Source organism: Thermobia domestica, chromosome 3 (assembly GCF_964235325.1).
Source record: "Thermobia domestica chromosome 3, izTheDome1.hap1.1, whole genome shotgun sequence".
Classification (NCBI taxonomy): domain Eukaryota; kingdom Metazoa; phylum Arthropoda; class Insecta; order Zygentoma; family Lepismatidae; genus Thermobia; species Thermobia domestica.
Window position 1 is genome coordinate 52,514,639 of NC_137456.1, and position 72,089 is coordinate 52,586,727.

The 72,089-nt window shown below is 34.0% G+C and overlaps 1 protein-coding gene across 1 annotated transcript; it reads right to left on the reverse strand.

Annotated features, from left to right (window-relative positions):
* Nucleotides 1-10,572: 10,572 nt before the first annotated feature.
* On the reverse strand, nucleotides 10,573-52,591 carry LOC145681787 (gamma-aminobutyric acid receptor subunit pi-like). Its single transcript, XM_081753397.1, has 7 exons — nucleotides 52,453-52,591; nucleotides 47,729-47,796; nucleotides 42,022-42,251; nucleotides 30,087-30,169; nucleotides 27,572-27,709; nucleotides 23,011-23,212; nucleotides 10,573-10,741 (listed from the first exon to the last, which is right to left on the reverse strand). The coding sequence occupies exons 1-7, from the start codon at nucleotides 52,589-52,591 to the stop codon at nucleotides 10,573-10,575; spliced, it is 1,029 nt and encodes a 342-aa protein (XP_081609523.1).
* Between the last annotated feature and the right edge of the window lie 19,498 nt (nucleotides 52,592-72,089).

The window sequence follows — 72,089 nt, forward strand, 5'->3', positions numbered from 1 at the left end:
GGTAGACCCCATGATGTTCTTAAACTCCATGGAAATACCTAATTACTTTAAGATGAAATTGCTACTGATGCTTATTAACTTTCCATGACCGGTTTCGGAAACTTTACCACCTAACACGAAAATCCCATAACTGTATGTATCCTCCCTTTATTTGACAATATCTTGATAGTCATATTTTAATTAATTTTCTAAATTGTACTGTCTAATATGCAAGCTCCACGTACCTATGGTGTCGCTTTTTATTTCACCATATTTCGGTAACTGTTAGGCGTACCGACTTGCAGTTTCGGCAAACACACACCTCTAACGTTCTTTAAAACGTTATTAAGACATATTTTAGAATATTTAGAAATGAGAGTTCTGCGAATATCATGGTACCCGAAAAGCCCCATCAGGGCGTGTGTGTAGTGTATTTAATTGAAATTACTTTTGAGGTTGTTGTAAGCCCTCGTAATTACATTTCCGAAACTGCACCATCTAGTACTCAAACCCCACACTTCTATGGTGTCGCTCTTTATTTTCCCATATCTCAATATCCATAAGGCTTACCGAGTTGAGGTTTTCGGTAAACAGATGTCAGTTCCTTACATTTTAGAGACATACATTTCCATATATCTAAAAAAAATACAGACATTAGATACCCCATGGTACCCCGAACACCATTGGGGTACCCACTTACTTTTGAATAGTAATACATTTTGAGTTGTTATTCAGCATCAATAAACACTTCGTAATTTTTCTATGTGCAACCTAAAAGTCCATACCTGACCGAACAGATTTTGTCCATTTAATCTCAAAAATGTTAAGATACTTTGTATTGTTAAGTACAACCAAGTTGAGCACACCGAATGTAACATTTTAAATGTTTTCTGATTTTTGTTTCAGGTATTTCGTGCATCAAACCAGGATTCTGCTTGAAAGACAGTGAAAAGAAGCAGTGTAGGTTGTGGCTAAAAGTACGTCCTTTCTGAAGACAGACCCAATTGTACTTACATTCTTTTGTACGAACATATAACCCTAATAAAGATACTGTACTACAAATTATTTCTTTCTTCCATAAATTAGAATAAAATATTGTCTCTGTTTAAAGAAAATGTTTCTTACTGTTAAGTCATTTCAACTCTTTTTCTCTGTAATAAGAACATTATCTTTCGCAATATTTTTTTATCTTCGTGCTATTACGTTTGAATGAAGTAAAATTCTATACGAAGCACTATTATTTCAGACATGCATTAATAACTAATGTATTGTTCTGTATGTAAGACAATGTGTATACTGAACATGTCTAGCAAAGGTGTTGTTTTAATACAGAATCTGTAACTCAGCTTTTCAGTAGTCAACTTTATTGGGAATCCGAAGAAAGAAGTAAAAAAAAAAAAAAAAAAAAAACGACTTACCAACGTATATGTGTTCGAATTCTGGACTAATCCAAATTATCCAGAGAAATCATATATTTTTTGTTGCAATTTCAGATGTATCCTTTATCCAAGTCGTATGAAACGGAGACTTCATACATCGCTATACTTTGTATGAACTATGCTCCGTATTTACTTAATCACTTTGTAACTTTCTCTAGTGTTGACAAGGCCGCAGGTGTCAATCGAATAGTTTAGTGTTTCACTCATGTCACCTTGTGACTAAGGTACGTCCTGTCGGTATATATATATGGTACTGTGTTCAAGTAGCGATAAAATACATTTTTAGCATTAAACAAATGCAAAAGTCTACACGAAATGAGATACCATGATCTCTGACTTACGGATAACAACATGAACTAATGGTACTGAGTGTGATTGAGTTTACTAGTTAATATCTGGCTAAAATCAGTGTTCCTTTAGCTATAGTTCTTTTCGTGCTCTGAATTGCAAAGTTTGAAATAACAGTTTTAAATTATTGTATATATATATATAATATCTTCCGAGTAATTCTGAGAATCATTGCTCTTTCTTTAAGCAATGTATGAGACTGTTAATCCGCTCGTTGCTTAAAATGTTGCACTAAGAAGGATGCACCCACGAAAATCCAAATTTGCAGAATGTCTAGAGCAGGGAAGGATAAATATGTTTAGTCGATGGCTGCACAACGCCTCCGCTGTCACCACGTTGTCGCACAGCGAATACGGCGGACGTTTAAGAGTATTCTGCACTTACTATTAGGTATCGGCCTGGGAACTTTGGCGCAGCTACCCGGCCTCCTTCTTGGTGTTGCATTTTTATGGCGAGTACTGAGTAGAAATCATCTTGTGAGCGAACACGTTTTCAGCTGACACCATACTTTTAATTGTTGCGACATTAAAAAAAAAAAAAAAAAAAAACATACCTGTTAATTAAAATGTACAGAGAAGTTGTTTGAATTTGAATATAGGATTGTATATGGCTGTGCATTTTGCATTATTATTAAAGTGCTGGAACTAACTAACAACAAAGCATATGATAAATTCTTACAGTAATATATCACATATTGATTTACTCTGTATGAAAACGAAAATAGTTTAACATATGGTTAACCTCCTTTGTGCCCATAATTTTAAAATTAACGCTTGTGTCACTTTTCAACACTTGGCTTTGCAGTAGCTTCCCAACGAATTAGCAGGAAATCCAAACTTATAGGACACCCTGCAGGTAAATACATTTCTTTGGACACTTTCACTGCTCCAAACTAAGATTGTTAATTTTATTATTATTGGCACAAAGGAGATCAAACATATTTTAAGCTATTTAGTTTTCATACAGAGTAAAACAATATTTGACAACATTACAGTAAGAATGTATCATGCATTTTGCAGTATGTTGCAGCACTTTAATAATGGTGCACTATACGTACAATCTAGATCCTAAATATGTCCAATCCATATATTACAAGAAGGCAATACGTATGCGATACAGGTAAAATCCGTATATTTCATATGGACAACCTATTAGCTATATACATCCAATCCATACATTACATATGGCCAACCTGTACGCGACATACGTATAATCTATATGCTGCATGCATACAGTCTGTAAGCTACATATGTGCACTCTGTATGGTGCATATGGATATTCTGTATGCTGTATCTGGACAAGCTGTGTGCGACATAAGGAAAATCTGTATAATACATACGTACAATACGTATACTGTATCTAGTCGTACGTACGGGGCACAAGTACAATATAGATGCTGTCTTGGGGTGGAACGAAAGAAACATACGTAAAGAACATATATTGCATACTTCTTGAAATTATGCTCCGTCCTGATAGTCAGTGTGTGTCGTCATTATTAACCCACATGCTACATACGATCCTGACGTCACAAAGCTAGATATCACCTCCGTATATATTTGTTACTGCAGATGACGTCACACGAATGACGTCATTGCACTTATGCAGACAGTGCGTATAATACATACTTTTTCAGCTATACGTTTGCTGCAGGATGTTATATACGGTTGTACGTTAAGTCCAGAAACTACAGGAATTACGAATGTAACCTACGTTTTTAAGTATGCCACCTACATTTTTTTTCTCAGTGTAGGTCTTAGAGTTACTTAATTAAGGGTATCAAAAGTCCGGGGCTATACGGTAACTTCATTATGACTGAAGATACTAAACATTGAAAGTTAGGAACATTTAGGAAATATGAGGTTTTCAGTCTAAAATAGTAGATTGAATGTTTTAAGTTGTCAGCGCCGTTTTGGTTCCACGATAGTAAGGTGCGCTATATTAAACGGAAAATCAATGTTTTCTGTTTAGCAGACTGCACGGACAGAATGTAAGGGCACACTAATGCGATAACGTGAATGTGCAGCTTGTTGTATAAAGAATCATAACACGTCACCTATCCGTATCTAATAAATGCTGTATTCTTGATATGGTGAGAACCCAGAAGATAAGCCTGTTGAAGCGCTAATGCTGTATTTGTTATTTAACCCTAGATTAGGCGCTTGGGTGACAGGTGTCCCCCAGTGATTTTTGTCTCGAACTTACAACACTGTGTATTGGTATTCTGAGTTGCGCCTTTCAGTAGCTGAAGGTTGGTTATTGATGTTTATTGTAATGGCAGTAGTACATTTCTGTTTGCCGTCTGCAGTTTGTAAGAAATAAATTCTCTCTACAGCTGTTTATTTGGGTGACAATTGTCAACCACGCGCCTATATACGTAACAAGTAAAATGCCAAAACGCCGGAAGATAAAGACAACAAAAGATAAGAATGTTGTCCTGCAGTGGCCTGAGGAGGAAGAGGAGGAGTCGGAGGTATGTTCTGATGAGAGTGATTATAGATTTTATCATGTAAATGCAGGTGACCATAACACTGAATGGGAATGCAATGACCCATGGTGATATTTTTTGATCTTCTAAAGATATGTGCAATTAATGCACTTTGCATCCTGAAATTCAATACCAGTTCACCTCAATTGTCACGAAGGAGATGTTTTGGAGGATATCACCTGGAAAATGACTAAGCCTGAGAAGCAACAGCTATCCTATATTTCCCAAGTTGCAGTTCAAATTAGGAAGAGGGGCCAACTCCGACTGTTACTTGGTGTTGAGGAAGAGACAGTGGTCGATCTTGAGAAGCCATTAGGCTTCAGAATACATTACAATGCTTGCGGAAGATTAAGAGCGAAAGGTACAAGGAAGTGTTTCTTGAAATGTAAGAGATAGATGTGTGGAGAACATCTCAAAGACATTTATGTAGCATGCTTGGGATCAGTGTAGTAATCATGAAACAAAAGTCCGTTATATTCAGTAGAACACTGTGTACAATCAATACCCTCAATAACCTGTGATTAACATTTTATCAAATAAATGATAGAATCGTCATTAAAGATGATTTTTTATTCTATATACATTTTAATGGGTGGGTGACACATGCCACCCACGCGCCTAATCGTGCAGCATAAACGTACGCGTCTAACGCAGGGTTAACATAGGGCGTATGGGGCACGTTAACAGTGTAGCTCAAACGGCTAGTGTGTTTGGTAAAAGTCTACCATTTTAGACTGAAAACCACTGATTTCCGACATATTTCCTATTTTCATTTGTTCGTAACAAAGTTGGCCTATGGCCCTGGACTTTTGATATATCTGGTAGGACACAACAACTAGGTCGTATTAAAGGAAATACTTCCATTTAGTATTGTAAAGCAATTCACTAGGTACTCTGAAAATACACTTTACACAGACAAAAAAGGAAAAACGGAAAACAATTCAACCAAGTAGTTCTCGCAACTGGACGATAAAACGGTCAAATTATTTATTTCTCTTCCCATGTTATTTTCTTTGTTTTATTTTTTGTTAGTTTGAGATTCAGCAGATATTTATCATATATTATAGAATAATTATATTTATTGAACTTTTAAATGAATGATTACAGTAATTAGTGTAATGAGAACAAAGACGAAATTGAAAAATCCGTTGAGAAAACTCACGAAAAACTTTTCTATATTACAAAGACGTTTTTATATCAGAGATCACTTTTTCGTAATGAAATCCTATAATACTACTAATATTACTAGGGTGAATGCGCCTATTCTCGTCATACCCCCAATGGTCGTCATGGCCAAATTAATTCGTTCATAAGATGGCGTAAGTCATGGTTATACGAATACAAGCTGGCTAATATCTAGCGTCTATGGCTTTAGTTTTTAGCCCGCCTTGCGTTAACACCGAGTCGGGCGTCTTCTGTTTTCTGTTTTCAGTTGAAGTGCAAAGGCTGTTGTTTTGCGTGCTAATTGCAGTTTTTGGAAAATTAAAAAACTTGTTGCTGCTGGTTGAAAAACAGCAGAGGACGGCGCAGCTGAAGCTCTAAAAGGTAAGATAATTACTTATTTTTATCAACCTAAGTCTCTTTTAAATGTTTAACATGCAATTGTCTTTGAAATTCATATTTGAACAAAAAACAGTGGGGTGACGACTATAGGTTTAAGAAAATTTGTGATCTTCCTTACTTCGTCAGATATGCCGAAGACTGGGTTTTTTAACGAACATATTAATAGAAGCTTCAAAATCATTTCAAATTTTTTGTTGGGGTGAAAGGTAGGGTGAATGTGCCAATAGTCGTCACTTTTTGATTGCAACTTTGCTTTTTACTTCATAACTTTTAACAGATACAGGTGAATGCTTAAATTGTACATTGGTTCTAATATTTGTAGCTTATTGTGTGATACAGGATCATTACCTTTGATATAAAACACATAGAACAAAGTTTACAATTAAAACAATCCAGACATGCGAAAAATGCCTATAGTCGTCACAAAAATTCTCAAAGTCGTCACCTTAAACTTCCAGTGTTCGTCACTCTTACAAATTCTTATAGTTCAAGCTTATGCAAGTATTAACACTTAATATGAGTGGCTAGCATGTAAAAGACGGTCAATATCATCATCACTATCACGCACATTGAAACAATTTTCGCACATGAATTCCACATCTGAATCAGAATCATCCACACCCGGGAAAATTTTTTTGTGTGATTTGCTAATACAATTAGCGTGAAAGATTTTGTTGCATTTGATACATGTAGGGTTATCAGTAAGTATTACTAACTCATTACACTTGGCACATAACTGAGATTCATTTCGTGGCTTTGTAATTGTTGTTTTCTTTCTTGTTTCAGCTTCGAGTCTTTTTCGTTTTCTTGCTTCTTGAGAGAGAGATTTTTCTCTCTTCTCACCTTCCTTATTCTCATAGAATTGCTTCCCTTCACCTGACGAAAATGCTGATGGGAACTCCTGAGTTGATCTGGTTTTCTTGCGTTCCACGTCTCTTGGCCACCAGAGATGTTTCTTAAACGGAGAAGGAACAGCGACTTGTGATTTGACAAGAGAATCTCCATTAGAACTGCCTTCCTTCACGGGAGTTTGCGACGGTTTAGTTAATATTGGCTCACTTCCCACACTCGCAGACACAGAATCTTTGAGCAGATGATCGCTTATTTCTGCTTTCTTCTTAATTGATTCCCAGATATTGTAGAGGTTTTGGTCTTCAGGGTCGATAGTAGATTTTCCTCCCAAGACGTCGTTGAATTTAACAACTGTATCATGACCGATTTCATTGTGTAAAACATTAAGAGCCATGTGATATTCTTCGATACTATATTTCTTTGAGATGGTGCTTTGATGTTCGATAGTTTCTCCCCGTGTGTGGTGATCCAAACATTTCGAATAACAACTGCATCTACATTTAAATGGACAAGTCCACACACCCGAAAACTATTCTTTATCGTCTCCGGTGTGGCTTTGGTTTTTACAACGTCCACTAGAATTGGTGCAAAATCTGCTTTGGTCACTGTTCGATTTGGATTAAGCTTCTGCCAGTCATACTGTTTACTAATAAAGTGAGCAGCATTAAGTTCGGAAATTTCATCAGATTTGCAATTAGTTAATCAAGAATAGAAATAAAACCTGACATTACTTACTTTGTAGCATTTTTCAACAGGTCTCCCCTCTGCAAAAGGTGACTTCTAGCCATCTGATTTAATTATTTTCTGCACGGTATCCAGGAGATCGTGCTATTTCCTTGGAAATCCTTTCTTTGCAAGATCTACTAACAATTTAACAACAATGACCTCTTTTTGTGGTGAGAGTACAGTTTTTGGTCCCATTTTTCTTTGTTCAGGCACTTTTCCACTAACGTTATCTGATAACGTCATTCGAAGAACACCAAAAATTGCAGCAACCTTCTTGATACTCATAGATTTTGACCGTACTTCAGAAATGGCTTTGTGCATCGCATCTTCAGAATATTGTAAAATCTTCCGTCTTTTGGTATTTTCGTTCATAGTTACCGCACCTGAAAATATAGAAAAAAGAATATTAATATCGTAGGTAAGAAAAAGTCAGGTTCTAAGACGTTTCACTACCTGCCAATAGCTCATAAATAAGCGAGGTAAGATCTTTAAATAAAACGATAGTTAAATTCAAAATTCTGGAACTAATGAAAACATGGCAAAATGAAATTTAATTTGCTTTTCTTAAAATATTATCTCGTTTTAAGACAATTTTAAATTTATACATTTGAAAATCAGTTACAGATATGAAACTTCTATAGTTTAGTCACCCCGGAGAGGAAAGAAGGCAAAATTATCCAAAAGATATAAATTATTCCTAATTACCCTGTAGTCGTCAACCAATCAACCAGTGTTCGTCACCCCTATGACGCCCTTTGGAAGGATACAAGATATTGGCGCCAAAATTTTGTAGCTGATACCTTTCACCCCAACAAAAAATTTAAAATGATTTTGAAGCTTCTATTAATATGTTCGTTAAAAAACCCAGTCTTCGGCATATCTGACGAAGTAAGGAAGATCACAAATTTTCTTAAACCTATAGTCGTCACCCCACTGTTTTTTGTTCAAATATGAATTTCAAAGACAATTGCATGGTAAACACTTAAAAGAGACTTACGTTGATAAAAATAAATAATTATCTTACCTTTTAGAGCTTCAACTGCGCCGTCCTCTGCTGTTTTTCAACCAGCAGCAACAAGTTTTTTAATTTTCCAAAAACTGCAATTAGCACGCAAAACAACAGCCTTTGCACTTCAATTGAAAACAGAAAACAAAAGACGCCCGACTCGGTGTTAACGCAAGGCGGGCTAAAAACTAAAGCCATAGACGTTAGAGATTAGCCAGCTTGTATTCGTATAACCATGACTTACGCCATCTTATGAAAGAATTAATTTGGCCATGACGACCATTGGGGGTATGACGAGAATAGGCGCATTCACCCTATCAGCTACAAAATTTTCGCGCCAATATCTTGTATCCTTCCAAAGGGCGTCATAGGGGTGACGAACACTGGTTGATTGGTTGACGACTACAGGGTAATTAGGAATAATTTATTTCTTTTGGATAATTTTGCCTCCTTTCCTCTCCGGGCTGACTAAACTATAGAAGTTTCATATCTGTAACTGATTTTCAAATGTATAAATTTAAAATTGTCTTATAACGAGATAATATTTTAAGAAAAGCAAATTAACTTTCATTTTGCCATGTTTTCATTAGTACCAGAATTTTGAATTTAACTATCGTTTTATTTAAAGATCTTACCTCGCTTATTTATGAGCTATTGGCAGGTGGTGAAACGTCTTAGAACCTGACTTTTTCTTACCTACGATATTAATATTCTTTTTTCTATATTTTCAAGTGCTGTAACTATGAACGAAAATACCAAAAGACGGAAGATTTTACAATATTCTGAAGATGCGATGCACAAAGCCATTTCTGAAGTACGGTCAAAGTCTATGAGTATCAAGAAGGCTGCTGCAATTTTTGGTGTTCCTCGAATGACGTTATCAGATAAAGTTAGTGGAAAAATGCCTAAACAAAGAAAAACGGGACCAAAAACTGTACTCTCACCACAAGAAGAGGTCATTGTTGTTAAATTGTTGGTAGATCTTGCAAAGAAAGGATTTCCAAGGAAAAAGCACGATCTCCTGGATACCGTGCAGAAAATAATTAAATCAGATGGCCGGAAGTCACCTTTTGCAGAGGGGAGACCTGGTGAAAAATGCTACAAAGTAAGTAATGCCAGGTTTTATTTCTATTCTTGATAAGTCTGATGAAATTTGCAAACTTAATGCTGCTCACTTTATTAGTAAACAGTATGACTGGCAGAAGCTTAATCCAAATCGAACAGTGACCAAAGCAGATTTTGCACCAATTTTAGTGGACGTTGTAAAAACCAAAGCCACACCGGAGACGATAAAGAATAGCTTTCGGGTGTGTGGACTTGCCCATTTAAATGTAGATGCAGTTGTTATTCGAAATGTTTGGATCACCACACACGGGGAGAAACTAGCGAACATCAAAGCACCATCTCAAAGAAATATAGTATCGAAGAATATCACATGGCTCTTAATGTTTTACACAATGAAATCGGTCATGATACAATTGTTAAATTTAACGACGTCTTGGGAGGAAAATCTACTATCGACCCTGAGGACCAAAAGCTCTACAATATCTGGGAATCAATTAAGAAGAAAGCAGAAATAAACGATCATCTGCTCAAAGATTCTGTGTCTGCGAGTGTGGGAAGTGAGCCAATATTAACTAAACCGTCGCAAACTCCCGTGAAGGAAGGCAGTTCTAATGGAGATTCTCTTGTCAAATCACAAGTCGCTGTTCCTTCTCCGTTTAAGAAACATCTCTGGTGGCCAAGAGAGGTGGAACGCAAGAAAACCAGAAGATCAACTCAGAAGTTCCCATCAGCTGTTTCGTCTGGTGAATGGAAGCAATTCTATGAGAATAAGGAAGATGAGAAAAGAGAAAAATCTCTCTCTCAAGAAGCAAGAAAACGAAAAAGACTCGAAGCTGAAACAAGAAAGAAAACAACAATTACAAAGCCACGAAATGAATCTGTTATGTGCCAAGTGTAATGAGTTAGTAATACTTACTTATAACCCTACATGTATCAAATGCAACAAAATCTTTCACGCTAATTGTATTGGCAAATCACACAAAGAATCTTTCCCAGGTGTGGATGATTCTGATTCAGATGTGGAATTCATGTGCGAAAATTGTTTCGATGTGCGTGATAGTGATGATGATATTGACCGTCTTTTACATGCTAGCCACTCATCTTAAGCGTTAATACTTCCATAAGCTTGAACTATAAGAATTTGTAAGAGTGACGAACACTGGAAGTTTAAGGTGACGACTTTGAGAATTTTTGTGACGACTATAGGCATTTTTCGCATGTTTGGATTGTTTTAATTGTAAACTTTGTTCTATGTGTTTTATATCAAAGGTAATCATCCTGTATCACACAATAAGCTACAAATATTAGAACCAATGTACAATTTAAGCATTCACCTGTATCTGTTAAAAGTTATGAAGTAAAAGGCAAAGTTGCAATCAAAAAGTGACGACTATTGGCACATTCACCCTACTACTTCTACTACATGTTCATCAATCACGTGCATTAAGTTTCTAGCTAATCAAAAATGAATAATACTGATATATTTTGGTAAGTTTTAATTTTGGGCTGTCAAGAAGATGTAGCAAAATTCTATCGACATTTTTGTCGTTTGGTGTTGATTAGCTTATTTATAAAATTGATTAGTTAATGCGGATTCTATTAACAACAGCAAGTGAAACCCGTGATATTTCGTATAGAATGTAGTAGACCGGTTTATTTTTCAAGAGGATTTACTTGGTTTCACTTTGCGTTCATATAGAGAATGGGCCATTCTTTTGTGCGTTTTTGTAGCTTTTAAGCTAACACACAAAAAAGGCTGAAATTTTGACCCGTGCAAAAATCGGTGTGACATTATTTTTCAAAATCTGGGATACCTTAAAGTTAACAGTGTTGTCATTCCAACATAAAGTCGTTTATATTGAACTGGCACTAGGTAAGATAATTAAATATTTTATATTTCCATGTATAACGAAACCACTTATAAGCAAGGTACAACTTCTCATCCAAACCGTGTAACATACGTTTAAGGATACTGTAAGCTTACAAAGTCTGTTTCATTCTTTTCAATCTTTCTTTATGAAATCTCATCACTGGTAAAGTCAGATGAAAAGTGTGTCTTCAACTGAAGATTGGTTTCCTAACAAGTATTGTAATATTGATTATAGTTTTGGGACATTTCAATCGCATTAACTTAGTGATTCTTACCTTTAACCGAAAGAGAATGATATGCTAGTTTTGTAACATCATTCTAGTATTACGTATTACTTTCCCTTGATTTAATATATTATTTTCTGAAAATTTAAACTAAGTAGTTGTCATTCTCGTTCATGATACTGTTAATGCTACATCTTTATATCGTAATATACGTACCTTGTGAGGAGTAAGTGGGTACACTTTTGTTCTTAAGCAGATGGTTCTCGGTGAATAGCAAAGTCCTTCACCATCAGTGATTCGTCTTCGTGAAAAGAACAAAAGCACAAGATACTCGATCAAAGCCAAGAAAATGAACATTATGCATAGTAGGAGCCACGCTTCTGAGCAAGAGATTTCCAAAGCAGGAGGTGCCATTGTCCTGTAGATTATATACCATAACAGTTTCAGAAAACGAAATACAGAACAAATAAAACTTATGCACATCAAAGTATGTATCTTATTCAGATATTCACACCCTGCTTTTAAAGTGAAATGTTCATGCGTTCAATGAGAGAAAAGTAGGGCTATTACAAGAATGAAAAAAAAAAGTTACATAACTTATCGCAAACTTATAACCATTGGAGATCATGTCCTTATTTGTAATGATTCACGTACATCATAGATAGATATTAATTCAACCTTAAATCCTACATGTAAGTGATAATCCAGCAAAAATGTATGATTAGTATAAAATATGTAAACAGAACTACGTTAACGTGGATTGGATGTATGTTATATGTATAGAAAGAAATACAATTTTTGACTCCACATTAAGGAAATAACGACCAAAAAGTTATTGTGACATCTCAAACACAATCAACCTTCTTTAATACTAAGAAATTATAATCTGATCGGCAGATTGCGAGTTTTCTTCTTTTAATGAGAGTTTACATAAACTACCAGAGCGAACATTTTGATCACTGCTTAAATTCCCTCTCTATTTATTGAAATCTTAAATAGTAAGCAGGCTAAATGTGGTTACAACTTTTGATGCTTGTTTAAGTGAAGAACGAATATGTTTTAAATAGCTTCCTGTGTGTAGAAAAAGATAAACACAGGCAGACAAATATCTATCTTGCTGACCACGTATTTGCATATTTTGTGAAACTTTCTTTACACTCCGATCTACTTGTAACAACTTCTTACAACTTCAGCAACCTTCTAGAATACTATATATATATATATATATATATATATATATATATATATATATATATATATATATTCAAATTTGTATGTTTAGTACTATGTGAGAGAACGAAGGGACATTCCAGTTGTAATATACAGAATGGCCAAAAATTAGGTATTCAGAAATCTGTTTATTGAGAATGCATACTGTACTGTATGCATTCTCAATAAAATGGAAGTCTTATCAGTATAATAGCTTCTGATTTTGATGTATAACTTCATAAATGTGAGTCAGGCTTACTATTCAATGTTGAATTTATAGTTTCAGAAAAAGAAGTCTCAATTTACCAGAAGAATGTAACGTATTAAGCATATGTTCGTTGACATTTTAACGTGTATAGGAGGTATATGCTTCGACATTAGCTAAATTTAGGTATTCACATTTTATACAGCCTTGTTTGAAACTTGTACCAGTTTGTTGACTCGTAGAAAATAAATCTTTCAGTTTAACAAGTCAAGATTGTTTCCTTTAAGGGAAAATTGAAATTGAGGAAAGGGTATTATGATGGAATAAATGGTGAAATTCTAATGCAGGAAGATACGGAAGTACGCGAAGAAAACCTTCGGACATGATATTGTCCACTGCATACTTTCGCGAATCAAAAGAGTGACTCCATGTATCACATGTAACGATTCTACCACCTTTTATTACTTTTTAAAATTGTATTGCCAATAGTATACCTAGATGACAATATGTAACAATATTGTAGAAGTATGGTACAGTGAATCGTTTGTTACTCTTTTTACTGTTTCAAATTGGACAATGTAAATTAAAAAGCTTTAGCCTGGTAACAGTTTGCATATTCGAGGTAGATCCATCGCTATGGATGAATGCTACGATACGTTGTACCTAGAACAGTAATTATCTCTAAAATTGCAAACCATATGAAATTTTACAAACACAGCATAATCGTCTCAATGAAGTTGGAGCGCAATAATATAATGGTAAACCTCTTAAAATAAACCTTTTACCACTTTTTATTATTAGCAATGGTCGAAGGGTGATCGTTACGTTTCTCCCTGTCAAATTTGTTGGAATTTTTTTACCAACTAGAAATATCGTAGTACACCACATTATATAGTCACTTCAACTATCAAACCACAAGAAAGGCAATACAAAAGCATCCAAATTGCCAACATAGCAATGCACACTACGACACATCCTATGTGTTCATTGAACGATTGAACAACTTCAATGAACTACTGTCCCGCTCTTGGGTGAGAAATTAACTCGGAAATAATGTAAATGATATTGATAAGTGCTCCTAATGTATAAAACTGAAAATTACTATGTTTGTAACTCTTAATCTCTTGAATCGCCCTACCGATCTCAACCAAATGTTTGTCGTAAATGCTGTTGTGGTCTTGGAATGTTTTTAGCTATTCACTTTGATGGTAGAGCTTAAGAGATGGGTAGGTGGAGAATTATAAAAAATAAATTAAAAAGCTCATAGGTCTTGAAACAAACGACCGACCTCGAACAAACTTTCAACATAGATGAGGTTATTGCCTGAAATGCTTTTTCATTTCACTTTGACGGAGTAATGTAGGGGTGGGAGAGGGCAGGGAGATATACTAAAATCAACATCTCTGTCCCTTTATATATATATATATATATATATATATATATATATATATATATATATATATATATATATATATATATATATATATGTGTGTGTGTGTGTGTGTATTGTCAACCCCACTTCGTGTGCCTACTATAGCAAATGCATAGGTCAAAACGCAGGGATATTGTCCTCTGAACATTATCTATAATGCACAGGAAAACTTAGCTAGTAATTTCATGAAAACAAACAACATGCCAAGTTTCATAAATAAACATTTGTATTTTCAGTAAAGAACTTCGTCATTAAAGTGTACTGTGTGGTGTGTATAGAATGTACAAAACATGATCAGATCACAACTCGCGAAGACTGATTATTTTATCTATTTGACAACGATGATCAGATAGCAAACACATAGTTTCTGAATTGATGTTGGTGATGGTCCTCTGGGAGCAAGGTGCAGTTTAACAAACTCCAACAACTTGGAATGATGAGACTACCAAGATTTTAGAACGTTGAATAGTTGTAGAAATTATAATGGAGAATAGTTCACCATGACTAGTGATTATACCCTAACGACTAACTCTCTCTGTAACTTCGAATGTACTTCTTAGAATACTCTTCTTCGAATGATCGTCTTAGAACTCTCTTCTTCGAATGATCTCCTTTCAATCTTGGTAGGGTATTTATTTCGAACATGTCAATTTCCAAACTGCTACCTTGACTCATGTCACTCCACGTGTTTGCTTCTTTCATTGCCGAAATTCACATTTCTGCAATGATCATCAAATAGATAAAATCTCCACACGTCAATCTCCGTAATCTGACAGTTTGTCACATCCTAAAATTGTGTTGATGTTAACAAATAACAAATAAATTTTACAATGACTCTCACAATAGTTCTTACTCTGCATTCTACTCATTTGTTGTCCTTCGTCATCAAAACATTACACATTCACATGTCTGTATTTACATCTTACATAAAACAAAAACAATAACTTGGACAACAGTACAATCTCATCATAATTTTGAAATGCATTTTCTCTTACTTAATTTTGCGTTTTGTAATTTCTTGCCTTTAATTTTATCTTTAATTTTGTCTTTAATTTTGTTACATCTATTTATTTTTATTTGAGCCAATTATTATAGATTATTAAAATATAAGTTCATTTAACTCTAGTTCCTAAACAAAGTGACTGTGTTCGTGAGTTAATAATTCTTGAACTACTTGTTTGTTCTCAAACAAATTTTCAACATAGTTGATGTTCCGGTCGTGACGGTAGAATCTAAGGTTGGAGAAGACGAAGGAGAGATTTATATATCGCCAATTTGTGTTGCTATCTCTTAGGTTGGACATAGAATGTACTATTTACAGCACTTATAGCTTTCCAGATTGTTTTAGTTAGTATTAAAACTAACTTTGAATATTTGAAATACTTAACGTATGCATATTTCAAGTGGTAAGAAATGGTGACGATTTATTATTGGTTGCATTGATTTAGGGCAAGTTAAAGCCAAATTAGAAAAAATAAATAAGAACGTTAAATTTCAATTTGTGTATTTAAATAATTTATTGGAGTTGGTGTGATAGATGTTGTTGTGTAACGCGAACAGAGTATGATTTCAATTTGTGTGTAAGGTATGTATAAGAATTGAGTTAGCTCAACATTTGGTTGTGGCACATATTTTAGTTTTGTTAGTAGGAGATGTTTAGTTTAAGCAAGGGAGATCCTTACTTCCAGAAACATCTTTGAAATCATTTTTGAGTTTTACGTTCCACAGTTACGGTCCACGGTTAAGCTAAAGGAGACGGTGATAAGAGAAATGAATGAAATTGTGGAACGATGAAAGTGGGAAGAAACGGGAGAACCTCGAGAAAACCCACGCACACGGTGCTTGTCCACCACAAAGTTCACTTGGTGGGAGCACGGTTTGAACCCGGGACTCCATGCACCAGAGGTGAATGCTCTGCCGCTGAGCCACCGAGTTTCAGAAACAGTACGTGGTTTTATATTTTAGTGCTTTTGGATGCTGTTGTAATATAATTTTGAAGTTTACGCTCTCCTACTTGTTTTAAACTGTTAGTGAAATTTTTCTTTTTATTAATGAATAAAATAAAGTTTTTATACGACTAAAATTGGTGAAATTTTAGAGATCCGGTTTTAGTATTTGGACTGATTTTTACCCACGTGTGTTTTAGATTTTGATATATCTTAATTAACTCCATATTTTGAACTTTGGTTCATTATGAAGATACAAAATAATGTCGCTTAGTTCATATTTGCATTGTTTGGCGAAAGTGTGTATGCTAACAAATTTGTTATATAGCACTATAATCATTTTTATTTTTAATACAGTATGCACAAAATTTAAAACATACACATAATGTTATATTAGCAGATATTTTAAAACCAAAAATAAAACCAAGAATAAATTTTGTTGTTTGTTTGTAAAAATCAACTATAATTTTAAAATATAATTGTAATTTTATTGTCTTAACAATGTAAAACTAAATGAAACTTAACTCTTAAACAATCCAAACCATCTTTATCAAATTTTCAACGTAGATGACGTTTGTGCCTGAGACATTTTTTTTTCTAATTTAACTTTGAAAGTGCAACCTCAGAGAGGGGAAGGGTGAATATATATATATATATATATATATATATATATATATATATATATATATATATATATATATATATATATATATATAAGTAAAAATAAAAATGAAAGAGACTTTTTTGTTACTTCATCAATCTTGAACCATCCGACAATCAAATTTTCAACATAGATGAGGTTCGGCTCTGGCAGTGTTTTTATCTATTCACTTTCACGAAACATCTTAGGGATTTGGGTGGGGAGGGAGGAGTTAAAAAAGCAAATAAAAGTTAATAATTGTTGAACTAAATGATCAATCTCGATCAAAATTTGCACATGAATTAAATTCGGGACTGAGTCGTTTTTTTATGATTTTACTTTGAAGGTAGGACGTACGTGAAGGGGATAGGAGTGGGAGATACGTATATATAAATAAATGAAACTTAATAACTTTTGAACCATGGGACCGATCTCGATCAAATTTACATAAGTAATGAATTTTAAATCTGAGATGATTTGTCATATAACTTTAGGCTGTAACTTATTGGTGGAGGAGGAGAAAGACATTGAAAAATGATCGAAAATGACCAATATTAGTGTCCAATGCATAATTTTCGATGTCGCTGACATGAGCAATGACACTTCCGATGCCGTACGCAACATTGGTAAGGGAGAGACATATGTACAAGTCATCGAATATGACCTATAGGCCCTATTAAAGAGCACTTTAGTAATAGTAAAAAGTGACTGCTTAACGAACATATTACTACTTTCTCTTAATTTAGCCCAGCGAAGCGGGTAATTGATTTTAGTGCAATCTAAAATAAAATTTTAATTTGGATTATAATTACAGATCCAATTACATAGTACATGCACAGGAGTTAAACTAGCTCTTTTCTTAGTAGTCTTTGAGTATTTTATTTTCCGATTGATCTTGTGTAATGACTTTCTATTCTCTTTCTGTATTTTAATATTGGTTTAAATTTAATATTTAGTATTCACACCCATCTGACTAGGAAACACCATTATGAAAAATTTCATAAGGTTTAACCTGTAACAAGCCGTCAGTCAAATAATTTACTATCCTTTTTTTGAATTTTAATGAACATGAAGAAGATAAGTAGTTATACTATATTATAAATGTATACTTTATTTCTATTTCCCTCAATACATTTTCTATTGCGACTAGAAATGAGATCCCTCTTAATCAAACAAGATAATAAGTATACATCTTGAAGCTTGTTTTTTTTTTTGCTTCTTTTTCTTCGAAATATTAAGTGTCTAACTTTAAGATTTTAAAAAGGAAGCAATTGGCAAAACGTTCTGACCAAGAAAATTTAAAGATATGATCTCCAAAATAAGATTACGAATTGCCCGTATGTAGGTGCGATCAGGTTAAGACAAGATGGGCTCTACTCAAAACAGCGGTCAATTGTCTGTCGAATGTAAATAAGATTGACATGATATGAACTCCATTTTTACACAAGTCATGCATTTCTGAATCTAGAAGAACATGTAAGTTCAACAGAAGGTTACAACATCTTTCGAATGTTTGAAAGATGTCATAATTGTCATTGTACCAAACTTTATCATTTGTCATACAATGTAAACATTGTTGAAAGTTATATTGTTTGTTAACCAAATTAAATGGTAATAACTGATAATTCTGCATAAAATACATGATTTGTCATACAACTGGATTGTTAAGAGTTACTAGATTGATCCTCTTTCAAAAAAAAAAAAAAAAGGATGGTCAACTCCTAAATTTTGGTCCTGTCAAAATTCCTTCAATCACAATTTCATATATATGAAAAAATTTAGACCAGATTGCTGAAGCTAGAGGATTACTAATCAACTTTGTACGTGGTTTTATGCACATGGGGCTGCCAAGGAATAATGTCCCAATATGCAACAAGCGTATGACCAATCCTTAAATCCTGAAATTTGAGTTGAGTTGATTTTGAGTTTAACGTTCCGTTCAGCAGCGAGGCTATATGAGACGTGGACCTACTGATTAACGTGGAATCCGAACCATATGAGCTCCCGCCGGGAATCGAACCCGGGTCTCCCGCGCCGAAGGCGCTTACGCTAACCGCTTAGCCACGGAGGAGCTCATCCTGAAATTTATGTGAAGGATAATAAAATGTGTTAGGTATATGTCATTGTACTCTATGTTCAACTGCACTTTCGCATGCACATAGTCTAGAGAGTAAAAATGGGAAGAGGATGCGAATAAAAGCAGAAATAAGATTTCTGCTCCTAATAGCAGGTACGAGTTTTAATTTATTACCTACTAAGAACTTTGGTCTAATGTTCTCTTGCTGATGATATGTTTTACTACATCATTGTTTAGCGAATTAATCTTTACAAATTCTACTCTACGTACAACCAGGGATTATGTTTAACACCATACAGCAAGGGAGGGTTTAAAAATACATTTACCTCATAAATCAGTATTTTCTGCCCCCAAAATATAAAATTCTTCTTTATTTTGTGTTAACTATATACTGAGACAACTGGCGACAACAAATAGAGAAGAATGTTACTTTTCCAGGGACAAATCATAATGATTTATGTGGAAGACATTTTTAATCCTCTCTTGGTATGTGGTCTTACGCGTAACTATGATTCCACCTTTCATATCATCACTCTGAAAGTAGCAAATCGTTTCCGTTTAGGTGTACGACGCTTTGTGTGAGCTATACCCGTAGTGACACCGAGTGTCAGAATGCTCAACTTTAACCAGAAATAAATTCATGCATAATATGGTGACACGTTACACCGAAGAAATCCATTTCATGTCCACGAGGATAACTTTTTTTTTTAAAAAAAAAGGTATTGATTATTTTCTAGAAATCAAAAAGCATAGAACGAGAAAATACAATTTATATAATTTTTTATACAAAACCTGAGCTATGACATGATAGTAATGAAAGATCTACGAATATTCTTATCCTAATAAAAGTGTGGACAATTTTTAATCCACCTTGGTGTACGAAGGGTTAATCTAATGAAACCTACCATTTATGTGAAACCAAACTTCGATTGTATTCTTATTCCTCTAATGGTTAGAGATTTAAATCTAAGTTCCATAGTCTTTATTGTTTTATAGATTTTTGATAATTGGAAATAGTTTCATACCGTATAGTGTTTTTTTAGCTACTGTCGGGAGGAAGTGGTGAATGTCTTCACGCGGAGGCGTTAGCCAGTAGCACAACCGGGATTTTATGGAATTACTAGTTCGTCGTTCGGAAACACAGTATTGGACTGGGCATAATTGCTTCGGGCTGGAATAAGTGCAATATCATGTAAATTGAAGTCACAGAAAAAGTCGGAAGCGATTTGTCGTTATTAAATTCAAAATACTGATAGTAGAATGGAAGTGTTCGTGTTTAAAAATTGTGAGTTTTACAAAAAATCCCATTTCGTCTAATTCATGGTGAGAAAGTACCGGACATATTATTTTAAATTTATATACTTATTTTGTGAGGTCTGTTTATTTAAAGTTATCGACGCTATTCCATTGCCTTGCTGACAAACACCGTGTGCGTGGGTTTTCTCGGTGTTCTCCCGTTTCCTCCCACTTTCTTCATTCCACCATTTCATTCATTACTCATCATTACCGTCTCCCTTAGCCTAACCGGCATAACCGTGGGACGTAAAACTCAAAAATTTCATTTCATTTCATTTATTCCATTGCCTTGCTCCATTTTGATTGTGTTTCAGTAAGTATATCAGTTATGTAATGAGGTATAGTACGCGATATGTTCATGGAATATCTCCTATTAAACCATACATACTGTATATTGGTAAGTCTTCTTTGTTATTTTTATAATTGATGTTAATATTTTTGCTTATATAATTGAAGATTGTTGTGAAGAGTTAAATTTTGCATTAGTATCCAAAACATTCAGTTACGCACAGTTAGTATTCAGAAGTGGCTTGTTTGCTTTTTTTACTCAACTCTATTTTGAAATTTATAAAGAATATATGATAAATCACCTTCTTTTGTTTTTCATGTATATAATTAGATGTTATCCATTATTTTTGTATTGGACCTTTACCTTCTATTGCAAATTATTGGCTTGAATCATGTAATAAGTTTTCCTTCCCTCGAAAGAATTATAAACCTTCTCTCAGTATTAGTTATTTTGTGTCAGGTTCCCGTTTTAAGCAATTATCATTGTTGTATATGCTATTCTATTTACTTCAGTTATTCTTTTTCTAGAATCAAAGGAACTAAACCTAATAGTGAAATATGTGAAACTACGTTTACGTAATGTAATGTTGCATTCCATAACGTTTCACGTCGGATTTCAAGCAGTGAAAAACGGTTTTTGGAAATAGCAATACTAAGAAAATACTTTCATATGTGTGCGCAATATAATAAAATAGGACGTAGCTAGTTTAAGTTCGGAAAAATACCTGTAGATGGCATGGTAAGCTTGTTTCGAATGTATTATAGTGTTGAATTCCATACAAATATTGAACTTTCTTTTGCAGTTTACTCTAAAGTTAGAAAATGTGATATACAATCGTGTTTCCCCAAGCAGCTCTTATATTTTAGATGCCGAGACCGCGGACTACAGATAATTATTTTCAATACTCTAAGTTTCATATGTCATATATTTTCGATGTTTACATGATTAAAAAGTATGAACTGAGCATATAACACGTCAAGCTAGGATGTAAACGGTACTGAATAATTGAACCACACGTTGCACATCAATTATGTCTCGCCATATGAAACTGATTTTTTGTTTTGTTTTTATTACCATCTTCAATTTGGTAGTGGCAATAGCATTTGGAACTTCCTCCCAATTGCCATTAAAGTAAAACTACGGCATAACCGTGGGACGTAAAACTCAAAGATTTCATTTCAAAGTAAAACTATACAAAAATAAAACTAGTCACATGAGTACCGAGTTTCATAACCTAATGAGATATAGAGTTCATCCTACCCCTTTCTACAGTGGTATTTCTGATGTTATTACTGCTGAAACTGCGCAACGAAAAGAAACAGAACTTTGAAAATTATCAGATTAGCATATTGTACAAGAACATTTTGTAGACAACCGAAGACTTTAGTAGGATTCTGATACGTTTAGCTTCCCTTCAGTTGTTAACATTTTTACCTAGTAAATGTTTTTATATCTATTCAATTATTGTGAATATCTTTATACTAGGAAAAGTAAAGTTGTATGTATTACTATTTGTTAGTATATATATTTTTATTTAAACTGAACACTTGTTTCGATAAAACAATATGCTGCAAAATTGTAAAATCCAGAAAATGATCACGTGAATAAAGCAATAGAATAAAACAAACGATGTTAATTGGAAACATCGACATACTACATAACAAAAGGGTAATGAATACATATATCTGAAATCTGTTATTGTACAGATGGAAAGGTATGAATACCAGGAAAAGAGGAAAAGTGAATACTGTATGGTTTCAAAACGTACTACTATGGAAAGATGTTAAAACTTAGATAAGGATCGAATAAAAGAGTGTCGTAAATAATTGTGAAGAAATGAAAATATTAAAGATTATTATGTAAAGAGGTTGATTGTGTTAGATAAGTAATCGATCGTGATAATTGATAGATATGTCATATTTGCACTTGTGAATTCAGGATACATGATGTAAAAAATTAACTTAATCCTTTGGTAGCGATCTCCACTTGATATTTAGCAACAACCTTCAATAGTAAATAGACTAATATAGTGATTGACAATACTATGAAAGATAAATGAGTACGACTGGCTGCATACAAAGTGAAAGAAAAAACATAATTAGAAGATAGCTGTAATTGAAGTACATATACCAAATAATGCAAAGTGTAAGGCTCAGAAACGAATGTAAATGACAAACTTAGTTCAAGATAGGGACGATGTTAAAGTTATTCGAATGGTAGTTGATCTGAGAAGAATGAGATGTTGCAAGTGTTTACAACCTTGTACATCTAATCTAATTTGAAATGAGTGCTCAGTTGTTATAATGCATTACTAAATGACAATTAAGAATGGCGACATGTTCATAAGATTATTACTCACCTTCCAGCCACAAGCATAGTAACCAGAGATAGCAGAATGGTCACCAAGAGTGACATTCGTCCAGGTATAGCATCAGGCGGAACTACAAAACTACCCCATGATAATACAACAAATATACTGCTGGGGACATAAACTTGAATCACAAAGCTCTTTATATTTCTCTCCAGTACTACAATTACTCGCATCATAGGGAGTGAGGTACCTGTAATACAATTTCAGCGTTTACATTATGTTAAAATTAACCATTACTTGGTGTGAACACTTTATCAAACAATAGGTTTATATTACAATATCATTTCCTTCCATTCTGATATAAAAATTAAATTACACTAAGGTTATTTTAAAGCAAGGTGACTTTGGGAATTTCTCTGAAATTACACGTGTTTTCTATTAACGATTACTTATGAAGGCTAACAGTACCTTTTGAATAGAATCGCATGCCATTTTCATTGATGGAGCCAGATTGCATCGATGGTATGAAGTTAACATGTCTACGAAAATGAAGCGACCCTGATATTGTGAAATAGTTGTTATCATACGACTGTCAACAGTAAGAAACGTGACAGCTACGAATATTCATCGACCGAAATATATTGCGACATTGCATAGTATTCAAGGTAGTTCAGAAAGCGACCGTAACAAAAAACTTAAATCTCTTAAAATTTTCTGGTCGTTAAGTATTCCATAATCTGACATACAGCTCTGACAAATCTTTTTTAAATATTTACTTTGGTTTTAATTGCTAAACGAACATTACTTGAAAGTAACCCGAATATGTGTTTCTAGTATTAACTAGAGAAGTCAGGTATGTTTTTGTATATTATATAGGTAGGCATATTATTTTCCGAACAGCTGTGAGCACTTGTGTGTGTACCTTTAATCGAGTCGCACAGCGAGACGTTTCTGGAACAGCGCAAAAACAAGTGGCTAACAGCTCACATGTACCGACCACAACGCTTTCACTGTGCGCAACTCATCACGTACGGCATTTCCCCTTCCACGTTCTTACTCGCTGACTAACTTCGCGCCTGAAGTCATAGTGTTTTGAACGTAATCTGTTTATAAGTAGGAACACAAAGAAACTGATGATTTTACTCGAGACGTGGTAATAATTACTATTGAGATAAGGACTCAATGATGTTATATTATTATTATATTTCTTATTATTATTATAGCATTTATGTAACAAACGTCATCAAATGTGTATAACACAGAGTGTAGAAACACTGCTAATGCAAAAACTATTTCTCACTAAAATCAAAATAATGAAATACTTAACGGTTCAGAGTGTTTCATTAATCAACATCATAAAGACAGAGAGACAGAATGGTGAATGGCAAAATAGAAATAAGGTAAAGTTAAATATCACGGAACTAAACATTCTCGCTGTTATTTCCTAGAACGAATCGTGTAATGAAGAAATTGATACGGAACGATTTACATACAAACTATGAACAAAGTTATAATCGGTGCTACTAGAAACTCTTTGCCGAAGAAAACTCACGCCCATGGGCAAGATGCATCATGTGGACTTTTTACCATTAAAACTATTTATATTTACAATTATTTGTTGAAGAGTTGTTAGAGAGCTATGTACGTACAAAATGTAAATAGAGTTAAATTTACATTTTTTTAGAAAATTTCAAGGAAACAAATTACCATCCGACTGCTCTTTCTGGATTATATGATGAACAATGACTTTTTGGAGTATATAATGAACAAAATGCTTTGTTTTATATGTAGTAATTTGTCTATAAGACATTTGATCCATTGAAACCAAAAGGAGAATACAAGTACTGAACTTTTAAAATTAATTATGAAACACACGTACGCACTATTTTATCCAATGATTTTCTCTCATTGCTCTGGCAACACCATAATGCCATCAATATGGAACTTCTACGATTTCTGTTCAAACAATTGGGACATGTGGTTTCACAGCTTTTATTCAAACTAACTTAGTAATATTCACAGAGATTTGCAAAGAACAAAACTATTGATAATATGGCTGAACCCTGTCTGGGCTATACGCTGAATGAACTAAAATCTTTCATAGAATGTCTTTCAATTTCTGGTGGGTTGTTGAAAACAAACGGGCGTTACAACATTGTCAACGTTGCATTCTCCACCGTCGCATTCTCATGTTGACTAGTACTACCGGTCGCTTTTTAATTGCTAGGTACAATCAGTCTAATTGTCAACAGCAAAGCTCCAAATGAATCTTTGTGCCCGACGGCAGCAGCTCATAATGTAATATTCTATTACACACATCATACTAGAAGCATAACTTTAGTGGTCGTTAGTATGAGCGTTAAAATAAACTGTGGAGCTTCTACTCGCTTCCACTGCGAATTCCTTCGCTCATCGTTGTCATAAGTTACGCACTTTTTACACTTGTTAACAATACTTCAGAAATTAACATTAAAGTTCATTACTTTACAGTAGAGATTCGCAATAGAAATTCGATTGAGTAGATTTTCGATTTGTATGTGACAGTGATACATTGCGTTTTAGTACGTATCCAGATTTCTCAAAATCTCTAACACTATTTAGTAAAGAATCTTTAGTTTATTTGCTAAACCTTCTTATTTTAACTATTCAGATGTCGATCTTGCTCGACTTTTTTCAGAGTACAATTAAATTTGATTTAAATATCCGCCTACAACAAGGAGCAATTTAGACTGCAAACTTCCAGAACGGAAGTGACTGTGCCATTCTCTTGCTCTTACTTTTGAAAATTTATTTTGCCCATAAGATACAAAAAATATTCACCTGCATGTGGAGTAAATTTCCACAGCAAAAATTAGTGTACCGTTTTTTTGTTTTTTTGTTTTGCTCCTTTTTATATTATATATTGACTTTAAAAAGAAAATAATTCCTATTCTCGCATTGCAAGTATTACAATGCTTATTGCACATCAACTAGTTTGAATTGTCAGTTGTCGAATGATGTTAGACCTCACGCTGATATATCCTGATATTAGAAATATTAACTCTACCTCATATACAAAAGCTCACTACAGTTTAGACTACCTGATATTGAGGTAGAGAGTCTGAATTCCATCATAAAATTCCGTTTGTCTTATAGAGATTGGCCCAGATATATTTCTACATAATAGAAGAGGTACCAGTCTATATTTGGGCAGCGGTAAAGCTATCATACAAAGTCATAACACATAGAAAAATTTTCAAAAAGTAAGAAAAACACTTTCTGAACATTGTGAGTAGTCTCTTAATTATGTAATACACAATTCGCAATTCCGTGAATTTACTTATAGTGTTGCAAAAAAAGAAAAACAAGATTATAGTACCAAATGTGTCTAGAAGCATTTTTAAAGGAAAACTTTCTTTAAACATTACAGAACGTAAACCTATGATGAAACAATATGATATGTTTGATGTTATGCGTCTTTAGAGAAAATTAGTATTGATTTATTTATCTTTTCTTGAATGTGGTATAAAATCAAATACTTGATCTAAGGCACACACATTCTCAAATGGCTTAGTTTCGTTGTTTAGTTACTGAAATATTAACGTTGCTTTACATAAAATTAGCAATACTGAATAAGTGACACAACTTAAGTCTTCTAGCATTAGTTAAACGTAAACGTTCTTGCTGCAAAAGAAAAGGAGGTACGTAATAGTAGACTTAGTATCACTGTAAGCTTCTACGAATAAGTTCGTTCAAATACAACCATTTGTAAAAACACAATCTCACTCAATCAGCAAACTGTAAACACATGTAAATGTCTTCTGCATAATTATCATCAAGATCACTACACACGAAATAATACCATCCAAGACAAAAGCGACATTGAATACTCTGTCCCTTTCTTAATGTTCACATCACACTCGTTCTCACAAAGACTGAATTTAATATAATTTTCTTCTTCAGTTACTGATTTGTTTTATTTTGGTAACATATTTCGTAATAATAGACCTTTTCTCCCGGTTACTATAATTCATTGTAATCGATATTGTGGCATAAGTGTAATCTTCGGTTTCTTGATTTTGAGAACCCAGTTCCTTTTAATTTGTTTGAGTAGTTTTCTAAAAAAGAATTATTGTTGAATAAGATTAAACGTTACTTCAGCGAGCCTTATTTTTATAGGTTTACTATGTCTGAATATCTCTGACTATTGTAATAGTAATATTTTTCAGGCATGCCCAAATTATGCCTATAATCACCTTCACCACTTTCTATACAGAAGAAGCAAATTATTTCAAACTTTAAGAATATCTTAACTAAGCTCTTGTTTCTGACAGAATCAGTGAATAGTGTACGAAATATATTTCGCCTGAATTAATTTATTCCATTTTACGTTTATGATGTGTATTTCGCTGAATCGTATAGCTTTACTTATTTTGATATTTCTTTCGTTTTCGAGTTACATTATGCTCGATATAGCTTGCCTCTCTCAGTGCAGGCACAAAGACAATTATCTCTATATCCATTTCTTGCGCTACAAACAAAACATGTTAATATTAAACTATCTCTGCCTTCTTTTGAATGTTTGTTACATCAAAATAGTGCCAAGTATAGATATAGATGTAATACTTACCAGTGCTTGGTAGTTTTAAAAATATTGTTCTTGGAACAGAGCAAACCTTCACATTATATTGAGGTAAATGAATCACTCTTTTCTTCACAAGATTCGATCTCCCCCATTCCAAAGATATGACATTATCTAATCCACCAACTGAAATGCAAATGTTGTTTTAATGTATACACAACAATGAATGTTCTAAACTAATCAATTGCAACGTTTTATAACATATATTTTGTTACAACTTTCCTAAATTGCGATTACGTTATAAGTTTGTAATTTTAAAGAATTAATTGCTAAAAATAAATATGTATACCTTCAAACAAAGCATGTTGTAATATCTGCTACTTATGTTAAGCATATAGAAGAATCTGATCAGCACTAAAAGATTGCTAAACGGTCTTTCTAAGTTATATTTTGTCAATATGTAAGATTGTTAATATCATTTTTTACATGTGCTCATACAACATCGTTCTCAGTATTTTATCTACCAATAATGGGTTATCAAATAAATTTTCGTAAAACAAAGGTAAAATACTCGTTCTATCTTGCGATTTTATTCTGGGCGTGTAACTTCTGTTAAGTTCTTTATTTCATTAATAATTTTAACCTTACTTGCAACGAAAATAGAGCGCGTGTACTTTCTTTACATAATCAATAAATGCACTTCTAGTGTAGAACGTAATTGAATCAGGTAACGCAAAAGAGGCCTCAGTGAAATAAACTTAAGTTTTGAGAAAAAACTAAAAAGCATTGTAGTTTTAAAACAATAAAGTCAAGACAAACTACTCTTTTCTATGTAAGTAAAAATCACATTAATCGAATAAGAAAAGTATTTTTGCTATTATCATAGCAACAAATTTGTTTTCGCTGTGGACTGAAACCTGAAGCTCTGTAAACATGTAATCCAACTGTTTATTATTTTGTTACTCTTTTTTAACACAAAATTATGTAGAGACGTTTTCTATCCAGTAAAGTATCTATTGTAGATATAAAAATTTAACAAAATTATGGAAACAATAGTATGTTTTTAATTACGATAATTAATTAATGACAATGTGTTGAATGTTGAGTTAAGATTTATTCTTCTCAAACAAAAATTTACAGTTTTTTCCTTTATTACTTAGCCAGTCCGTGTCGTTTGGCGTATAAAGTTCAAACAAATCATTTTCAGAAGTGCGTATTCTTTCGCGTTCGTCTTTCTTTTGAAGCTGTGTTATCCTTTTCGTTCTTTTCACGCCAAGATCATTTCTTTACTTTAGTCGTGTAAGAATTATTAACTCTGAAAAGCAGAAATCTTTTCACAGGTAATAATTCTTACACGAGTAAAGCTATCTTAAAAAAGCCAGATTTGTGGTTATGGCAAAACGCTACCTCAAAACGCTATGTCAAATGACCCTCTTTCTATTTGAAACTTTTGACCTGAATCCAAGTTTGCGAATTTCGAAATGGCCGCTATGACAGTACTATACAAAATTATTTACAATTCTTCCTCTATTTCTATTATCCTGGGTATCTTCGCATTCCCTTTAGCCTTTTCTAAATTACATGAGTTCATTACAGGTTTTTCGCATATACTATGTACTGTAATCGGATTCAAAATTTTAGGCTGCTTGAGGCACCATTTAATATTCAATGCAGCTAATTTAGACCCATATGAAACCATTTTAGAGGGCCAGTACAAAGAAATTCTGGAAGCAAAAATTAAGGACCACCCTAATAAATAAACAGTATGGCGCTAAATTCGTTGTACAAAAGCAGAGGAGTGATTTCTGAGAGTAAAATAAACCAAAAAAGTTACAATAAACATAGGGCGTAAACCCCATCGTTTACGTATTATAAGCTGCTGAAAACGTGAAAAAATGAATTCTAAAGGTCCATAGCTCCAAAACTATGAGACCTACTGTAGTCGGGTCAAGACTTCACTTAGGACCTAGTATGTGATCTATGCAAAAATACGTGTTTTAGACAGTTAAGGTAATCACGAAACAATTTTTATGAAGGGAGTTGGAGAGTACTTTATATCATAGGCCCGTAGTCAAACTCACTCTATAAAAATTGTTGTGGAAGCACCTCAATTCGCGAGTTAAGCAACCTTTACCAGTAGAGATGTGTCAGTCGTGTAATAGGTTTACGACGTACTAAAGACTACAATTTATGTATTTTTTGTTGTCTTTCAAGCTTATATCAAAATGCTTTACAAGAATTACGACTACCGTACCCTCTATTGTAGTAGCACGTTACACGTCAAGGTATGATTAGCTCTCCTCCATGGACTTATAATTTAGGTCTGATTTTCGTTCAAATCCAAAGATGTAATCTCAGTCCAGCCACTTTTAGCACTGGACAATAAAATAACTTCTTACAGCAATAAATACAGATTTACTTGTGTCTTCACGTGTTAGTTTTAATTTGGCTAGACCGACATTTCCGTTTAGAAAACCTGATAGTATTGTTTAAAATGTGTTAATTGAATTGTACTTACATACTTTTAATCCTGAAATACACTCTCATCAAAATCAAAACTTACCTATATGTATGTCAATATTGCATGCTTGCACATCTATAGGATACAAACTGAAGTCGAAGTCACATTTAGTGATAAGAATTCCACTGAAAAGATACACGTAATCAAAAATAACAACATCCCATCAATGAATCAAAACAAAAAAATATAGTTAATATAATGTATAGTTTGCAGCATTGTAAGAATTATAGTTCCATTTTTTAACCTTTGTAATTATTAAATTATCCGCAGGTGTCACATAAAATACTGTAGGCTTAATCTATAATATTTATTATGTTCATAAGCAGATAATCCTTGTATTTAAATATGACAGAAGTATAATCTTGACAAACGCTAAGTAGCTTTCTTAGTTCTTTCTCAAACGAAGAAACATCAACTTCAATGCCCGTAGTCATATTAACTTCAATTTCTAAAATTTTTATTAACTTCAATTTCTAATCAATTTCTAAAGTTACGTTGAGAACTTCAAAGAAGGAAATATACTAGCTAGTGTACCCATGTTTAGCAAATAATCAAATTATCATGATTCAGTTACTTTCTTTTACCTTTCTAAATGTATTTGTGATCGCACAATTAATGCCTAAATGTCCAAAAGATTGATTAAACTTGTTACTGACCGGAAGCGTTTCATCTCTTATTATTAGTAACGTGAAAAGTCTTTTAAATACGTGATTTTAAAATTTAAAAAAAAAAAAAACATATTATAATGAAGATATGCACAACAAGTTACGTCTCGTGATTTTATCTCTTAAACATAACTAGTAGTTACTTGTAACTAAATGCCAACAAGTTGTAGAATTTAGTTGTGAATATAAGACGACCTAAGCTTCTAACTATACATTTTTATCCTTCCGACATTTAAAGGTAGAGGAGATAAAAGCGTTCTTGACGAAACTATTTTGAAACATATATATGGCTATGTGTTGCGAGAAATCAAAATCAACTGAGTGCTTGGTAAATTGAAGATATCCTTTTTCTGTCATTTTCGGGAAGCATGCTTTCTGTAGCTGTCCGGATGATAGGCAGTGCAGAATATATATTATTCTTACAGAAGTCTTAGGTTACACGGTACTAACTAAACGTAATTTTCGAAAGCTAGTTCACACTATATGTTGTGACTGCTGGGTTAGTAGTAAATTATCTCTTGCATGACAATTACTCTCCTCACAATTGATTTTTATGCATGCAATATTTTGAGGCTCTTTTTGAAGTACACAAGAATTTTATACTATCTTCAATCAAAAATGAACATTGATAAGGATTAGAATCAGTCATCTTTGGGTTAACAGAGAATGATAGAATAAATCCAAAATATGGAAGTAATTGAAGACATTCGCCAGTATGAAATGAGAGAACAATTTGCAAACCCTTACCAAAGGAAAAAGTAAAAAAGTACACTGGTATCATAATTTATTGCATGGATCCGTATTGCTTTGGCCTATACGCCAGTACTTCCTTAACCTAGACTCACTGTTCTCACCGGACTTTAGTCGCGTTGATATACACAATTTTCAATAATTCTTAAACGGATTTATAGCACATCAAAAGCTGCCTTGAAAGTATCATTTTCGAGGTCTAAAACAGACTATTACGACGGTTTGTTAGGAAAATTTAATTGTTTAGAAAGGGTATTTATATAATTTACAGATTTACAGAAGGTTTAAGAACCATGTGTCAGAAATTATTACTTGAAAACTCAAAGGAAATGATATATATGCCTAAATATAAAATTAACCTTGTTTTCGCTACGTATGTGTATAAATGTTACTCATATAGAGTGTCATGAATTATCCACATCAAAAGCACATTTATCATATCTGTTAAGGTTTCTATCAAAACTTTGATGCAAGTACAATACTTTGACAATCCTACGTTCGTGGACATGTAACGTGATACTTTCTATAGCTATAAAATAAACGCATATATTGTCTGTTAATCTTAGCAAACTTTAAACATGGTATTCAAGTTAACGTTTACGATTCATCAAACCATAAACTCATTATTTTACTAACGTGGTGATACTGTTGTGAGTGATATGTTGGTAGTTATTCGACTCTCTCACAATTTCACAGGCAAACAATTAAAAATTGCATCTCACAATCACGATGATGTGGTCATTATTGAAAGTTTTTCTTTACGGATAGACGAAGAAGACGGAGATCATTATCCTTCACGGACACTAAAATGTGAAAAACACTGAAAGATCGTTCCCCAATCACTTTTGAATAAGAAATGTTACGTCTAAAGTCGTTTCTCCAAGATAAAAACAATACTTAACACAAACTTACTGTTCCATTCAACTATACATTTTACAATCTGACAACAATCGCATTATATACTGCACATATTCATGAATTGCTCAATATTATTTGGACACAAGTGAGCGATAACACTATATCATAATGTGAAGTAGCCTTAATATTTTAATCTTATGGTAGGAAATATTTTGTATGTTAAATTCAGCCCTGCAAGATTGTTAAGGCTGTTTGTATTTTTGTTTTGGTATTTGAGTTTCATTCAAACGCAATCTGTGAATGTTGTTAATGTTGTAAGTTGTATGAAAGGTTTCCTGTTAATATAACCATTTCGTAATTGTTTGTTTTGTTGTTAACAAACCTCATCGAATCGGACACCGTGATATAAGTTATGTAAAATTCTGAGAATTGACAAGATTTTTAATCTCTGAGAAGTATTGGTTAGTTAGACTTCTTGCAGAGAAATCTCATACAAAATGTTCTGAAAATACTACTCTGATAACACTTCAGAAGTTGGGTAGTGTTTATTCCTTTTTCTTCCCGGCGGGAGCTCATGTGGTTCGGATTCCACGTTAATCAGTAGGCCCAAGTCTCACATAGCCTCGCTGCTGAAAGGGACGCTAAACTGAAATTCAACTCATTATTCCTTGTTCCTCATTTGCTACAATGGAAAATATATCTTACAGATAAGGTTAATATTTTCAAATAACTTGTCTATAAACTTTCAGATCCTTTGATCCCGATGAATAGCAATTATTTATTTAATCCACAAAATAGATGCATTTCAACGGCTACGTAAGGTACAGACGTTTATTTTTTTTTTTAGATTCAAACATAATCTTTCTCCTTGACGCCAAGACGAATATTCCACTTCCAAAGCAAGAAACGTACTAATTTATTTCCTACCAGGAATGTAGGCTTAGTAAGGAACGCTGCGGGAGTTCTTAAAGGTCGATTTTCACTCTCTGTGCATGTTTCTTGGACAGAGTTTAAAAGAAACAACATACATTCTTGTTCATTATCTAATAGTTAAGCAACTCACTTTGGTAAAAATTATTATTCCATTTATGTGAATAAGATACAGAGAAAATTCAGAGGAAAACAAATTTAAATTTTCACTAGACTTGCATCCGAAAATATCAAAATACGAAACTCCAGAGAATCCGCCTCCAATCGTTTATGAAAAAGAGCGGTTTTATTATATTATACAATTCGTTAACTAGATAAATTTCCTCAGTTAACCATACTTTACTTGAAGAAGCAGGTCCAATGTGATAAATAAAACGCAAACCTTGCCAATCAAAAAACAATACTTTCGCAAACATAGCAAGTTGCTCAATAGAGAGAGAGATAGAAAAGGTGCCAATATCTTGTTTTATATTGTCTAACTGGATGGCAATCACATAAAACTACAATCAGTACGTCATCTATTTTGCAGCATCTTTTGAAGCTCTTACCCTGGTAGTGTGCAATGTTCCAAACACATTTTGAAATGGAAATATGTATTTCTTCGAGTGTGCCTACACCAAATTGGAAACTAACAATTTCGTCGTAATTTAAGATTGTTATCATTTATCCAAATACATTCAGAGAAATTTCAGCTCCGGAACAAGTAAAGCGACAACTTATTTACTACTTGAGATCTCAATTAAATGGTGTTAAACTTAGGTACAAACAGTCAGAAATAATAATTCCATAAACTAATGACAGCATGCCATCCACCACCTAAAATATCTTCGACCAGTATTATGTAGAAGGAAAACTTAATTTTAGATCAGTTATTACTTTTACGGCGATATTCAAAATCCACGGCTGAATGGATCGGTGTTTCAATTAAAGCATGGCGAACTCCTGTCGAGGAAGCAAAAAGAATAGAATGAAGTTTTTAATTTTTACGTCCCACGATTATGCAACCTGGTCTGAAGGAGACAAAGATAAAGATAAATTTAAGAAATGGTTAAATGAGGAAAGTAGGAGGAAACGGGAGAACCCCGAGAAATCCACCACATAGTCTTTTTCCAAGAGAAAGTTCACTTGGCGCTAACTGGGGTCGAACCAAGGACGCCATACGCCAGAGGTGAACCCCCGCAGTCCGATTCCAGAAAACAAGGAACAAGGATGAAGGAGAAAGAACATACGTGTTGGTTTATGCAATGTTCTGAAGAATGTAATCAGGTTGGCTCTAATGGTTAGAGAAAACGTGATCAATAAATTATTTTATACTCGCTATGAAATAAGACTCCGATCATGAACGCATTACCTATAACACATATCACAAAAACACACGAAAACCTAAATGTACTTGGTTACTAAGGAAATATCAAATAGTATAAAGATCGTTTATCGCAACGAAAGTATAAACATATACCATATGCTAAAGGGTTATGTCATTGCTCTTGCTAAAGTATATATATGCATATAGATTTCATATGTAATCGATCGTACTTATTGATTACTCACTCTCACCAGATATATATGAAAATTGGCTATTTGAAATGTACGGTTCAAGTTTGACCAAATCATATATATATATATATATATATATATATATATATATATATATATATATATATATGTGTGTGTGTGTGTGTGTATGTGTGTGTAAGTATGTATGTATGTATATATATCGGGTGTTGCAAAATAAGTGTTACAACACTTGGGAGGTGACTCCTGCCACTGAGACAAGAAAAAAAGTTCTCTTAAACTTTCTGCTATCGGACATAGTTTCACATCTACAAGGTGCCGAAAGCGTGGGAAAATGACTTTCGGACGCCAATAGTTCGGAAACTATCCAACATAAAGAGGGCGGGTAAAAAATTCACTGAAGAAGTCATACCTGCTCTATTGAATTTTGTATGTTTCACAATCCTACAGTGCACGCGCAAGGGATTCCCCAAAGGAACGTAGGGAGTCCCGGATAATCTGCCAAGTGAAAATTGGTCTAAATGGATACCAATTGATAGGCCTTCTACCAGGTAACAATAATTCGTTTCTCTTAAGTCGATATCTGGAACAAATACAAAATGGCGGACACCTTCATGCCCGTTGTGTGTGCTTGCATAATCGCCAGGTACGGATGCTGGCCAACAGTGAGGTTCTGAGTATTAAGAGTAGCAAATTTGTACTCAAATGCTCTAGAAAGACATCTGTAGTGTCGGTAGAGCATAACAGATGAAGCAGGGTGATTCACATGTATGGAAACACTTAACGAAAAATGCCCAGAAATGCACTCATACTCAGTAAACGTGAGTTCAAAGCGTCGGAAATGTAAGGATTAGCGTCAAGAACATGAAAGCCATTGCCAATTCACCAACAATATTCCTTCAAACCGATGCAATATGATGGGCACGGTTGCATACCAATAAGGATGCAACCACTGAGACCAAGTTCAAATTGTGCAATTGGACTCACAAAGAAACTAAGTAAACCAAATGAATGTCACTAGTGGGATCGCATGATCGATATTGAAATGTGGTCAATGTGTGTGTTGGTATCAACATGTAGCTAGTGAACAAATGTCAACATGTCGCACCGTCTCACGTGCGAAAACTACGAAAATAACGTTGTACATTCTGCTATTACATCCGGTGCACCTTTTGGTAGAACGTAACTAGAACACGATTGTATCAATGTCCCTCTTTGTTTGGGACATTGCCCCACAGTCGACACATATGAAAAGAAATCTCTTAATCCATGGTTTAAATTCTGATAGAGCGTGCAAACACAAACTTGTATCATGCCCCACGTCTTCTGAGACATATGACGTACTCGAAATACAGGAATATACCTCCAGAGATTCGTATCTTACACACTGTGCACATGCCAAGATAAAGACGAAAATGTACCTATTTGGCACATTTAACACTACAGCTGAAACCCATACATATGGAAAATAAAACGACATGAGAAATAGCACGAAACGTCTTAAAGCTCTGATTGTTTACAACTGTGCAGTAGGAGTAACAAAATGAAACACACAAGTATGGCGGGAGGCTGTTCAAGAGGGCTTGCCAAACAAAGTGGGTACTCCTAAAAGAAATGAATACAGAGAAAGTGGGGCTTCTTCGAACCTCAGGGCTAGAGCGCTCGCTTTTGCTCGCGTGGTCGCAGTTTCCAATCCTACTGGGAGCCCAAGGCTTCAGATTCAAGACCCGAGTAGTTATTTTCCTATTTTTCACACGTGGGACAATATCCCAGCAGTAGTGGGACATGTTGACATTTGTTCATTAGCTACATGTTGATATCAACACACACATTGGCCACATTTCAATATCGATCATGCGATCCCACTAGTGACATTCATTTAGTTTACCCAGTTTCTCAGTGAGTTCAATTGCACAATTTGAACTTGGTCTCAGTTATTGCATCCTTATTGGTATGCAACCGTGCACATCATTTTGCATCGGTTTGAAGGAATATTATTGGTGAATTGGCAATGGCTTTCATGTTCTTGACGCTAATCCTTACATTTCCGACGCTTTGAACTCACTTTTACTGAGTATGAGTGCATTTCTGGGCATTTTTCGTTAAGTGTTTCCATACATGTGAATCACCCTGCTTCATCTGTTATGCTCTACCGACACTACAGATGTCTTTCTAGAGCATTTGAGTACAAATTTGCTACTCTTAATACTCAGAACCTCACTGTTGGCCAGCATCCGTACCTGGCGATTATGCAAGCACACACAACGGGCATGAAGGTGTCCGCCATTTTGTATTTGTTCCAGATATCGACTTAAGAGAAACGAATTATTGTTACCTGGTAGAAAGCCTATCAATTCATATCCATTTAGACCAATTTTCACTTGGCAGATTATCCGGGACTCCCTACGTTCCTTTGGGGAATCCCTTGCGCGTGCATAAAATCCCTCAACTTATTTTGCAACACCCGATATAAACGATTTGGTCAAACTTGAACCGTACCTTTGAAATAGGCAATTTTCATGCAAAAAAATCTTATACTAAAATCACTTCAGCCGATGATAGTCTTCCTTATGTTATAGAAAGACTGTAATAATCTTCAGTAAGATGAGTGATCATCATGGACACCGACCCATACTTTGCAATGCATACAACGGTACTCACAAGAGTGGTAATGAGTTGATGCATTGTGGAGTTCCATTACTTCAACAACACTATTGGCTACTTTTGGGTAGCCTTTTGATTATCCAGAAGTGCTGCAAGACGCTTCCCTTAGCACCAACAACGTTCTCAACAAGAATTAAATCTCTATAGCAGACATGTCAGGACATTCTGCTACCCAGATTTGCTTTCCTCGCTCAAAATCTCTGCCAACTGTGCTGTTGAAAGCAGTCTTTCATTTTTATCCATAAAGAAAAGGTTGGGGCCGACTGGAGCTATGAAGTAAGCGGGAACTGGTAAGTTTACCCCATTCAGAAATTGAGAGGTTGGCATGCCCTTGGACAATTACGCCTCCTCATACAAGGAAACCTGATAATCAAAATTTCATGACCGTACGTACTCTTAAATTTATTTTGTTATCTCACCACTCACCAGATGAGTATAAAATCACTACTCAGACTCAATCTGTTATTATCTCGAAAAACAATGATACCTCATTTATCTTTGTTGCAGCCCTACTAATCTTCACGAACGTTGCCAGAGATGCAATGATATACATTATAATGGTCGTCGGACAATAAGACTATTTCTATGCAATTGGCGTGCCGCTGAAAAGAGTAAGATTTGGCTAATTGCAGTCCTCTCACATGCGTTTGCAATCCTACCGGATGTTGGACACCTGTCCCTTGTTGCATATCTTACAATGTAAGAGACATGTCCTGCTGTAGTTGGCCGTAATTGGCCTTTTTACAGGAATGCCTGTAGCTTGGAATACTCCTCATGCTTGTAAAATATTGATGTGTGCAATAAAAGGAAAAGTCAATCTGTTCTCTCACATTCGTCACACTTCTTCTTTTTTGCAGTTACACAACAATTCTTTCAGATGGACTAGCCCAAATGTTGTCTCCAGGTCCTGTTGTTGAGAACATCACAACAGTAGGCACCCTGACTGTATTCCCACAGACACCCAGTGCCTCGTCTCATTCATGCAATTTCTTCGCTTTAGCAAATCATACCCATTTGGCCCCACAGTCAAGAGAACGTCCCATTGTGCTTTTATTACTCCGTGTGCACGAGAGTTGTAGTAACATGACCCATTGTGTCCTTGTAGTTTAAGTTCTACGTGGATTTCGTCTTCGGTGTAGTTGGGTTTTACTTACGAATGACCACTGATAGAAGCGGTGTCCAAGTACTTAGGTGGTGGTTATTTCCTTCGGTACTGTTGAGTAACTATGGTTGTGCGTTTGTTCTAAAATTATCGACTGGTACTTTGTTCTTGATTGTGCGCAGTTTATCCGCGTCGTTGTTTCTTGGACTATTCCGTTGCAAGTATGCACTATGTGGGTTAAGGTGGCCCGAGGAAGATATTTTCTCAGTTGGATTGAAACAAACTTGGTCTTGGAGAATTCGTCATCGAGTAAATTGTAGAATTTGGAAGATCGGATAAGTTGGAGTTGAAATCTTCTCTAGTGTCAATATCGTCCATATCTTCAGTTCATATAGTGCAGTGAATATGGTGTTTCCTTTTAGGAGGTGATTGTTGCAGACGTTTAGCATAGCTTGACACAGCGGGTAGTGAGCGGGATCGTATGGAATTCATGGACAAGGCAGATGCAGATGAGTCTCCAGAAACTTTATTAACTTGTGGTGACTATCCGTAGGTTTCTGGCCGGATGTAGGTCGTGGTATCACGTTTGTGGGACGAGTAAACGGTCTTGGAACAGCAGCCCGTAAGCCTTCATCGCGTCCATTATCCTTATTCCTATTAGCACTGAGTGTGCCAGGCATAGTAGGGTCAGTCCTGGTGAGCCAGAGCCAAGCACGTGAAAAAGATGGAGTTGTTGATGAGTGTAATGAAAATCATAAATAGGTACGAGCAACCGTTTGCGTAATACTCAGGGATAGGTACTCTCTTTCCTCCATCAGGCCTGTAGTGCTATTAGCCCTCGGCTAGAAGAGTCTGACTTATAATACTCGACAGTCTGATACGAAAGAAAACCCAAGATGAGGAGCAGGAAAGAATCATAAAACAGCTGTACTGACTTTGGTACATCACAGCCGATTCGATCGAATTACTATTGATCGGGAGTATGTCTTTAACTTTTGCGTATCAGTGTATATGTATGAATGTATGTTTGTGTGTGTCACACCATAAATCTGGAACGTCTATTGCAATTTCTACCTAACTTGATAGAATGTGACTAACAGTCTGAAAAGTACTGTGGTAATAATATTCTCCTAGCACTCACCACACTCCCCTATGAAAGAAGTGTAAAATAACGAACCGATATTAATATCAAATTTATAATTGTCAGTGTCGACGAGAGAAATAGTTAGATTCACGACACGTTTACGTTAAGTTCAGGCACAAGCAAAAGTAACTAGTTAAAAGTAACCTCTAGTTGAAAAGGATGGTATGTGAAAATAAAAGGTAACTACCGATCTTAGTGACGAATCCGTAGATTTTGGGGTGATTACTGATATGGATAATCATACTCCAGTGAGGGTCCAGTCCCTAATATAACCTTCAGAGGAGTAGGAAAGACTAACATGAAAAAATAATCGAATACGATCGATGTTAGTGTCGAATGTATAGTTCTCGGTGCTGGTGAGGTTAATACTGACCTCTCTGGCACATGTAGAAATTAGTGTGAATGAGGATATCATGTAAAAATTACAAAAATAGACAATATTAGTGTAAATTTATAGTCATACCGCTGGGATAAATGCTGAATCTCTGGATGAAATTAAAGTTCACGGTTAGACTCGAACAGTATGGTGGATGTGAAGATATGAAAATAAAAAAAAATCACAATAACCAAAAATTGTGCCGAATATATTGTTTCTATGATTGGAAAAAGGCTGTATCATTTGAAATAACTTTCGTTTTATATTTATTATCGACCTGTATAGGAGTTTTTATCATATCACTTCAATCGAAGTTTGTATTCTATGAGATTAGAATGATTTAAAATTTATACCTGTACTAGAGTATATAATAGACTACTACCGTTACAGTTTTACTGAAACGCATATATTAGGAAGGAAGTGAATTCAAGTCTTTTTGAAGTACGGTTTCAAAAATTCCTGTTATCTTCACGTTTAATGATTGAAGTCTTGCTGCGTTTATCTTCGATATCTAGACTTTGACCGTGAAATCCCTCTTGGCTACCGTACACGTCTTTGGCATAGGAAACTCAGGTTTGATTTACGATGGGAACTTCTGTTGTTCCGATCCGGCGTTAAGTTTTATGTCCATATCTCATATAGCCTTCATGCTGAAAGAAGCCCTACATTCTAAGCAAGAAAGTAATCGGAGAATTTGACAATTACTAGTAGAAATTTTGTAAGAAGTAGAAGAGTTATATTGTTATATCTTAGTGTAACTATATTTTTCGATCGAAAAATACAATATATTTCAATAAAAAAATTTTCTTGCATGCCTTATATCTGGAGAACTACATTAAGTGTAACCAAACTTAAACTATCATTTAACTCAGTATGATGTCATTATTCCGCAGAAAAATACGAAATCTCGATTTAGAAGCCGTTCAAAAATTTTGTGGCCCATGATCCAAGATCCAATATATTTCAATGAAAAATATTTTTGTACGCCTTACATGGAGAACTACATATAGTGTAACCAATCCCAAAGTATCACTTAACTCTGTATGATGTGCATATCCCTAGAAAATGCGAAAACTTGATTTTTAAGACCGTTAAAAAGTTTTATAGCTCCTGGCCCAAAAAGTAATTATGGAATAAGATCGCATTCTTTTGATGCATTTTCTGATCGTTCCTTAAATTCTTGGCCAACATCGTAATCTTTTGGTCCATTTTTGGATCATTCTTTAAATCGTTGGCCAAGATCGCAATATTTTGCTCTGTTTTTAGGATCATTGCTAAAATTCTTCTTGTAGTACATTTTCCTATTAGACCATGAAGGTGCAATGCCTCAGGAATTATGGAAATAATATGTATATATTATGTTCTTGTTGATTTATAAAGTTAAAGTATGATTAAAAGTATCACATACTCTAAAATATCCAAATTTCTTGTAATTATGCTACTAATGCCCAAAGAGTTGATTATATGTTGTAGATGTTTCACGTTCTTCTGAGAAAAGATTCACACTGTATAATTATGATCTAAAGCAGCGATGCATATTTGCGCTTGTTTAAAAAACACCTCCATCCTTTGTTTGATCTGTTCTATTTTGTTTATATTTTATTCTATTTTTCAGTTGTTCTTGTAGTCCCTTGTTTGCTCAAGTGTAACTATTTTAAATTTACTATCAAATATTATATTTAAGTACGGAAACCATTACCACAGAGTAGTCGCTATTGGTAATGAAGATTTATAGGAATCACTTTCTATGAGAATTGTTGTGTAAATGTATCCATCTACGGGCTTATAGATACATTATTCTATTGCATATGTGCTACACAAAAATGATATCTTTAAGGAAAGAAATATATAAACCATTTTTATCTAATTAGTTTAATCATACATTCTTTTAGTCTATATATTGATTGGACAAATTTTCCAAGAATTAAAAAGTTATTTAAAATTACAATTATAACATATTGTGTTATACTTACTTTACGTAGTAATTTAATGCTCCCCCGTACTTGAGAAGAAGAAATCGTGATTCTGATAAACCACGTTGAGTTCGAAGTTCCTTCATACGCATTACTCTGACGTGTGGTGTCCAAAGAAGCTCTGAGTGTCCTGGACTCAATGTGTGGGCAAACGAAGTGTCCTTTATAGTAGTCATGTTGATTCGAGAATCAGTCCAAAAGAAGACCATATACAAATCAGCTTTCAAAGTCTGTAAGAACATGATTTAATCAGATTTAATATATAAAAACCATTATCAGATACAAGTATATACAACGTAAAATGATCTCATGTAACAATAACACCATAAACATTACTAGTTGTTTCTAACATAATTACCCTCCCCCGTTCTCAGTTCCCTCTAAATATTTCCTTTAGAAATGTGCTTCCCCTGCGAAACAAATTGAATATCCACGAAAGTAAATTCCAATCTGTTAAACGTTTTCTTTGTAGGGAAGGGAAAAGGCAAAATTATCACCGAAATGAGCTGATTTTGGCATGTTTGAGTAACGGATACTTTTATGTCACATGTTCCTAATTGGTGAGTGACGTCAATTGTCGACATTATGAAATCTATGGTGTATCAGGTTACTGAGTATTTGGCACATTCTTGTATAAATACCGAATATTCACCTTTCGTAGAACGTTCAGGATTAATACAAGTAATATTATTCTCCTGTTTCGCATTTTTCTTATCGTATGTAAAAGTAGTTAGCGTTCTATGAAGTTTGTCACCTGAGATTTTGACTGATATTATAATAATTATTAGTAGTTGGTTTTCCTCATATATGGTCTTTGATATGTTGATATTTGATACTTTGATGTTTCGAGACCAATGGTCAAATTGACAGTGTAAGTAAATTTCTACCTCTTCCGGTTTTAGCAGAGTATTATTGCTTAAGCTGCTACATTTTCATGAAATGCTGAACTGATCTATGATATTGTTGTTCACAATGTATTAAAGTTTGTTTTACGAAGATAAAGGTTGGAAATGCAAAGTTATTAATCTCTAACATTTTTAATTTCATAAATGTTTAGCAGACGAGTCATGGAACGGTAAGTACAATCCTCAAATTGCGTCTTGATATGTTTTACCGATTTTGCTCTATCAATATCAATAGTAAAACTAAAAGCACTAACAAATTCCTACCTCTTTTTGTGGTAGATAATGTGGGAAGAGACTGTATATATTTTCGAGCCCTTGAATGTATTCCAAAAATACTATTGTCGCTACCATTTACCTTTTCATATAGCAGTTAACGTTTACACCGGAAAAGACTGCTATCTAATACTCCTGTTTGAATAGAGACTTAAAAGAGAAGACCGAGCCTATTCTAGAAAAGCTGAATAGATAACGCTCCCCACAAAACATTTTTTTCGATATACAGTACTGTTTTTGTTCAGAAATATGTGGACATATAAAAGGAGGGACATAATCGTTCTATAAAATTTCCTGCACTTATGCATATCATAGTTAAATGTCTAATAATCACGTAGAGGAATTTAAGGAATTGCTTTTCATTCTACAAATTCTCTAATACAGAGTGGGATATTATAAGACTTTGTTGGGGAGAAAAGAAAGTGGTTAGAAAAAATGATTGTATGCTTTCGAAAAGTGTAATTGTCTACGAACTGGCAACATTGCATATCTGCACGCTAAACATGAGGAGAACGTCATATTCAGACAAGATTACCAGAATATTGTCACGGTAACGCTATGGAGCAGTGAGCGAACTTTAAATTCTGTTTAAAACTCGGAAAAAGTTGCAATTGATACCGTTTAATTCATGCGAGTATTTGGGAATGCTCGTTTGTCCACAGCATAGACATTTGGATGTTATCAGATTTAACAGTCGTATGGAAACAACTGAATATGAAGTAAGACCTGTCCGTCCAATTTCAGTGCACACGGAATATCTTATCACGAAAGTCGGAGAATGGCTTACAGAATATCCTTCTGTGACTGTATGACTATTGACAGAGAAGTTTGATATATATTCGTCATATTCCTATGCAAATTTTAGGCAAGACCTCGAATTGTGTTTCGCAAGTTGTCTGACCAACTGTGTTAACTATGCAATAAACTGTATTCATTATGGTAGGGAATTTCTGGAGACTGCTTAGAGGAATAGAAATTTTGTAAATGTTATTGTTTGAATAGTGGGAACATGGACTTTTCCTATGATTCAATATTAAAACATCAAAGTGCTTGATGAAAGTTGCAATTTTTTTCCACAAGAAAAACAAACAAGTTCGTTTCTAAAAGACGAAAGAGAATGTAATACTGTTTTGTTTTCACATCTGCATTGGAGATTACCATATCTTTTTCAGACAGTAAGTGCAAAGTTTTGTGTGTTTTAATACTAAACTTATTTAGGAGTTAATACTGAACTAATACGAAAAATGACGACATTTTTAAAGCTATAAAAATATGTGTTGACCTCAAAATTGGACATTCTGAAAACACTGAAAAATGTTGTCTCATTAGTTCTTTCTACCTTATTAGATTATCTGTTCCTTCAGTAATATATTTTGAAATTTATTGCATGTTGACAAGACTATTCCACACTTCCTACACTTTACGCTTTTTATTCTGTGTTTAATTATTGTTTTCGGTGTCTTGAAATTAAAGATTGGACGAATCAGATGTATTTTTGGACACAAAACATGGAATGATACATTGTTTTCTGGAGAGAAGATAACCAAATATATAATCTTATCTTGTGAACACTTCTATACAGAATGTATCGGAATGTTGACGAGAATTATCAGTGATATACATAAATATAAACAGACGCACTTCAGATATAAATACAGTAGCAGTATATATAAAACGAATTATATAATGGACGTTTTTTGTCTTGATGAATAACCAATCAGTGTCATTGAAACTTAGCAAACAGACAGTTAACTATGTAAATTAAAAAATTTAGGGAAGACTTCATGTTTCAGAAGCAATATACATATGTAGTATGATATAACATTACTGTAGCATATTTAGTACAAATTTCAAGAACATTGTTCATAGAGAAATGAAATAAAGTTGCTTTTAGTTTAACGTTCAGCAATTATCCCCTATAAGCCGAAGGATAAATTGTAAGATGTAAAATAAAAGTAAACGTTATTCAATTTCTATTGAAATAAAGGAGAATGAGTGCAAAATTAATTTAAATGATAATAAATTGTTCCTAACTGTGAAGCTATAGCCAGATTGAGCAGTCTTCAACTTAGAGGAGCGTTACGACAGTTAAAAGAAACATTGATTTTTTAAACCTAATATTTCCTACCTTATGAAGGTGAATGCAATCATTATATCGTGATATAATTATATGGTTTCAGAGATTCAAGTATAGAGCGCAGAGTTGGTGTACGTTAATATCCGCAAAGATTTATTTATGTTAGTGTCATGATAAATTTGAAAATTAGATGTTCCAAAATATGAATTTGTAATTATATTACACCAAATTGCAATTGAAGATTGCCTTGCTTAAGGCTCGTAAAATAAAATTCTGGAAACAATCAACCCAAATGTATTACGTGTTTATCAGTTCAATTTGACTTGAATAACCTTATGAATTATTATCACACTTAGCTGATAGGATAGAAAATTAATCTGCTATTATATTCTTGAGATTCTGAAAAATTCAAAAATGTGTCATTTTTCAAAATGTGTTATGTCTATTAGTATATTTTGGCTTCATTTCTTTCACATCTAGTTTGCTGTAAATCGCTTTGCAAAAAAGTCAATATATTCTAACTGGAAAGTTAGTGTATATCCATTAAAAATTACAGAAACTATCAAACGTTTTTATTTTCAATATCCTGAAACTGAAATATATTGAAATAGAGTAGCATACAAGTGAATGATTTCTAACTTTTTTGTGGATGAATTATAGATTGATTTATATATTTAATGGGCTCTAAGTCAGATATAGCTATTTTTCAAAGTGACCATACTAGAGACCAATATAGAGTATGTAACCCTTTCCATACGTTGAAAGTAAGCTCACATTATATCTGGATTTGAAACATGGAATAGAGAGTTCCAGAGAATCTTCTTTTTCTCCATTTCCGCGGTTGCAACTCAACTGCCATGTGTCAACGTTTCTGATTGAGTAATAAATTATAGATAGTTGCACTTAATATAATGTCTTTATGCACTATAGAAAAAGGAAATGAAGAAAATCTTTATGTTTGCTTAGATATGAGGAATATATTTTAAAATAACTACTAATGCCAAAAACATAACTAAATGTTAAAATATATATCTAAAAGTAGTGGATAAAGGACATTTTAAAAAATCACATTATTGCCACTTTCCTAAATTATGATATTCCCATTTTTGCTGGCAGAGCATCAATGCGGTTTCACATGGAAGCAGTGAGGCTTTTGTAGGTGCGACATAAACTTCGTGTACCACATCTACACACGCAAATAAATTCCTGTAAATTCTACTGAGGGGTTCTACGACCTCGGATCTGACGCTCAAATGCATCTCAAAAGTCTTGAATAAGGTAAAAGCGAATGAATTTGGGAATCTATGCAGGATTTAAATTCACCACTGTGCTTCCAGAACTACTAGAGCAACATGCTAATATTATGACATGGAAATATCCCTGAAAAATGCTATTTCGATCCGTAAATATATCCGACATAATTGAGTGTGTTGACCAGCGAGGACCTGCCGATAACTAGTAGGCGCCATAACGCCGTCCAACTTTGCCGTGGATAATCATGTGAAAGATCCTCAAATCGAATTGTAGCTACCGGGCTTGTTGGCATCTTACCGTGCACGTCTCTAACAGCTGCTATCCTGAATGACGATGGATTGTGTTAGAACCATCAATATGACGAAGACAATATTGAGATTCATCGCATAATCCAGCTTTTTGGGATTGTCCTTTGACGATGTACACATGATATTGCCATCACTACAGATGATACCGTGTGATTAACATTGGTACATGTGTGCGTGGTCAAAAGGAAAACCCCATATTTAACACTGCACGATGACATGTGTACTCAAGGACACTCGTAATTTGTCCACTATTAAATTATATTTAAGTTTGCTGTTAATTTTGACTAAGTTATTCTTGGGTCTAATATAAGTTCTATGTCTGGTTGAGACTTGTGTCCAACCTGAGCTGCCGGATAAGCCTCGGTAAATTCCAACGTCCGACATCTTTAATGAAATTTGGCTGCTGCAGGCCTAGTCTTTTGGTGCAGGTTTCACCGTCCTTTTCCTTCTGTTGGAGGACAAATGTCACAGCACATAGTGAACATCCTCAAGTCGTGCTGTTTTCGAGATAACCACTTCGAGCCATCGGATATATGATATTTATCAAATTCCACATTCACATTACAATCACAATTCTACAATTTATCACAGTTTTACGCACAAACACTACATGATTATCGAGTGAAATTCCTTCACCTTTCTCGAGCTTTCCAGCTGTACCTTGTCCCACTTATGTCATTCCAACGACTTCGTTCGAAAGGTAGATAGTGGTGATAATTCTTTATGAATCATTTTAAGTATTTTACTTAAACACTTTATTATCCTTATTCATATATACAACTTACAAATACTTCAAAATAACCAGCTTCGAGAATTGTGAACAAAATTTACTTTCTTATTTTCGTGTTGTATAATATTACGCTACGATATGCCAAGTTATTTGTACTTACACTTTCGCTATTATCAATGCTTGTGATTTCAATATATCTCAGAGCAAACTTCACCAACAGAGTGCTTCCTGCGAAAATACATTTTGTAGTAATGAAATTAATTTTTAATTATTTTGAGCACATAGGTTAAAGATAAAGATTACAGCATTAGTAGCTATAAATAAAATAAAAAATAAAGCATTAGTAGGTAACTAACTAACTTTATGGCTCACTGGACCTGGAGCATTGATTTTTGCCCTTAGTCCACTGAAAAAAGTTTCTACGTTGCATTCCTATTTCTGTGAGAACCTTTTAAACATTGTAATCCCATCTGCGCCTAAGTCTTCTAATGGTAGTTTTCCGATTGAATTTTCAGTAACAGTTAGAAAAATTCTTAATTTGTTACTTCCTGATTACATTGTGGTCGTGGTTGGTTGTGAACTCTTTTATTAAGATAATGCAGTAACTTTAATCTCATACGATTATCTTTTTCTCTCTCTTTCTCTCCCTCTATATTGCAGCTAGTCAGAACGACACATCCCCAATATGCTTAGCCAGACGGGATGCGACAGAGTTTAGGCATGAGCGCAGTAAACGACTGTAAGCAAATATATAACACCAAAAATAGCAATTAAATATTTTTGATTTTTAATTAAAACTAACCAAGAAAGAGAAAAAGACACATGCAAGTACAAATATTACATATATATGTATGAAATTGTACCCTTTAAGATTTACGTGCATAGCGTTCATCATCGGGCAAAAAGAGCCGGTGTTATCATCACAACTCAGATTATCCAAGTGAAGGATTCGAATCTGATGGATCTGATAGTAGTGTTAGGCGAGTTTATTCGCGTAGAGTTTCTAAACCCAAGCGTATTATTTAAGTAAGAGATTTGCAGTAGCTACCAAAGTATACAGGGCTCTCTGATAGTACAATTGCGCGCTCATATATCCAGAACTTGAAAGGAAAGGCTAGAGCTGTGGGTATATATGAGAACGATTTGGTTCACATTATCCTATGTCTTGTTGAATAAGTGACGAAAGAGTGGGTCGCGAATTATTCGAGAAAATTTGAAACTTTTGGTCAGTTTGAATAGGCGTTAATAGACACGTTTGATTCAGATACTATTGTCGCTAGCCAGATTGCTTCGGGCAGAAGCAGACGAATCGATCCAAAGACCCATGACAATGTTCGTAGATTTGCCACGAAAAATGAAATAGCTAGGCTTGGGAAGCCGGTGACAACATGACCATCCCCTCTGGTCTTTTTAAACTAGATTACCCTTACAACACTTGCTAATAATTCTCCATTTCCTTCTTATACAATTTTCGCGGTCTTACTTGCCACGTTTGTATTGGTTCGAAAATTCGTTTCAATATTTTATTCTCAAATACATTCAGTTTTCGTTATTTCCTCAAAGCAAAGGACCATATTCCATATCCATATAGCACAACAGGCATTATTATTGTTGTATTCTTTACAAGTTTCAAATTCCTCTACATAATTCGCAAAAAAAAGGTTTTTCACTTTGTAATAATATGAAGTTTCTGGTTTGAGTTCGAAATTTAATTTCTTCTTAGATATAGTTTTGTATGTTAACATTGACCCTAGATATTTGGAAGTATCCATTTTATATATTAAAATATTATTTGATACCTTGATGTATATAAAATTTTCAATATTACGGTCCTGGTGAATTTCAATGTTATTACTTTTCTAACCATTTACTTCCAATCCAACTCCCTGAGGGCCTTTAATAGTACGTCTGCATTTCTTTTTAATGTTTTCGTATCATATTCTATTATGTTTACTTAAACAGTGTACGATGATACCTAGTGAAAGTCATTCACATATAAGACCTAGCTACTGTATTTTATCTTATAACATACTCCATAACAAAGTTGAGATACATTGGAAAACTCGTCTCCTTCTCTCAGACCATGCTCCACTTGCATGCTTGTGTACAAGAATTTTCCTACTCGGCCTTTACTTTGGGAATCATTTAAGAATATTTTAATTAGTGTAAATAGCTGTTTAGATACAAAAACTCTTTAATAATGTTGTACAAAGTTTACATTCTTAAAATAACAAATAATTAATATACCAGGGTATTTTATACCTATTTTTTGTATTTGTCCAATAATAAACATCAAATAGAGAGTTAATGGATTTTCCTTAAACGGACATTGATAATCTCCAATAATTTCTTCTGCGTATTGCGTAACGTTTCTTAGCAAATTATTTGAGAGAATTTTATATACTTCACAGAAGGGAAATACCTCTAGAATTATTACAATGTATTTTGCAACCTTTCTTGTGAATTGAGAAAGAATTGATTCTTTCCACTCTTGTCTTTACTCCTCCTTGTTCCAGGTTAAGAAAACGAATTTCTCTATCTTGTTCCGTCTCTCTCTCTCTCAGTGAGAATTGTCCCGTCGGCTGTCTATAATATATCAGTGCGAGATTGATAGCGTTTCATAAATTAGTTGATGCTCTTATATTTGCCTAGAATGTTTTTCATTTTGCTATGATCTTCAAGTTGATTAATTTTAGCTTTCAAAAAATTTCGTTTCTTTCTTTCAAAACGTTTGGAATTTTACTGCCTCCTGTCTAAGTTACGGGACAGCTTTTTACATAGGAACCTTCAACGGGGTTTATACTCCCTTTAAACATTACTGTAGGGTCAAAGTATTATATATATACTATAGTGTATACATATATATTATATTGTCGTAAGCTCCCATAACGAAATAATATTTCTCAGTGCAACGTCTATCACAGAAAAGGTACTGAATTGGAAGCATCCTTAATGTGCAGATAATTCTCGAATTAATTGAGTTACACAACCAAGTTAAGTCTAATGTTAGCTACATGCTTACACTCCACAGTTAATTAATGTGATGTTTTTTGTTATTCTTCCAAGTGCAATACTTAAATGATATATGTGTGTGCATAAGTCTCGAATACACAAGCGTTGTTTTAAAGAGAAAAAAATAATAAGATTTTTTTCCGAATTTAAGAGATGGAGACAAAGCAAAATACAGTGGAAAATTGTATCTCTTGAAATTTTGCTCCAACTCAACAACAGTTGGTGCGTAAGAGGTAGAGTATTAACTACGAATGCCGCCATTGCTTCATTATCTTTTGTCGTATTTCAGGGCGGTCACAATAACTGCGTGGGCTTGTCTATCCTATCATGTAGTCGGACAGTGGCTTGCGTGGGCTTTTCAAAAGGAATACTCAGGTACTGTAGGATATTCCTGTAGGAAAGCTATTAGCAGTAGGTTAGAAAGAAGTTATTAGGGTAAATGAAATGATCAATAAAACTTATGGTCAACCAAATTACATGATATAATAAGAATTGAGTTTTCTCAGGGTGCTACAACCTTTGTATTTAGTTAGATTTTCAAGTTCGTGCATACATCATGTGCGTATGGGCTCCATGACTTTATGTTAAAAGCACTCTAGTTCTGGAGTAATTTTTTCTCAGTTGCTTCAAATCAAAGGAAAAAGCTACAATGTTGTGCACTTATTCCTGTAAAGATCTGTACTCCCCGAGTACATTTTTAGTCGTATTGTGATCGAAATTAGATTTACTGACACGTTGCTATCCAAAGCTACCAATTGTTTCTGAAAGAAGCTTCCACAAACAACGTACCAAAACGTTAACTACCAACGATATATCGAATATTACCTTAGTTTAAACTTAGAACAACATACACGTTGCATAATAAAATATCAGGTGCACATGTAGTAATGTCATCTTATTCTTAATATTTAGTTATATACAATTAATAATCATGGGCCTTATGCAGAGTCGTTCTGACACGTGATAAGTGCCATACTAAGGAGTTCGTCTAGCATATGTTTCCTGCAGTACTCAGGTCTTTAGCATGACGCTAATTATACGTCAAAACGACTCTGCATAAGGCCCAATATGATTAAATAAATAAGTCACTTAGTCGTTCTACACAGAGAAAAATCCGTTCTCCAGACAGCAGTATATTGTACAAATATACGGTATCACCTTGCTTACTATAAAAATCAGTACGGAGCATACGTTATCCGTATGCTACATAGGCACTGCCCTTGCCGTTGCAGGATGTCTGACATCTAACAGTTTTCCGTGTATCGTATGCATATACTTATGTTACCTTCATCTGTTATATACGTCCATTTGTATATGAGATCCTGACCGCCTACAATGTTTCATACGGAAAGTACGTATAGACGGAACACTTATACAGAATGTATTTATATGCGTTATACATGCACACTTATACATGCATTTTCAGTTATACGTCTGATGTACGTTAAGTCCAAAAACTACAGGAATTACGCATGTAACCTATCTTTTTAAGTACGCCACATACATTTTTCTCAGTGTACATCTCTGAAAAGTACGTTTTCTTAATGATAGATTAAGAATGGCTTGTATCACGTAAATGTTAACGATATAAGTGAACGTATGGAGAATGAAGTATCGGAACATTTTCTTGTGTATGGGACCAGCAATTCTAAATTTTTTGCATTATGTTTGATACTTCCTTTCCTAATTTTAATTATTACATATATTCATTTGAGCAAACAAGTGAAACTGATTGGTACACCACTAATAATCTGCTAGCTTAGCATTCTGTCCAGCTGAATAAGTTAGAAATGGTATAAAGGTTAGTTGGTATTTTTACAAAATAACCATACAAAATAAAAGGTATAAATTTTTAATGGAGAGTATTATTACCGTTCTCTCCTGGAGGAAATATGAATTTGTCATAATCTTCAGGCAACGAAAAGAATCGAACTTGTGCTGAAACCTTAGAAGCTGGAATCATGGCGAACAAACAGAGGATAGGACTCATGAACATCCCATGGCTGTACATTCTGCAAACGAAGAAAAATCAGTTGCAATAAACTATTAGCTGAGGAGTAAGTGGATAAAAACCAATTGAAAACTTCTACAAAATTGTCACTAAAAGTACAGTTGCATAAACATATGGTTTTCAGTTCTATGCTTGTATGTTTTCTGTCACCTCTTTTAAACACGCCGTCTGATCTACCAATAAGTACCACATATTTTATTGCATAAGTATTGAATAATGAGAAAATTATTAAAGTTACAGTTTATTATTAATTATGATTGAAGAATAATAAGTGAGCAAAGAAAGAATGAATGGCTTAAAATGAAACAGAAATTCTTATTAATACTGAAAATTTTCATGAGCTGCCCATGAAATCGGGTAGTGGTTATCAGGGACAAAATATCTATAGTTTGAGAGAAAAATTCAAACGTAATGCACGGACGGTATCAAAAATTCAAGGGATTGGCGAGGAATCATACCAAAGCCTGGAAGAATTTAAAGAAAAAATAAAGTTCAGAATGTTAAAAAGAGTTAGTAGGAAACACGTAGTAAATACATGAAAAGATCGTAAATGACTATTTGGAGATGACGTTCAACATCACTTGAAGGACACAACCGAACTTTTAGCTAAAATACGCGTGAAGAACTACATAATTATGATGATTAAATAATAAAAGATATGAATATACGAGATTAATTCCAATCAAGGACAAACTAGTCTTGCAATTATCAGCATAATGTTTTAGAACAATCTATGAAGGGTACCTGGCAATTACTTGTATTTTTTCTATAAAACTGCTGAATCAGTTCATCATTAACATGAAATTCAAAAGAAAATCTCAACTGATCATGGTGCAACTTTTGATAATGGTACATAAATGAGTAAATCCTACTGAGTGTGTGTTTTTTAAACACTTAATCCTTAAAATACAGTAATTAAATGGCATCACTTTTCTTTGGCATGAAATACTTAAGGAGATTACTGAATTGCTAGAAAGGTAAGGATTCATACGCGTAAATAAACAAATCTCACAAGCTATATCTAACGTCAGTAGTACGTTGTTATCAAATTCTTTGTTTTTTTCTTTATTTTTACACTGTCTTGATTTCTACTTATATAATGCTGTTGTTACCTTCGCTACACGATAAAGTTTAGAGTCTTTCGTACTGAAATAGATAAAGTAATTTACTGAAGAAGGCAAAATAAGAAGCATGTTAACAATTAGTGGATTTATAAGTAACAAATGAACTGTACATTATTAGGGCAAAGCTATACATTTCAAGCCATGAGACTACACAAGAGGAATACAAATGTCTTTAAGGAATGCTTTTCAGGACTACACACTATTTTTTGTAATTTGCATTGTTTCAATAGGCTGCTGATTTCTTTGCCTTTATATAAAGTGTATAGAAATAATAATGATTTTAACAATGACACGTGGTAAAGTACTAGTAACTTCTTTCAATGAACCGGCTTGTCAAAATTACATAAGGATACGTCATAAGTCTTGCAATATTCTGGTACAGGATATATCAAATTTATTATATTAGAATGAAAACATTCAAAGTATGCCTCCTCGTATTGCACTGTCTGCGGCCACCTTGTTTATTGATTCTATGTCGATACCACGTCTTTTACTTTACAGGCAAAATACATATACAACTTTTGTTGTTAGCGAAGGAGCGTAATGTCAGAAAGTGAGCCGTAGACCGAAATAATTAGAAACTTTATAAGAGCAAATTCAGAACTATATCCGAGATATGGCATCAATGGAGGATATCAGGTTCCTGGATTTTTCTGTTGTCTTTTCAAAACATACTGATTTTGCGGTATCCTGTTCCACCAGGGTGCACTTTCCATTCACCAATACACCACATCCGCTCTAACTTTTGGAAGTAAAGGTCGACATTCATGATGCTATTATTGGGCGCAAACCACCCCCTTGTAGTTCAACTAGACGGAAACCAGAATTATATTCTCGAAACAGCCCTGTTTGATGACATGTTCTGGAAGATAACTTTTGCTTTCACTAGCTTTGTACACTTGGAGCTAGGAAAATCACTCTCAAATGTGATAATCTATTATAGAAGTATGCGCATTTTACAACAGCTGTCACTACACACCAACTCTTATCTCGACCTAAGGTGGGATTAATTCATATGGCACGATGCGTCAACTCCAAGCCGAACTCGTGTATTAACAGTTTACTTATCAGTCATACTTCAACAGTCATGGTTACTGCAACTAAAGTGACTAAAGATGCCGATGGAATAGTAGTTTCTGTGTTAAATAGTTCTCTTGCCACCCTACGTCTACTGTTGGCTTAATTTCGTACTTACGGTCGCTGCGCCTGCTATTTCGACTTTGGTAATATTGCAAGACTTGTGACTAATGCTTGTAGTGCGGAATAAAGAAATTAAATGACATCAATTTTCATATCAATATGTATAGATACAATATATATAGAAATAAATAAACAAAACGTGTATAATGAAATCTATTGGATGTTAGCTAATCATATATCAAATCAATATTAAAATACTAATCAAATACATAAGGGTCCGTAGATGAATAGAGATTACAAATCATTACTGTACAAGAGTAATGTAAGAGAAAGACTAGCAAACAATAGCATATTGTATCAGAGATACTTGAATTTTAGAAAAAATGTTTAAAAAAGACATATTTTGGATCTCGGCAATTTAACTTATCAGCCCTCTTTTGTTGTATAGCAAGTGGACTGTTGCATTTCTGAAATCCTCTAACAAGCGGAACTTCGGGGCCATTTTTCGCGAGGAGGTAGAGCACCTTTAAAGAGTTAATATTACAAACTGTGGGAGCGTATGGACAAAAATACGGGAGAAAAACAAAAGTTTTCTATTCGCCACATATACTGTTCGACGCGCAATTTTATCAACGAGCGCCTTGGAAGAGTGAGAAAACTGTGTAACTCATATGCAAAGCTACCGGGTTCGATTTCCGTTCGAGTCAATCCTTGTTTTGTTTTTTGCTTCAACTAATAAAGTAACCATTTGTAACTATAAATAAAATATTAAATCTCAATATGTTTATAATGAATAAAGCAATAGAAACTTTAAAATCACTTGTAAAATCTTTCAATGTTTCATGCTAACTAGCAAGAAAATTTAATATATGCTGTAAATATACTGATATCACGTTTTGTATTATGGTTACGACAGTCAACGGCGCCAATTTCTCTCTAATTTGGGGGGCCCATTCACAAAAAATAACATGCAATACATGTAACAATAAAAAATACATATGAAAATACATATTCATGAAAATATATGGGGCCCAAATGAGCTTGGGGAGACGGGCCCCGCGGTCCCCCATGATCGGCGCCCTTGACGAAAGTCGTTGTATAATAAATGTTCTTGATGCTTCGTATCTACATCTGTTGACGGTGTGCGATTTAAAAAGGAAATCCCTTTTGAGGGGTGAAATCCTCTTTTCTAATAATGGATGTTGCTATAACCAAAGCAAATTTCCTCATCATTCCCCTTGTAATTCTCGCACCGTCAACAGATCTAGGCCCGAAGCTTCAAGAACATTTTTTACACAAAGACAGCAGTAACAATAATATTTACGGAAGGGATTAAATATTTTTCCTAGTTAAGATGGAACTTCAAAACAATTTGCAAGTGATTGAAAATTTCTATTGTTTTATTCATTATAAACATATGGTGAATTAATATTTTACTTATAGTTACAAATGCCTACTTTATTGTTTGAAGCAAAAAACAAGAAAAAAGTTTGACTCGAACGAGAATCGAACGCGGGACACTTCGCACTGGAGTCGCTGGCTCTTCTCACTCTGCCACCCCGTCACTTGATACGTTTGCGCGTTGTACGTTATATGCGTCGAGTAGAAAACTTTAAGGCGGTTTTTCTCCGTCATTTTTGCCCATTGCACTCTCCCAGTTTGTAATATTAACTCTTTAAAAGTTCACTACCACCTCGCAAAAAATGGCCCCGAAGTTTACTTACCAAGATGTGCCTTCTCCTTGTAAGGTCTGTACTGTTTTCCAACTATGATGTATAATGTTGCCGGTTTCTTTTAACCTGCTGCTTTTAGGATTTCTGACATTACCCCAACTTTGTGGGTGTTTTGTTGCTTATGAATGTGTTATTTTGAGAAATTAATAACAACAATAATAAATTCTGAGACTTAATGTTAATGGATTAACTTCCAGAGTTTTAATTTAAATAGATACAAATAGATTTCCCTTGTATTTCATTCAGTAAGAAAATAAATCCATTTTTTGACTTCCTACACTTAACTTCTTGATAGTTGAGAGTTATATAATCTCCTTTTCTTCATCTAAACCTGGTAACGCGAATATTTCTCACCAGTTCTCATCTGAAAATTTGTAACCCGTACGATTTCTTGGGAGTAAGGTGTAGTTCTGATATTTTGGTTTAAATTAATGTATTATTATTAATTGTACTATTATAATTATTATTATGTAGTAATTGATAAACAATACATTCGAAAAATTGGTATGCACGGGTCATTTGCTATTACAACAGTAAGTAACAACGACTTAGTGGTTGGAATTATGTTTCATTATAGTAGTTATGACTTACAGTTCATACAGATAGCCCACTATTTCACTCATAACCTTTCAGCAAGCCAGTATATTTAAAAGTCTCGATTAGACACATTTGACAATTTGATTAAGAACAATTGCACGTATAAATGTAAAGACAAATAGGGATTTCACTGTCTTCGTTACTTTTGCCCATGACACAAAAAAAATCCTGTCTGGGAAGCAAAACTAGATTACAGACGAAATTCGAGAGAAAAGAAACATTTCTTAAGCCTCATTGGCAACACTAGTTTGTTAAAAACAAGTTGATAAAGTGACTTACAAATACAGTGAAGTATGATTATGATTATTTAAAGATACACAAAGCATTACACAATATACACAAACAACAGAATGCATTTAAAAGTCCTTATATTAATTTGTTCTTTGACTTCTCGTGATTCGGAAGAAGTTTTATGATTTTAGATGCTAAGAAAGTTTGTACATAAATTTACGAAACGAATGAAGACTGGAAAGTTTTTTTCTTCAGAATCTAGGCGAGACATAATAATTCTTCGGAAACCGAGATGAGATTAAACTCGTACAAAATTTGCGGGATAGGTCTCACGTTGCCTCGACAACACTAGGCTTTGTGTACTTATCATGCGCACGAAGAGGTATTTAGTAAGAAAAATATTTGTTCCAAAGATAAAGCTATACTGAATACACAATACACGACTCGGCCTCAATCGCTGAAAGGCGATGAACGCAAGATGTATAACAAAGAAGTAGATTGATTATTATAATCTCACGGGCTTCAATCTGACTGCTTGGCAAATTACACACATCACACTTACTAACTTTTTAGAACTAGTTCTCACAGAGCAAAAAATACAATAGCTGAAATTTAATAGAGTATATATATATTTGTCTAGTTTCTTTCATATGTACAGCACAATACTGAGTCTTCAATAGTCAACTTTGCTCTCCATTTTAACATCTTCTTTGATCTAAAGGTTTTCCTCAACGTCCTGTTTCCAAATACTATCAAATTATGTTCTTCCTTCGACATAATTGCCAACTTTCACCAGCTATAGAAAACAATTAATACTAGCCCCTCTTGAGTTTGCATTTTAAATTCTTCTACATAATCCGAGATATTAATGATAATTTTGATGAAAGTATTCATCTATTGTCATCAATTTACCTTCATTGTTATCCAAATTCCATTTCTGCTACTTTTCATTACTCCAAAATAAACACGTGACTTCGTCTTTCTTATTACAATCACTTATAACGATTCAGTCCCCACGCCTAAAATAGTTCCTAGGCCCATTAGTTTCTTCACTCACTTCGTTTTTTCCAAGGCTGATTTTTTTACATGTCGTAAATAGAATGCTCGTATTTTTTTCTCTAATGTTATAACATCGATTGGTAGGTAAATGTGGTTTGTCGTCTGTAGTTATAGACAGTAGTGCGATCCCAAGAAATGTGAGTTGCTCGCGGATTAGATTCTTTTCGTTGGATTTTAAGAGTTTCTCTCCTTCCCTCTCACATTCACATTAAAACAATTTTTTCTTAATCAATTTCTTTAGTATCAATATCATTTAGCGTTGCCATGGAATATTAATCTAAAGACTTAATTTCCTTTTCCAACAATGTGTGTTTATGTTTATCACTATGTAGTATATTTTTGTTGTCATTGAAATATTCATAGATGAGTATCAGGATTACACCACTTTCTTCAGACTATTATGAACCTGACAATGAATTTTACTCTTTACACTTTCTTAATAGGTCCATTAAATAGCCTAGGTCCATTGATTGATTATCACTAATCATAGCATCTTATCGGAAATGTCAGGTTTCCCAGTATGATATACATGTAAAGCATTTCCTTCTTTTCTAACTGAATTATAACTGGTTTAAATCAATTCATTGGGAGATTTATTGTCATATATTTTTATTCTTATCGTATTGACTAATATTGATATTCATCTGACTAACAAAGACTTTAAGTCCTATATTCGCACATATATGACCAACAGTTCTGTCTCAACATAAGTAGTTAACAGTGGAGAAGAATATTCGATTACATGTAGATAATTAGAAAAACGCTATTCTCTTCTAAACATTCCAGTCCGTTTTGTTTCCATTTTAAATATGCGTAACCCTCCCATTCACAATTCCTACAACTTTTGAAGAATTAGTATGATGATCTCGGACTCAAGGTGGTCCTTAAATATTTCGAACGAATAGATTTGAATTATTAATAGTTATTATTCTTAAATTTTAATAACCATTTGATTATTCAAAAATTAGAATGTCTTTCAACAAAATATGCACTTTTCCACATTTTCATCTAGTTTATTAAAAGCTGAACGAATTCTTTTACGATATGTACAAAATGTTGATAGGATCTATTTAGAGTCTTCCATTTTCTACCAGTTCTACGTTATTCCACGTTGATATGTTTCTTATGTGTTATTTATGTATGTGTTTAATCACTTACAATATTATTTTACTACATTATCATTATTATTAGTGCTAATATTATATAACGCATCACGCAAAAACCGTAATAAAATATTTCATTTCGTCGAGAATAGTGGTGAATTTTACAAGTTGTAAGTCCCTAGTTCTTAAATGGTACTTGTACGTGCGGGACACTAAGTTTTGATTCCAAGTGGAACTCATGCGGTATGGAACTCATGTAGGTGCACGCTTCCTGCATCCTCGATAGTGAAATAGAAGCTAAACTCTAATTCAGTCAACAAACTAACCATCTTCACTCGTAGAATAAATAGAGCCTTGAAATTAATATATTAGACCTATATTTGTTGGATCGTAGTTTAACGTTCCATTTCAGCACCATGGGTAAATGGCATAAGGGAGAATGAGATTGAATATCAATCACTGTAAAACGTTCAAATTTCGAAACTATTTTACACAACCTATTTAGCTCAAAACAATATGTGGATCCGACATGAATGACACTAAGAAACTAGTGGGCTTATGTAAATTTCCATATATGTGAAGGGTTTAGTAAAAACACCTATCATGTTCGTATGATCAGATTGTTAATAAATACTTTACGCACAATTTTAAAAATCTTAAAAGCAACTCAATAGTCTCTTAAAACCTTCAGAAGACAACAACATAGATAAGAACATAGATAAGAGATAGGAAAATATATATAAAATGTTTCACTTACTGTAAAATGTTTTCCTTTCATCAATAAGTCATTTTTTCCTCACCTGGAGAATTGTAACGAACATTTTCTTCCTATGTTCCCATTGAAGTTACCAATCAATGATTTTTTTGTTAATACAGCAAAGCAATACTGCCAATGAAAGAAATACGCAGCACAATGAGAGTCAAATTAAATTGTTGCAAAGGGACTATTTTTTAAACTTATTGATTGCTGTGACTATACCACCTCCCACAACGGAAATGTGTTAAAATATCTTTCAGTTCTTACTTTGTTTATCGAAACTATTCCTGAAACCACCTTTCTGCTTGTCACGTAACATTCCTATTATACTTCAGCACTAAAAACCTTAAAAATAAGTAAGTATAGCTAAAAATGGTTATCTAACATCGATGCATTATATAGTTATTGGCTAAAGCTATTACATCATCATGCATGTGAGGTTTTAGTTTAAAAGTATATCTATTCCATTAACAGCATTCCATCGCTAATGGATTTCTTACATAACCCATTTTGTGATATATATATATATATATATATATATAGGTAGGTAGGTAGGTAGTATATCATAGTGTTTCCATACATACACTATGCGCAAACAAAAAACGAATTTAAAACCATCAAAGAATAATAATGTTTGTTCACTGTTTCGCCAATCGGAAGAAATTATATTATTACTATTATTATTATTATTATTATTATTATTATTATTATTATTATTATTATTATTATTATTATTATTGTAGTTGTTGTTGTTGTCTAGTATGATATGATTTAAATCTTCGAACTTATCCGTTCCAGCTCAAATTTATTATGCTGGTATACCTATACCTGCTACAGAAGCTTGTGAAATAATATGGTGCACTGGCATTGGTTCCAGACTAATGGGCCATAAAATATCCTATAGACCGTTAAGTTTGTGAGATTTCATAATAAATAATTTGCTTAAAGAAATTATTGATGAATGTTTATTTCGCAACTGCTCAACCTATAGTTTATTACTGTTCTAATACTTAGAGTAATCATATTAAAGAACAGTGTACTTTGTATGGAAAAGTAACTCAGGGATAAATATCATTATAAATTCGCTGCTACCTAAACGACTCTTGAAATATTCTTTACTGCATCCTTTTCTGAGGCAATTACTTACAATTTCAGTCCGGAGCTATTTTCAATTTTGTTTCAATATATTTTATAAGAACGTTTTATACTTGTACGTCGCTTTTAGTCTCTCGGTAGCCAGTCATTGATTGTTCTATTGCCCCGATCATTATTTAGTCATATAATGTATCTGACTGACTGTCATTTCGATCTATTTATTTTCATAAGTTTATTCATCTCATTAGTAATGTTTCAAATTCGTGCGGTTAGTTTCCTGTATTTGAAGTAATGCCTAGTACACATTTATCTGCACACATTCCATTCTTGATGTTTTTAGTGTCCGTATCAGGTGTCGACATTTCGACAATTCAGAACGCATTTACTGAACTTTTTACACATATCGTATTTTAGTTTATGTGATGAAGCTGTTACATCCTAACATCCTGTGGTCTAGTTTATTATTTTTAAAATTTCGTCTTTAATGTTGCTATCTTCGGATATATTCTGTCCTGAACAGACATAAATCTTCTTTGGTTTAGAGACTGACGTACGCATTTTTGACACAAGTTATCCGTAGGTAATTTCCAGTGGGAAATCACTAAAAAGTTGAAGTATTTGGGTGGTTAGCATATAAACTCAAAATTTAGAGCCACATATTATATAACACTTTTGCTGAAACGGAACGCTGGACTTTTGTGAAAACATTTACGTCTCTTAGTACTGTGTCGTTACCTAAGTAATGGAATTTCTTGAACTCTCCTCTGATTATACAGGAGAAACGCTACCAGAAAGGAAAACATATGTTTTGTTGTAGCTTAGGCTATATAGTTCCGGGTTGGGGTTAAGCTGTAGTTTACTGTCTCATATTCCTTTAGTGCTTTAAGGGACATGAAACAAACCTAAAACCAAACAATAAACGTCGATTTGCTTGCAATTTTTTCAACATAACCTTACCATTTCAATTGGTGTGTGTACCCTCATCTTTCGCATCTCGTAACAGTCAATATATATCCCGTGCTGAAGAAATCATTCACAATTTCTGTCTGCAGATTTTGGTTCGTTACCATAAGGACGACAGTAGTACCAGAGTGAAGATATAAAATTTATAATAAATGTAGATCAGACAAGTAAAATATATCTTTCCAGTCATTAACGTTTCGGAATTAACATAAATTATACAACAAAAACATGACGTATATCTTGTAATATTACATGTAAAATTCATGTTAACATTCAGCTTCAGATGGAATAATTAGGCGTAAGAAAGTATATGCATAATTTTTAATATGATCAAATATCACACAAAGCTCATAAGATGGTGCAGCGAACCACAAAGTACCCCCCCCCCTAACTGCTTTAATTCCATTACTTGAGGTCCATTTAATTTGCAGTTGTGAGAACGCCTGGACAGGTGTAATCCAACTAACACGTAAGTTTTCTCGGCACTGACAGCAGTTGGTAACAGTGAGTCAGGACTTTATGCAAGCAAAATTGTGAGTAGATGGCGCACAGAACATTTCTCCATTCTGAGATAAATCACTCTGGTACAGAGCGTGTTGTCCAATGAACACCATATATTAATCTCAAAATTGCTGTGTATGAAATGTATTATTTCATTATACATTGTATATTCACACTGATCACACATGAATCAGAAAAGGCCTGAAAGTACACGAAAATGTGAAATATATAAAAACCACTGGAAATAAGTTTGTAAGTTACTGTCTCCATTGGCAGAATGTCTGCAATTCGCCTCATTCGAACATCTTTTTTCTTTGTAGGGAAAATAAGATCTTGTTTGTCACACAGAGTAAGCATTGATATTAAAACGTTTGACAGTTTCAACTTGACCGGATTTGAATCCAGGACTACCGAATAGAAGTTCAAAGCGCTAACCACTCACCTACCGTGCCACTTCATCTTCTACCCTAAGTAATTCCTAGTTAAAATGGTTCCATGGAAGTTTATACAGAAGATACAAATGCTTATGGAAGTCTCTTAATGACATACTCGAATTTAGTTGTTTAACTTAAAAGCGAGTTATATAGACATTTCTCAATGAGGAACATATCACGAAACATTCTTCAAATTGAGGCTACATAATCGGTTTCAGGGGTGACCCCGATTTACATTATATTTCTTCTTTACCATAACTTCTAATTTCCAAAGGAGAAAAGAGGACATAAATTATTTTCATATTCTTTGAATTGTATCAACGCGTGTAGAAATAGACAGTTCTATGTTTATGATCAATAACTACTAGTTTATTTTCTTATATTCATGTGAAGAATTTATGGAAAATTTAGCCGGTGGCAATATCCGAGTGATCTCGGATGTTGGACTTCTGTCCATGAGGCGCAATCCACTAGGAGCTCGAACTCCTCTAAAAGGCAAAGTCGGAATTTTAACTGTCCTCGATGTTTCTGTGCCCGAGTTCCTGTAGTATTTCGAATACCTCGAAAGAACATGAGGTGCCAGTGGCGAATAATACACCGGTTGGGGCGATTTGTTTAAAAACTTCTGAAAGTAGGAGACTCTATTGCAGCTATTTCGGTTCAAATCCCATCGTGGCCATTATTAATTTATATGTATGGGAAAGTAATGTTTATGTAATTTATATTGTAATTCCGTTATTTCTTTATTATTATTATTATTATTATTATTATTATTATTATTATTATTATTATTATTATTATTATTATTATTATTATTATTATTATTATTATTATTATTATTATTATTTCGAATTCAGATAGATGTTTCTTAAGTTTACACATGAACGCAGCAATAATATTACGATTATGGATTTACAGAGATAATTATCATTTTAGGACAAGAAATGGAATATAAACATTTGTTAGCTGATAACAGTAATGTATTTTGTTTCGCCCTTCTTCTAGGTAGAAATGTGAGGCTACATCTTTAAGACGATCATTCTCGTGTCTAGAGTAGTAATTTCGATCACTATTAGCAATTTGTTCACAGCTAGGAACAGCAGTAAGGACGCGTTTAGCCCTTATGTACTCCTCTAAAGGGCAAACATTAATTATATAGCCAGTAGCAAATCCAATTTAAGTTGCAATATCTGCCTACAATCTCACTTGTACACGAATGTTGGCTAATGTTAAAATACTTTCAATTTTCAGTCCAGAAATGAAACTTAATTTATTTTTAACAATTTACATTATTAATGAAAATTAAATATAACATACGATCATCTAATTAAGATACGATTATATTAACTTTTATAAAACATTTTCCTCGTGCACTGCATAGCTTAAATGTTAATGAATGTTTAGAATTTACTTTTTTGAATATTACGTCTCATAGTTTTCAAATAATTTAACAACACTAAGGGAATTTTGATGGCTGGAGCACTTCTATGCTTATTTTAAAACGCGTAATTTTCTGTCATAAGGTATAATATAATACGTGAGTTTTATTTCACGTTGTATACCTGTGGTAGATTTCGAAAGAATCAGGATTTGGTATTAGGAATGGGTGTAGTAAATGTATCGCAGCCGCTTACAATATGATAAGAACGGGATGAAACTTTGGGGGGGGAGGCTCAGGGACCAGATCAAAAGCCGCTTTACTTTTCTGTTGGACTTAATATTGCAACCAAAAGTAGTACTAGTGTTTACTAATTCCAGTTACTATAGAACAAGAAGAAATAAGTTGGAGTGTATTAGTGTCATCCTGAATCCACAAAAGAATCTGGTTATCGCAGTTTGTTGCCTTTTCGCCCTAAGAGAAGACACGTTAGAACGAACAAAGTTCTAGCTTGGGAAGCGGGAGACACATTTTGAACTCAATACGAGATCTTACGTTCTAATCGCATGACAACTGTAGGTATATGTTCCATTTGGCCTTGCTACAAGAAATACACTTTCTTGAATATTTTGAAACTTATATTGTATTACTTATTAACTTTGAATTAAAAATATTAATTTTCCATAGGAAATACACATTACGTAGAGGCATAGAAAACCAGAAACAGCGAAAAAATACCTGCAACGAATACAATATAAGTAGAGATAATTTTAGAATGTTAAAACTAACATACGCTATTGTATGTAGGCATTCATGTGCACTCGCTAGAAGTAATAACTTTATTGTCAGCAAAAAGAAAATTCCAAATAAATATTTATCAATTTAGAGAAAGCACATAAAAATAAAACTTAGCAGACTAATTTGACATTGAACCTACAGAATAGTTCTGATACGACACGGAATGGAGTCAAAGGGATTGTGAGTGATAATAATGAGAACACTATATCATTATATGTATCTACATTGGTCAGTTTCTTGAATATTGAAGGTGCCTAAAATCTTTGCCTTGCTAGTATCGCCGAACAGAAATGCATGCTAGGGGAGATATTCGACTTCATTCAGATCTCCATTGACAAATGACTGAAGAGAACTTAGTTGTGTGGAGGGATACAATATTTTCTGACATATGGCGTTATTCTTCGAAAATAGCAGATGGAGAGCCGATAAGAAGCGTTTTAAAGATATCAGAGAGATTGCTTAATTTACACCGTCACCGTCTGGTCAGCTCACTGAACATTATCGTTCTATTCCTCCTCATGCAGCTTAAATGATGACTTAACACTACCAATAATATATTCGCGTTCCCTCACACAAGTACCGTTGCCAATGCAGGTATATATGTTTCCAGCTCCAGTTGATCTCATTCCGTTAAGAACGATATGAATATACGAGGGCGTTAATAGATGTGTGCACTTTAATTCGAGTTGTTTGCAGGTAACCTTTATGATTTTCTGTCTTGGCAAGAAGGTAGATGGCATGATTGTCTTCTGTAGTGGCAGATTTACCATTTATTGATTTCAGTTCGCTTTGCACTATTATCAAGTAAGTACGACTGCTACCAAAACTTTACCAAGGGAAATCAAATCTATTGCCTCATACACCAAAAGATACACAATTATAAACCGTCTATAGGTTTACATGGCTCCGCGAGGGACAATAATGGAGTCAAAGAAAATGCTGACTGCCGACTTCAAGTGTCACATGATTACATAGAAAGAATGCGCTTCCTCGCTTGTTTTCTTTTCTGTTAATTTCTAGGTTGATATCAGTGAAAAAACTTAGCAATATCAGCAGCATGACTAAGAAATTTGTTTTATCTGATTGTAGAAGGGCAGTAATTCGGATTCGGAAATTAAAGAGGCATGTATTTCATTCTTGGAATGTAGAATGCATTTCAAATCGTCATCTCTCATTGGCAGAAGAATGTTGCCCTATGTTGGTCATTATTAAACTGTAAATTATATTTTTGCGACTTCGAGTTTTAATATAAATATAAGAGAGTAAGTATTATCCATTATTCACATGCTAAACGCATCTCAAAAATAGTTTCCTGCTTGTTCATATTTTTCGGCTATATGAAAATGTAATTTGGAAGCCATAACTAGTTAAATGGACGATCTGTACAGAATAGACACAGTGTTTGAATTTGCACATGAACAGTAACTATGTTTCAATACTTACAGTCACGTAAATTTTGCTTAGCCATGTATTGTCGAGTGTTTTTGGAATTTTAATTTATTATCAACATTCGACATATTCATTTCTAAACTTGGTTTGATTTTTTCCAAGAACGGTACAATATATCACACTCAAAATTATTCATAATATTTCGGTATCATCTGCAACTCCGGAGTCACACAATTACTAATCCCATTAGCAGCTGTAACGTTACGTACATGGCACTGACATTGGTATACATACGTTGTAATGAATTTAATAATGATAACTTATTAAATTGCTCAAGAAGTTTAAAAACTCCGAAACCGCCCTTATGTACGCTACAGCTCACTATCATTATTTTTATTACTGTTGAAACGACGAGATGACATGAAAATGTAATATAGCTGTAAACGGAATTGTATACTTGCCACACCTGAATGCGGTTTCTGAATATAATGTCCTTAGGTATTCTGTTTTTCAGTAAAAATTAGCTCGTGAGCCTTTCAGTAAAAAAATCTAAGTAAATCAGGAACTTTCTGCAAAATAAGATGAAAATAAAACTTCGAATAGGACTTTATAGGACGAAATTGGACTTTATTGCCTTGTAACGAAAATTTCTTGTTTCTTGCAGCAACTACAGAGTTAAAGTAACCAATATATTTTGTTACAACTCTACTTTTCTCGTTATGTTGTCAGTAGCCACGATTTAGAGGAAACGTCACTTTTAAATACTGACGTATGTAAATAGCAGGTCTCTGACATACGTATTGTAATGTTGAAGAAATTCCAACTGGGTCGTCCAATATTTGTTTTATCTCGATGTGATAATTGAAATTGTATATATTCATGTTTTTACTTCAATTTGATTAACGTGATTCTCCACGATGCTAAATCTCATATTACACAAAACAAGAAAATACATGTTTCCATTAGTTTAAGGAGCAACAAGTTTGTGTAAGTATCAAGGAACAAACTTTTAAGATCGATAAGTTTGTACATTGTTTATTCTCATACGTTGATTTGAGAAATGTATTCATAGAACGATCCTTCCTTCCCTACTCGATACACATATAATTGCTTTGAAGTACATAGAATCACGTGCTTGAAACATATGAAGTGCAATCGAAGCGCTCTCCAAGTGTGAACTAGATATATTTATTCGATTGCTTTTTGCAGAAGACGTATTGCAGCTGCAAGTCGTCGTCCAATGAGTAGTTTTTTTACGAAAAGGAGAAAAGAAAATTTACTAATTATACAAATCATGTGTTTCTTGAAAAATTATATACTTCTCCAGCCTCTCAGAGGGTTACGTCCTCCCTTTGGCAAGTTATTTTCTACAGAAATATATATTATTGAAAAGAATGCGGTGGTCCAAGGGAAGTTTGATTATTAACAGCGGTATTTGTGCATCAGTTTTGGAAGGGAGTTATATCATCATTTTATTATTCTTTATTTATTTCATTTTTCATCTTTATTATATGGTGCACAAAACGAATCAGTGCAATCAAGGTGCCAAATGTAAATATATAACAAAATACATAACTTAAATAAGGCAAGAAAAGATAAAAAGTTATGTGAATATCGAAAATAAAGTGAAGAATACATAGGTGCAAATGTGCAAGAATATATATATATATATATATATATATATATATATATATATATATATATATATATATATTTATATCAGCTAATGCTTCTGGCAACAAATACTATTCGAAGCTTTCTTGCACCCACTGAAAAACGTGAAGTATATTAATATTTATTTGCATATATTGTTATTGTAGACTGTTCCCATAATGCCCACCGACTTCGATTTTACAAAATTTGAGAAATAAATTTCACTTTTAATTTAGTGGTCAATTTGAAGGCATTTTGTTATACTACCATTAAGAAACCCATATACATCATATTACGAATCAATCATTATGGAACAATCTCATGTGTGACACGCAGCAGTGGTACCAATCTTTGAAAGTTTCATTTACAACTTTTTTCTTTTTTCTTTTTTAACTGATTTTGTGAGTAATGGTGCATTCAGTATAAAGGTACAACAAGATATTCTCTTTCTCTCTCTCTCTGTCCCTGTGTGTGTGTGTGTGTGTGTGTGTGTGTGTGTGTGTGTTCCCGCATTCCTATCCTTGTTGGTACCTGCATATGGTTTAACACCTTACCAGTTGGGACCGGAAAAATTGTTGGGACATTTTCCGGTGCCAACAATTTTTAAGCCTACAGGGGCTTCCTGGCGACCCCCTGGGCCTCCTGGCCGAATTTCGGGAAGGTCCCAATAATTATAGAAAAATGTGAGAATCTGTGTAAACCGTGTGTATGCTCTGCCGAATTAGCTGCCTCCTGGTGGTCTCACACTTTAACTAAGAAACGGTGTGTAAATATGACGCATACCGGATCTATTGGCACTGCCCTGCTTACGGGATGGAGAAACGTAAGGGGAGTGGAAAGAGGAGGTGAGTCGTACGGGGGAATAAACACACAAGCAAATTTACACAGTGCTTGTTGGTACCGACGCAACCTTGAAATTTTCGTTTGCGCAGTCGCGTCTACTCACAGTAGCCTGCCTGTCACATGACATAGTTAAAGAGCAGAAGGTGGGTTGAAATCAGGGGAGGCATTGATCACAATTGGAGAAACGTATATGCATATATTTACAACTCGTACTTCTAGAAACGGTGGGAACAGAAACAAAGATTGTGATAAATGAATGGAAGATAGGCTAGCGTAAAACATATACACAGAGCGTGATCTTATCGGGACACAATTATTGTTTCTATCTACACACGTAGTTCGATTTTCTGTTGCTTTATGTAAGGTCTGGGACCAGTGTATGAAGCGAAAGTTAATTTATTTGAGCAAGAGAAAAAACAAATTTATACTAAGAGGTACACTAGAAAGGTCTAAGATTGAAGACTTAGAAGCACATTTGCAAAGCACAGATTCATACATACCTACATACTATATGTTCCAACTTTCACACTATTTTATTTCCTTCTTTTGTCAAACAGAACTCATTAGTTTAAAAATAATAATAAACTAAATATTTATTTTAACCTTTGACAAATAAAAAAGCACAACCGTAGTTTACAGATATGTCGCATACAGATTTATTAAATTAATTCAAGCAATGAAGTAGGAAACATGTAAGATGTCTGGGTTGGCCAAGGATAGGCAGCGACCGCAGCCCTTGATTGTTGGTGGGAGTGATACGGCTAACTACGTATTATGTGAGTCTCAGTAGAATAGTAGTGTGCCTGTATCGAGTAAGCGGTCATAAAGTAAAATAAATTAACTAATTTCCAAAGAGGCCAAATTATTAAAGCTCGGATATATGGTGTTAGCGTGGTGAAAGTGGTAAGTATGCTGAGTGTGTCGCGAGTAACAACATTTAGGTGACGGTCAAAGTGATGAAATTCTACAAAATTTACGGGGAAACCACATCCTCGAAGAGGAACAGTGGTTAAAAGAAAATCCTCGGTGACAGGTGCCACGTACAGCTGTGCGATATTAAGATATATCGATTGGTAGATATTTTTAAGTATCGAAAACTTTTAACCCTTTGGGGATCCGATGGTACAATTTGTACCATACGGGTGTTTCATGGTACATTGCGTTATAACTCCTATTTGACCTTTTTCGTCCGCTTTTTTTTTGTCTTTCAAGTCCAGAGGCATTGTAGAAGACCTTACGTATTGTTTTACACCTTCCTGCGTCGAGACATAGGAGGTGATGACGTCATAATTCTAAAATATATATTTTCATTTATTAAACCTATGTTCATTATTTTTGGCGGGCTTATTTTTGCACGTAGAAGATTGAAATTTTGCACAAACATTCAGTCTACCGAGTTGTATTTAACACATTTTTTTCAGATTTCTGCGTTAAAACAAGGGGGATCCAGAGGGGCAAATAGTTGAAAAAAGGGATATTTTTACAAAAAATCCCTTTCTTCGGGATTTTCCCGCCTTAGATACATGATGGAGACACGTGAGTCATAGCGTCTGAAAGGCAGTTCTATTCTGAAGAGAATGATTGTCGGATTATTGTCCTAGGGTAATTAGGGATGTGTCTGGGATTTTTTTATCAAAATATACTTCTGTATAGGGGAATATAGGACATTGTCGGTATAAATATATTTTGGTGGGGTTATTTTTGCACCTAGAAGCTTGAAATTGTGCACAAACATTCAGTCCACCGAGTAGTATTTAACAGATTTTTTTTTCAGATTTCTGCGTTAAAACAGGGGGGTCCAGAGGGGCTAAAAGTTGAAAAAAGGGATTTTAAACCAAACAATTCGCTTTTTTGGGAATTTCTCGGCTTAGATAGATGATGGAGATATGTGAATGGTACCACCTGAAAGGCAATTCTATTCTGAAGAGAATGATTGGCGGATTATAGTCCTAGGGTAAATAGAGATGTCTCAGGAATTTTTTTTACCTGAGATCATGGTGTTTTACTGTAATTTTGGGCATTGTGGGAATTCTTGATAAAATTTCTCCCGCCCTTAGTATTCAAGATAGAAACTTGAAATTCAGCACACTCATTCAGTATACCAAGTACTATTTATCAGATATTTTAGATCTCTACGTTCACACAGGGCCGTTCCAGAGGGGCCCAAAGTGGGGGGAAATTTTTTCCCTCCGAAATTTTCCCTTTTACATAATTTTCCCTCTCCTGGTATATGGTATGAGCATGCAAGTGGTACCATTTGAAAGCCAGCTCCATTGTGAAGAGAATGAGGTATGAACCATGATCCTAGGATAAATAGTGACAATGCAGTAGCTGCTTGACTGAAAGTCTAAAAAATAGCCCAAAACCCCGGATCCCCAAAGGATTAAGATCGATGTTTTAATATTTCAATATTTTTCAATATTTCGGTATTTTTCAGTATTACGATATTACGATTCTTCGATACTTTTAATGCTTTAATATGTCCATGTTTCACAATATTTCGATATTTTCTATTTAACCTCTTCAATCCCAGGTAATTATCTGCAATCATACAAATTTATATATTTGTGTTTTTGTATCGTAGGAAAAGCAAATTTGTATATTTTTAAACTGAAGTGTTATAAAACATAGAAATGACGTTTTGTAAGAAGAAACTACCTAGGAATATTTATTTTAATAACCCGAACCTGCCTAATCGAA

What these genes read in the sequence shown, in the direction of transcription:
- LOC145681787 (XM_081753397.1), bottom strand. Translation starts at nt 52,591, where the DNA reads ATGTACAGCCATGGGATGTTCATGAGTCCTATCCTCTGTTTGTTCGCC. An exon ending in ATTTCCTCCAGGAGAGAACG is followed by an intron (nt 47,797 to 52,452) that starts GTAATAATACTC and finishes GTATTTTCGCAG; the next exon opens with GAAGCACTCTGTTGGTGAAG. An exon ending in CAATATTGACATACATATAG is followed by an intron (nt 27,710 to 30,086) that starts GTAAGTTTTGAT and finishes TTTGCATTTCAG; the next exon opens with TTGGTGGATTAGATAATGTC.